The following is a 71,114-nucleotide window of genomic DNA, read 5'->3' as shown; positions in this document are numbered from 1 at the left end:
GAAACAGAAATGGCTTTTAAGACCTGCCATATCCCCATTCCCTTTTTCCCCCTTAATCAGAGTTCTTGAATGTTGAAGATTTACAGCAGTTTTGTACACTTGATCTATTAAAAGTATGCCTCTATAGATTTAGCATTTTTAGTGGCTGTGCTTATTTTGACAGTTCAGCAATACTTTTTTAATATACACTGCCCAGAGTCACAAATCTGTGAGATGGGTGGCTATATAAATATGATGTATAAATACCCAACACTCCTTGTCATGATAGGGGACTCCAGATTAGATGTGTAGTAAGGATTCCTTTGCAGTACATGTGACTTTGCAATGATATCAGAAATACACTGCTGCTACAAGAAAAGTGTGTGCCTTCTGCAGCTCCAAACTGGATGGAAAATTTAAGGCTTCCTTTTTTCTTTTGCTAGATTTCAGTTGTGTTCAGAGTTCTTTGGTAGCTTTGGAAGACCAAAATGGCTATGCTGAGCTTCAGAATTAAATACACAAAATCAGGCCAGGAATAGGAGAGATGAAATGTTCAGGGAATCATAAACTTTGGCTTGGTTACCGAGGCTAGCCTAAATTAATGGACCTTGGTAATTATCCCAACATCCTTATGATCCATTTATAAATGAAAGAGGAGGCAGCATGCTTAACCAGGATTTGCAAAAGGATATAAAAATAAATAAGAGAAAGGTGTCAAAAGAATAGCTCTCTAAGGGTCGAGCACAGAATGCTGACTAATTGGATATGGTGGTGGAAATGTGGAATGACTAGAAATATTAAAATAAGTATAGTGAAATATTTGTGGGGCTCACTTCTGATTGTTTGCTTATACGGTTGCTTTCATTAAAAAAAAATCTCTCTTCCCTAGGGCTGGAAAATCTATTTAATTTGACTAAATTGAATTTATCTTACAATCGTATAGATGACCTTTCAGGTAAGAGATTTTCAGTTTAATCCTCTGAACATCTACTCAAACCTGAGCCTTACTGACTTTAATGGAACTTTTTTGGAAATAAATAGGCTCAGGGCCAACCACAGTGACTATCATTGGCTTCCAAACCCCTTTTTATGTGTATGCAATGCTTATGATGCAAAATTTAAAAGGCGTAGGGCTTGGATTACCTGGATGTGCCCACCATTTTGAGGCCAAGGACATGGACACCCCTGAATGTGTTCATGGCATTGCAGTTTTGGAGTACATTAGAAGTTTCAGAGATGAAGGCAGTTTGTCAGCAAGTCTAGCTCAAGAAGTTCTTGTATCTGCAACTGTCAGCCTTGCAAGGTAGTTCAGACAAGAAGCACACCCAGAAGTACTAGTTCTACTTTATTGTAAGGTTATATTACTGTGAAGGAATGGTTGGATGAAGGCCGCGCTCGAGGAGATAAGCATTCCCTTAGCCTTCAACAGGAGCGTGGGAAGTTTAAGAAGATGAGACTGGCACCACCCTAAGGAATTCGCGGTGTTGTGGCTTGCTGGCTTGGGAAGTTAGATTCAGTCTGGAGAGATTGATGTCAGGTTCAGCCCAAAGAATTCCCCGAGACAGCGCAGATACAGTTCTGTTGCGTTTATTAGCTTCCACCTTAAGACAGAATCTCTCCAGACTGAATCTAACTTCCCAAGCCAGCAAGCCACAACACCGTGAATTCCTTAGGGTGGTGCCAGTCTCATCTTCTTAAACTTCCCACGCTCCTGTTGAGGGCTAAGGGTATGCTTATCTCCTCGAGCGCGGCCTTCATCCAACCATTCCTTCACAATTCCCAGAATATTGCAAGTCTGAAAGTACGTTCCTTTCCAGCCCAAGAAACTAGGGAGGGTCCCTTCTGAGACATTTGCCACTCTCACATTCCTTCTGCAGGCTCACCAGCCTCTTATCTGACTCTTGCCCTGGCTGTGGCTCTTCCACCTCTTGCCCAAGGTCATTCCCATATACCATTACAATGGCTGAAAATCCAAATGGTGCCTCCTCTGTGATGATCTCATAATGCATTGACAAGTTGTAATTCTTTATTAATACCTAAATCCTGATCTTGAGTTGGTCTGCCTCTCCTTCCCTATTCCTTGGTTTGGCAACACTTGCTTTGCAATCATAATTGTTTCGTGGAGGTATACACAACCCTTTTCTAAAATATACATTTGGAATACTTGATAAAGAAAGGGGAACTTCTTTTACTATTTTAATCAAGCTGTGCTTAGACAGATGATTTTGCCATTTCAAAATTTATTATTTGACCTGGAATTTTTACAGGACTTCTACATCTTCGAGGACCCAACTATAAAATTAATCACATTGAGCTTCACAGCAACTGTGTAAATAATGTTAACCATTTACTTCAGTGCCTTAGTGGACTGCAATACCTGACCAATCTTACTTTGGAGAAAAATGGAAAAAGTAACCCAGTGTGTGCCAAAATAGGTAAAAGCACTACAGTTCAGTTGGATATGATAAAATCTAGCACTAATAAAACTAATTTGCATAGCACTTTGGAGCCTTTTCACAATGCACTTCTAAAGTAATTTCTTTTATTATTTGAAGGCTACAGAGAGATTCTTCTTCAGGCTTTACCCCAGCTGACCATCTTGGATGGGAGGAATATATTTGGTGAACCTGTCAACTTAATGGAACCAAACTCATCTGATCTGAAGTGCTTGGAAGATCTCTTAGGCTGTTTAGTTACATCAAGTTCTTATGCAGATGAAGAAGAGGTGCTGTAAATTAATACTGATTTGGTTTTGATTTGAAGTCTATAAAACTAGTTTGAACTTTCCTCTGTATGACTTAGAATTTCTTTTATTCTTTTAATAGACTTATGTTAATTTGCCAATAATGACGCCACGTATTGATCAAGTGTTAGCCCAGTTTCGCCAGAGGGCAAAGATGCCAGCTTGGACCACCACTAGCTCTTCCACTGAAATCATGTCATTTTCTGAGGCAGAAAAAATTAAATTTGATAATGATTCAAGGATAAAGAAACTAGAAGAACAGATATCTCACCTCCTGCGAAAGGTAGTAATGTTTTCTAGTTGAGCTTGACAAATGTCGTTGGTATATTTTCATTCACATCATGTAATTCCAATAGAAGAGAATATATGTAGCTCAGGGTTGAACTGTGGAGTCCTTGGTGCTCTCTGAGCTTGGTTGTTGCAGACATTTCATTACCCAACTAGGTAACATCATCAGTGTGTATTAGTGTGGGGTTTTCTCCCTGTGTATATACAGTAGCTCGCTTTGCCAGTAGTGTTGGTGGGGGTGTGGTTTTCTCCTTGGTAGTTCCTCGATTAGGGTATAGTTTTCTGCTTGATTGTTTATCTGGTGTTAATCCCTGCCTAGCTGGGTGTTGGCTCCTGGAGTGGATGTGTTCTGGTCTTTTTGTTTTCTTCTTGGCTTTTTTACAGTCTCTTGAATGGTGTGTAAGTATAGTTTATCTCTCTGTGCCTGTTGATGGCTGCCTGGTCTAAATGCCAAGCTTCCAGGAATTCCCTAGCGTTTCTGGATTTAGCTTGGTCTAGGATGCTCACAGTTTCTGTTAAAACCTGTGGTTGAGTCTGTCCATGTGCTGTGAGTTTAAAGAGTTTTCATTGTGTCTTCTGACTGCTAGTTGATGTTCATGGATGCACTGTGCTAGCCTTCTGCCTGTCTGTCCTACACAGTGGCTGTTACAGTCTTTACACTGTATGTTGTAGATGACTCCTGCCCCCCCCCCTTGGGCTACTGGGTCCTTTGGTTTACTTAAGATGTTTTGGAGGGCTTTAATTGGTTTGTGTGCTATGGTAATTCCATGTTGTTATAATAGTCTTTTGGTTGTTTCTGAGATGTTTTTGATGTATTGTAGTGTTACCCTTATAGCTTATGTTAGTTGTGGGTTGAGTGGTCAGGGATTTTTTGATAAAGTTGCGTGGGTATCCACTTTGTTGGAAGATGTTGTGTAGGTGGTCTGTTTCCTTTTTCTGCTGTTCTGGGTTGCTGTAGTGTGTTTATACTCATCTGAATAATGTTCTTACACACCTCTTCTTGTGGGAAGTGGGGTTGTTACTTTGGTAATGGAGCACTTGGTTAGCGGGATTGTTTTTCAATAGGCTTGCATTTCTAATTTCTGACAATACACTACCCTTCCTGGATATCCTCATCAGCAGAGGAAACAATGGCAAAATAGTAAATAGGATCAGAAATGAGCTCTTATGAAACATATTTTTATTTTCAGGTAACTAATTCTTCAAAAGCTAATGTTACTCTGAAAGCCAAAAAAGACACAGATATTACCTCAGAGAGTGGTAGTGAAAGTGGAAAAGAGAATAGAAAAGCAACTAAAAGAAGCAAATTGCCGAATTATCGGAAAGGCACTTTATCAACCAAGCTCCGTTCTCAAAGAGGCAAACTGTCAGCCAGGTATGATATCTTAGTTCGGTTATCAGTGCTTCCATATTTACGTGTAGTCTCTTACCTTTATATGGCAATAAGTAACTTTGCAGAATTGAATGTAACCTGGTTTTCATGAAAATAAGACTTAACAGTGAAAACAAATGGTGATGGTTCTCATCTCTGACCCTTTCTATAAATAATTTCTAGTTTCTCTTGTAACTTGTGTAACAAAGCTAAAACTCAAATGTAAGTGCTGAAAATTGAACTGCTGCTTTTAGATTCATTTTATTTTCTGGTTGTAAAGCTAGTCCACAGATACATTTCTGGAAACTATAGAAATGATAATTGTTTGCAGAAATTTACCTGTAGACTAGCTTTATCGCTTTTAATCCCTTTCTAATTACTTTGGAAGCCCTTTAAATGATACCCACTTGATATTCTGGCAAGCTTTTATCCATTCTGTATGTGAACTCAATTTCTGTTTCACTTTAGAGGACAAGAGAAAGATTTAATCAAGTCTAAGATTCAAGAATCTCATGTCAAGGAGGAAGAAAACTCAAGTCCAGCTTCAGAAATAGCAAGCTTGGAAATAGTGGGGGAAACACCGAAGAAACTGGGTGGGCAGAAAAGTCAAATGAAAAAGCTAAAAAACATGGATACTGGTATTCAAGAAGAGCTCACTTACAGGGTAGGTATATTTATTTTAAAGTCAGGATAGCTTTTGTTGTAATAAAAGGAAGTGACTTCCGATACATTCCTAGTTTTGTTTCAAAAAGGCATTTCCTTCTTATTTAGGCCCTAATTCAAGAACTGGATCAGGAGAGAGAGAAGAGGTGGAAAGCTGAACAAGCTGAAAAGAAACTGAATGAAAGCATCAAGCAGCTGCAGAACCAGGCCAGAGAGGAAAAAGATATTCAAAGTGTCGCTGTTTACACTACAGATAGGTAAGTACCAGCATACTCTATAATTTCTTTTGAGTTGACAATGTTGTGATTGCAATTCTCTTGGAGAGAATTTGTTCATTCCTACATTCTCAAGCCCTTGAGAGTAGTACAATATGACAGTTCTAGTAGGTATACGTAGGTTAGCAAATCAGTTGAATCAATGTACCTTTCAGGTTACAGAGTTTCTAAGTTCTAAGGTGACATTACCTTTGGTATTTCTTTCAGTGAATTTGAAGGATATTACACAGTTAAGAGAATGGGCTAGGAATGGCGGAGCTAGCTGATCCTGAGCCATACGACCTCAATGAGTGACTTTTTCTAGGATCAGTCACTGTCAGCCCAGTCTAACTCAAATGACATTCTTTCAGAAAAGGAAGAGGTGGAAGTGCTATGTGCACCACCTTGATCTGCTATTTTATTTTATTTTATTATGTTATCCATTTATTTATTAAATTTTACACTGCCCAACTAGTAGCGACTCTGACATATAAATCCTTGAACAGCTAGTGATGTTTTGTAAAAGAAGTGTTACAGCTTCAGGGAGGATGGGGACTGATTCATGCTTAAGAACTAAGGGAGCTTTTAGAAGTAGCATATGCCAACTTTCCTGCTTTGCAAGCTGCACTGGTTGCCAGTTTGCTTCTGGGTGGGATTCAAGTGCTGGTCATTACCTATAACAGCCCTACCTGGCATAGGGCCTGGTTACTTGAGGGACTGCCTGTCTCCCATAATTTCTATATGGCCAATTTGATCTTGCAAGGTTGGCACGCCCCAGGTTTCTTTGATTAAACCATGTCATTTATCAGGACCCTGGAAGTGCAACTCCCCGGTAGCAGTGCCTGCCCTCTAGAATGAGGTTCCCCCTGAGATTCCTAATGGCCCCCGCTCTGCTGTTGTTTAGAAGAGCTGTGAAAACCTGGCCTTTGTTCCCATCCAGTCTGTCATTCTTGCCATCTTTTATCTTCTTTTTCCTTTTATTGGTTTTATTATAATTTCTTTGTTTTGATTGTTGTGAGCTGTCCAGAGTCGTTGGGGGTTGGGCAGCATACAAAATTAATAAATTAGTAGTAGTAGTAGTACTAATATTACATCCTTTTGTATGGGAAATCTGGGAGTTGTAGTCCTGACACATCTAGAGGACTGCACCTGTTTGGATGTCCTAAACTGTAAACATGAGACATAGGAAGATTGAATGCTCTAAATCTGTGATTCTCTTGGATTATGATTTAATCAAGGACAGATATGCCCTGGCCAGAGTAATTGTTCTGACATCTTTTCATATGCTCAGTCGGATGTTTAAATAGCTTTTTGAATTAAAATAATGAATACACTGTCCCCGCATATGCTTCTCAGGCTAAGGGATCTGATTTTGAGAGAACGAAGTACAAAAACAAGACTTCAGATTGATATTCAGCAACTGAAAGAAGAAGCTGAAAAACTTCGTAAGGAGCTAGAGCGCTCCAAACAAAAAGAAGAGGATCAGCAAAAGGCACTGCAGACTTTAGAAGAAGCTCTCTTCAAGGTGGAGTCACAAAAAGCGCAGCAGCAAGCTTCGGAGGTAGCATTATTAGTTCTGAGTATAACGAAAAACAGTATTGGTATTGCAATTAAACCTTTCTTTGCTTTTTGAAAAAGTTTTTTATGTTCCTGATGTGATCAGAGCTACATTTGATATAAAGAATAGCCCTGTTCTTCCTTGAATGTGATCAAATGAATTGCATTTTGGAGCATGTTTTAAGATAAGTTCATTAGTATAATAAGAGTCTATGTATTTGTGTTTTGATACTGGATCAAAATAGTTCTGCTGGTTCAGTCCAAAAACTTTAGTCCAAACTCTTGCTTCCGCAGTGGCCAAGAGTTATAAAAGATTTGTGTATTATGTTTTATATTGAAACCATTTAGTGATTTGTGAAAAAAAATTAAAAGATCTCCTGACAGTTTGTTAACAGTATTATGGGAGAACTTGCTATTGTTCAAGAATATCTGCTTGTGCTGTAAAGGTTTGAAATTGTGATTGTTTCTCTTGCTGTAACTTCAAACACTGCAGATGAAAAGGATTCAAACTGCAGAACTTAAAGCATCAGCAGCCGAGAGAGAAGTACAGTTACTTCGAATATCTCTTCAACAACAAAAAGAAAAGGTGGAACAAGTCCATGAACTCCTAATGCTAAGAGAGCGGGAACACAGGTACGTGTATTTGGACAATCCAGCAAAGACATGTGCCATTCTTGAGTATGCGAGGAGCAGCTCATTCTAAAATTTTGAAACTTTGAATAAAGGAAAACACCTGATTTAAGAAATGAAATTGGTAAAAGCATTTCAAGTTTTAAACATGGGATTCCTTGATTGGGTAAATCCTGACAAGATTGGCCTTTCTTCCTATATTTTATAAAATAGATTATTACGTAGCAGCTCCAAACCAAATACTGTGTCAAAAAATTGTCAAATTGCAATCAATAAATTATAATATAGATTTAAATTGAAAAATCATCAAGATCCCTCAGAAAATAAAGAAGGGACCAGTTTGATCATTTAAGGGTGTAATTTTGTACATAGGATGCTGTCTTAATTTCACCTGCATCCATAATGACTTTGTCAGTAAATCAGTAAATTATTTTATACATTACACTTGGTTGTTTGTATGTTGTTCCCCTTTTAAACCATAGTTGCACAACTTAGGCTTCCTGATAGCCTTGGGTGAAGCTACCAGAGCTCCTCCAGAAGGTTTCAACAATTTATTATTTTTATCACGATAAAACTGGGAGATTTATCTCAATGTATTCAATGCTTATATTAAGTGTAATTAATAGAATGAATATGAATTACATTTTTGTTTTATACTGGCCTGGCTTTTGTTTCTTTGATTTTTGTTTTGGCTCTACCTACTTTCTAGAACTCAATCCCCAGCATGCCACTCAAAAGCATTTGTGCCCCTCTGTTTTAAAGACTAGCACATAGGCACTACTTGAAAGATCACAGGAAATCCTTATGGCAGAAATGGTAGTTCCATAACTGAATTGTAATCCAGCCAACTGGAATTCTTATGAAATCATGGACTATGGTTTGTGTCTCCACATTAAATGTGGGCTTCTTAGAAATACAGAAGAATTTTGCTAATGGGTAAGCAATTTCTGTTTATCTTAGTGTACATGGTCTTATTGTTCCAGAAAAGAACTGGAAACTAGAGTTACATTAAATGGCTCAGAATTTCAAGAAGCTCTGTCAAAAGAAGTGGCCAGAGAAGGACAGAGACATAAGGATCATATTAAAGAACTACAGGAAAAACTTCATCTATTAAACCAGAAATATAAGGATCTAGAAGATGAGTTCCGTGTAGCCTTAACTATAGAAGCCAAAAGATTTTCAGAGGTAAGAAGAGGAAAATATATGGGAAGACAAATCATAGGAGTTATTTTGGTCTGCAATTTTAGCAGATACAGTGAAAAAATGTAAGGTTGAGATCAGTGATTATATTTCTAAAAAAATAATGTTTTATTTAAAAGCTTTCAAAACTTAAAGTCCATGCTAATAAGCTGCCAATGGTATCACCCAGCATACAGATTTTAAAATCACATTTGCACGTGTGGTATATAATAAAGCAGCAGTCTTATTGGGAGACTATCTAAAAGGTTAACATATTTTTAGAACATTACCCTCTTGAAAGACCTCCCTTAACTGAGATAGAAAAAGTCTTGTAGTGGCTACTGTACAGGTGAAGGACCAAAAGAAGGTGGGCTGGGTTCTTCTGATACAGACTATCTGTTCTTCACCCCAAGGTTCCTTTTCTCCATCCCAGGGTTACAGTCCTAGGCAAACTTTTGTATACTAATGCTGTCTTTCTAACCAGAATTAAGGATCATTTAGTAGTAAAGAAACCATTGCCCATTCTGAGTTAAAGTGTTTATTCTGTTGAGCTAAATTAAAAATAAATATGTGTGTACACCACAGTGATTTAAGTCTCACTAAATTTCAAAACAACTTTGTGATTGGATTCAATTTTTCTTCAAGTGTATCATCATTATCCTTCAGTTTTACAAAGCTGTTACCTTCATCCTTCTCATTCTCACATTGATTCTTAGAAACATTGAGGCAATCATTGAGGATGTAGCTATGAAAAATTAGTATAGCCACTGAAAGAACTTCCAGTAGTTCAGTGGAGTGATTTTCTGTAGAACGCCTTGGCAAATGTAGACTGCCTGCTTGGTTCACCTCAATTCCTAAAAGTATTGTGACTGTGATAATACTTTCCCAACAGTATTTTCTTAAAAATAGAACAAAACAAACAAAAACACCAGTCTTTTGGAAGAAAAGCTTTATTCAATTGTAAGAGGCTAAATTAAACTCATTCATGTAACTTTAAAGCAGTTTATTTTTAAAGAGAATTCATTACAAGTAAAAATTTAAAATATAATCAGTTTCATTTGTTTAAATGTGTTCTATTCTGGTATGTTTTACATTAATAGCTGACACAAATTGTGCTTTCAAGTGCAAGTTAATATTGCATGGTGAATGCATTTTTAAATTGAACTGTCATTCATTAGGACATTACACTGAACGTCTTATTTTAGAAGAACCTTATTTGAATCTTTTGTTTTCTTGCTAAAACAGGTTAAAGAAGGCTTTGATCGGCTTACTGCTGAGCTGGCAGAGCATAAGCAGGTTCTTCTCCAATCTCAGCAAAAGGAAAAGCAATCTGCTAGTTTGATCCATGACTTGACATCTGTGGTGAAAGAACAAAAAGATAAAATCACAGAATTAATCAAAGCAAAGCAAGACACGGTGTACAACTTGAAAGTATGGCTTTTTAGATGTATCTGTTATATATTGTCTTCTATACATTGTATTTTGCAGTAATTCAGAAAAAGACTTTAATAACAGTAACAAAATATTTTGTGATACTGTACTTTAGATTTGATTATAACCCAGTGCAATGAAAGCATTTTGTATTATCATTGAGTAAGCTGTGATGCTAACAGGTTTGAGGAAATACAGTTTGATCTGAAACAGCTAAAAAGAACACATAATTCAACCATTATCATTCACATGTAGCAAAAAAGACATGGTTTCCCACTATGCGGGTGAGCCACAAGAAAGTTAAAACTTCCATGTTTCATCCTCCTGCCTCTCATCATTCATGATTACAAGGTGAAGATGAAAAGCTTTTCCATGATGAAATGTGTCCCAATGAATGGAAGATAGACAGTTGGAGAGAGTGGGTCACGTGTAAAGTTCCTGAGAGCAAGTATAAAACAGAGAAGAATGAAAGAGTGTGCTTGTGTGTTTGGGAGAAATGTCTAATTTATAAAGATGAATCTATTGAATGGAGTGTATGCTTAGGGATGGATGGAGCAGAATAGGGTAAGGAGTTGTTGTATGCTTTAGAACTTGGAAAGAAGTAAATATTTTCCAACTTGCGCAGCAAAAGGTAGCTTTGACCTACATGGAAGGGTTGAAAAGGCGAAAACAGGAAGATGTTCAAGCTTATAGTTTGCTATAACTCTTTTACAGTAGTTGCAAAATCATGATTTCCTGGTCCTGTTTGAACTAGTCTCCTATATATTACTTTTAATTGTGATATACAATGGTTCTGGAATTTAATTCTGCAATAGAAGATAGCAGCCAATGCCTTTGCTAGTTATCTTAACTATCTTCATTTTTTATTCTTTAGGATTTCTCTGCCTTTTGATCCTTCTTTAGCTCTCCACCCCATTGTCCTTGGTTAAGTGCTTCATAAAGTTACTACTTTTCTGACTCTTCTGCAGTTAAAATCAGAGGAACTCAACTAATAGATGCAAGAGCTGGTTTGCCCTTCAGTGACATTAGGTTAGCTTAGCAATTACAGCTAGAGGTCTCATTACTGTCATTAACAAGTAGTTATAAATATACTACCATATGTATCTGGGGATGGGGGGTACATTTGTTTTTAGAATAGTACCAAAACTTGCTTTAAAGTTGTTGGTTTCTTTTTTTCTTTTCTTTTTTTTACTTTTATGTAAAGAGTCAGATACAATCTCTTGAAAATATGGTAGAGGAAGATCAACAAAAGACTATTCAACTTGAGCTTCTTAAGCAGGAAAAGTCCAAACTTATCTCCCAAATAACAGCTCAGGAGTCTGTAATTGATGGATTAAAAGCAGAAAGAAAAATATGGGGACAGGAGCTGGCACAACAAGGTAATTGCTCAATCTTTTATCCTTTATCTGAACCCTGCTAGAGCCAAGCAGGTTTATGCTTGTGTGCTTCTAATACCCTGTTAAAGGCCACAAAACTAAAGTCTGCTACCATACATAGAGGACTGCATCTCCCTGCCTTCCTGAAAGATCACCAAAGCAAAGAGGAGGCAACATGTCCCCCTTACATTTGCCAGAAAAAACCATCTGCAAGAATCTTGCTTGGTCCACCATTTCTAAATCCAATTCATAGCTGCCCTAGTCTAGAGGGTTGCACATGGTGGCCTCACCTGTCTGTTGTTATTCAAACAACTATCCAATAAGGGGAACAACTGCTTCAATTCTAGACTATGGCTTACATTCTAGCATGAAAGTTTAATCTCCTTTCTTTCCCTTTTCTCTCTGTTCTTCCTTTCCTTGTGTGATCTGCTTTGAGAAACAAAAATTATCTGAATATGGGATCAAAATACAGCAGTTGGCTGCATACCTCAATTGCACAACTTGTACCTACAGTGGTGCCTCGGGTCATGAACGCTTCTGTTCATGACCAATTTGGGTCACGAACAGCTCCGGTCGCAACATTTTGCCTCCGTTCGCGAACGCCGGATCAGGTCACGAACAGGATCTGCGGCCATTTTCCCTCCCGTGACACGTGGTCCGCGGCCATTTTTCCGCCCCTGACACGTGGTCCGTGGCCATTTTTCCGCCCCTGACACGTGGTCCCCGGCCATTTTCCGCCCCTGACACGTGGTCGTAGGGAGGGGGACTCTCCCTCCAAGCAATAGCCGCCTCCCTGTCCTCCACGCCAGAATGGATTAACGGTAATTACATTGAACCTTATGGGAAAATTTGCTTCGGGTCGTGATCAATTCGGGTCACGACGAGAGTCGCGGAACGAATTAAGTTCGTGAACCGAGGTTCCACTGTATTTTGGGGATAATTTCTCATGGGTTAAGCCTTTATATTTGCAGTGCTCCACACTTAAAAATATGCTTCCCCAAGATGCATCTTCACACTAGAAGCAGGAGACTCTGTAAACAGAGTAGCTTCTGTTTATTTTCTAAATATGCCTATGGCTGTGTTTCTCAACCTCAGCAATTTTAAGATGGGATTAGACACTAGTCTAAGGGAACATTCAGAAACGCCATGATTCCCTAGATACTGGTTTCCAAGCCACTATTTGAATACAAGATAGCTCTTTTTACAAGACTCGGATGTGTTTTTTCTCTGTTCCTCATAGATAGACATAAATAGTAACATTAGTTTCTCTTCAGATCCAAAAAGTGGCTTATAGTAAATGAAATAAACCCACAGACCCCAGTGACAATCAGTTTCCTAGCCACTGAAACACCAAGGAAAATAATGCTAGCAGCAACAATCACCCACTGCAGGGAGGAGACCCATCATGTCATCAACTCCAGTATCTAAGAAAGTGGTTGTCTTGTTTTTCAGCTGCAGGGAGAGGAACTAGTAACCCTTCGGGAAGGGCTAGATCAGTGTTTCTCAACCTTAGCAACTTTAAGATGAGTGGACTTCAACTCCCACAATTCCCCAGACAGACATCTTAAAGTTATCAAGGTTGAGAAACAGCGGAATAGATAGAGCTGCACCCGGAAGGTCAAGGAAGGATCTAATCTGCTTAAGGCTAATATTGGCAAGAATAGATAGGAGATAGCATATGGAGGGTATATTGGTCTCCCAGATGTTCCCAGGCTATAGTTCAATTATGGTTACATTTCTAAGCCAGCTTGATTGCCTGTAAAAGCAGAAAAGTGGGCCATAACTTGAATAATAAATGCATCCGGTACTTATAGCCAGCCTGGCCATTGCTGATCAAGTTGTAGATGAGCAGTCAGCCCTCTGCTTCAGCCTTTCTTATTTGGTTCCAATGTTTATAGCATCACAAGCATCAGTGTCTTCTTTTTTTCTTTAGGAGCTTCTCTTGCTCAAGATCGGGGAAAATTGGAAGCCAAAATAGAAGTTCTAATTAGTGAGATTGAAGCTTCAAAAAAACAAAATGAATCTATCAATGATGCTTTGAAGATTAAGACGAAAATCGTGGAGGATCAAACTGAAACCATTAGAAAACTAAAAGAAGTAAGGGTGCTCTTCTTTTTTATAACTATCCTGAATAACAGCTTAGCCTAGATCATACATCAGATTAAGTCTTGATTATTGAATAAGACATAGTTAGTTGGGTCACAACATGCTAAGCCAAAAACAAATTGGTCAGTGCAGTGTGTGAACCCAGTCATTGACTAAAGCAGGGATGGATGGATGGATGGATGGATGGATGGATGGATGGATGGATAGGAATGAATGAATGAATGAATGAATGGGATTTATATTTTTATTTTGGGGCATTGGAGAGCTGCAGTTGTCATGGTATAGTTACATCATTTAAACAAATGAGCAGACTCAGTGGGTACTGTTTTTATTTTATTTTATCTGTTACTTGCTATGCTTTCGGCTTGTGCATTGTCTTAATTGTTACAGCTAGAAATTGACGTAAAATACCAGCACTGTTTTTTTGGTAGTTTGGTACCAATAACAGCCTTATATCAGTTTAATTAACTGTTGTAATTCGTTTTAATGGCTTTTATTTTATGTTTATGTTTAATTGTTGTTGTTTTTTATATTATGTGAGCTGCCCAGTCACTTAGGTGAAATGCGCAGTAATATAAATTTAATAAATAAATAAATAAGTATTGTTAAATAGAAAAGCCTTTATAAGTAGTGTTTGGAGTCAGTCACACCATGGTTAAAAATAGTTTTGCTGGGTGCAAGGGTAAGTATTAAATAGAAAAAAAATGCTTAAACATTCAGGTTGGATTTGGTTTCATGAATCTGTGAGGTTGTGCTGGTAATAAGAGACTTAAAAAAAAAAATACTATTTTTCCTGTTCTTTATTCCATTCAAAGAAGTGGAGAAAATGATGAATCTGTAGTTGTGATGAGTAAGAAACTTTAGATTCATTCCACTCTAAATGTATGATTAAAAAACATTTTACTTTGAAGGCCTCACAGGAACGAGATGAGAAAATAAGAAAGCATCGTGAAGACAATATTGAAATACAGAAGAAACTTCAAATACAACTAGAAGAAAAAGATGCACAATTAGATAATTTATTGGAAAAAATAGAAAGGCAAAATGAGAGAAAAGAGGAACTAAAACAACAATTGCAAGAAAAGGATGCTGAGCTCAATGATATCAAAGAATCTTATAGGTGCTTAAAACCACTACCATCTTCTACACACATTGAAATATTATGGACCATATTCCTTCATGATGGGATGAGAAAATAAGGTTAAACTATAAGTCCCTTTTCCCATTTCTAATCCTTGAGATTGCCTGATGGAAAGCCTGTCTTAAAATTAACAAATAAAGTAGGATTTGGATTTTTCATGGACTATAGGCAATCTCTGAAGCCACTTTGAACATATTTGTTATATTTCAGTGTGATGAATAAAAAATGGCAAGATAAAGGAGGATTGTTGAGCAAGTTGGAAGCACAAGTTAAACAAATGAAAGAAAACTTTGATATCAGGGAGCAGCAGCTGAGAGAGGAGAGAGATAAAAGTCTTCAAGCTCAGAAGTGAGTATTTTGGCAAGATCAACACATAAGGTTAAGGTAAGAATTTTAACTTATTAAACCACAGGCGTGAATAAAGAAGCATGCTCACAGACCATTTTATCTGCATGCTAATTAGCCAGAAAATCAAGCTTAGTCACAAACTCTGTGGTTTATTTTACTCAAGCCAAGATGTATAAGTCAGAGTTTGTTGGCTGAGTTGTTTTGGTCAAAACGTTAAACTTCAATTATGGTTTATGGGGGTGGGGGGTATTTTAAGACTTGCCTCTGTTTCAACATGAAAAACGGAAATGTCCTTGTATGAAGATGTTGTGTGCAGTTCATTCACGTGATGGTTTAATATGCTAGAGCTTTTGCTTTATATGTGAATGAAGTGACTGCATATGCTGTTCTGGTTGTGTTAAAGTGTCTTTGTTGCAATACACTTAATGTTCAGACCTCATTGGATCTCATATGAGATTTCAGAGAAAGGAGTAATCTTTACTGAATGGTTGATAAAGCTCTGAGGTTGGTTTGTAGTGAAATTAATGAAGAGTGCAGCCACTTGTTACTTTGGTCTGCTGTCTGTTTTTATATTTTTTGAAGCAGAAGTTTCAAAGGACCAGATTAAATTAGGAAGCAGTTTTTGAGCATAGGTTTTTTTATATCCTCTAGGAATGGTTACTTAGCTAGAGTTGCCCCTTTATATAAATAAGCCACCTGTTGGTATACTTCTGTTCTTGCTATTATCATTGGAAAAAACAGCCTTTTCATGCATTACTTGAAGCAAAGCAGGTTTTGTATTTCTTATCCCTTTTTCTTTAAAAGACATATCATCCTTCTTTACAAGCTTTCATTGAAAATATACGCAATTAAATTTTCTCTTTGAATGTGATTTTAAATAATAAATTTCCAAAGTGGGTGTAGATTTTAAAACTATATTTGTAAACAGGGTTAAGAAAATGCTAGTACTGTAGTGTCTGTCTGGATTAATAACAGATATACAGTATCTACTTAGAAGTATTCTTTATTGTAGGGAAGAAGTTTTTATATGTTATATATCATTTTCTTTTCTGTACCTTCTCAAATCTACTTCATAAAGCCTTTTAGAGAGACATCTGGGTGGCTGTGGGGTAGAGGAGAATTTCATTTTTTGCTTTGTGGTATATGGACATCACTGGATTTCACTCAGTAGACTTATCCAATGTCAGTGGTAAACATTATGATGGGATAGAGGAAATGCAAAGATGTGTCTTGTTTAGAGTTATGATGGAAAAACTGCATTCCATGGATGATGCTTTCCGAAGACAACATGAATCAACCAACGCAGCTCATCAAGCAGAACTGCTGCAGCTAGCCAATGAAAAGCATCAACAAGTGACGGCGGCGAACGAAAAGGTGATTGTGCTAGGCACTTCAAATCAGTTATATGGTAGTCAAATGAGTTTGCTGGCAAAAGTGACAGAAAGTTTATCTATTTAAACTGTTGCCTTCCCTTCTCCCTTTGAAGAAAAAAACTTTGGAAATCAAGAATGGGTGGATTCCTTACGCGGAAGAATAGAAGTTTGAAGGATAGAACTTTGCAGCTTTCTTGTCTGTTTGTGGAACCGTTCAGTTATGTTAATAGGCAGGTTAGAAGTTGATGAGGAAGAGCAAAAGAGTGGCTAGGTTGGGTTGTGAAACTGATCAGAAAGGTAAGGACATGTATTTGCTGGAGATAAAATCAGTCCATTTTCCCTGTACCAGAATGCATTAATCTGTCTGTCTGTCTGTCTGTCTGTCTGTCTGTCTGTCTGTCTGTCTGTCTGTCTGTCTATCTATCTATCTATCTATCTATCTATCTATCTATCTATCTATCTATCTCAAGGATAAAAGACTTTCTTTTTTTGTGGCAGGCATGGCCTTTATACAAGTAGTCCTCATTTAGCAACCACAACTGGGACCAGCAACTTGATTGTTAAGCAAAGGAGTCATTAAGAAGTCATGAAACTGACTGTGCTCATGATATTACTTCAGCTTTCCTTTGCTTTACTATAGTGGTTAAGGTGTTGGCCTAGAAACCAGGAAACTATAAGTTCTAGTCCCACCTTAGGCATGAAAAACCAGCTGGGTGACTTTGGGTCAGTCACTCTCTCTCAGCCCAACTCACCTCACAGGGTTGTTGTGGGGAAAATAGGAGGAGGAAGGAGTATTGGTATGCTTGCCCCCTTGAGTTGTATATGAAAACAAAGGTAAGATAAAAATATTTTTTAAAGCATGTGAGGATTGGTCACAATGTTACTTTTTCATCACCATCATAACTGCAAACTGTCACTTAATGAGGCAGTGGCTAAATGAGGATTACCTGTATGTGGTCTTTAGAAAGTACACTGTTGCAATTCTGTACTTTTCTGCCTTCATAAGTATTTCTTCCACTGATTTCAGACCTGGGTTTATTGATATGTAACAATCATATAAAAAACATTTATTTCAGGTTTACCAGGTTGAAGAAGAGATGCGTCAGTTACTACAAGAAACTGCAAGCAATAAAAAGGCTATGGAAGAGAAAATAAAATGGCTAACAGTTGCTTTGAGTGACATTCAGCAAGGACTCTGAAATACACCTATAGTGCACTTGATATTTGTAACAATCATTGCAGGTTTTTTATGGTAGGAAATGCTGCATGTTGCCATGACTTAATATGTACATATTGTTAGAATAAAAGTTAACTTTTGTTAAACTGTCAGTGACCTTCTGAAAATTTCCATATGAAATTCACTGCATCATATGTAAAGAGGCTTCATTCTATTAAAGCTATAAAATATAATGTGTTAGAATTAGGAGATTGGAGGTGATTAAAAGGACTGGATTTCATTCCTTGAAAGCTGTATAGCTTTAAAAAAGTGATAGTCTTGCATCAAATGGAACTAGGTATTACCATGCTAGGTTTGACTGATTATTCTGAAATAGCTTTTATGGAAGTCAGTGGGACTTACTGCCGAATAAGCTTGAAGAGCATAGATTGGCAACCCCCTGAAACTAAAGTGAAATAGGATTTCATTGCTTCTTTGAGGTGTCTATCATTTTTGCTTTGTTGCTATTTTATCATCACTTCTAAGAGGATGAAATAGTTTCTGTGTTTTTGATATGTTTCCTTTTTAGTATATGTTTGAACAGAAAGCTGCAGAGATTTTGAAATATCTCTATGGAATATGTAGCGGTAAAACCAAGTGTATGAATTTTCATTTCTTTTCCTAGGGCTTCTCCTTTTGTTAAATACTGAAATGTGGTTTTATTGTCTATAATCCCTGCCTGCAAGGATTATTCTGTAAAAAGCAGTTCAGGTACACTTGCCATTATTTTTGGCATTGGAAGCCATTGCCAGCTCTTTGCCAAAATACTTTTAAACAGTCTTCATTCGCACACTAAAAAAAAAAAAAAGTGTTTGACAAAGGAATAAGAAGAGGGAAAAATATCTTCCTGCTGGAACATACTCAGTTTATTTTCTGTCGGCTGTATTTTGTACATTTTATGCACGCTGTGTATCTCTCTTTTTTTTAAGCTGACCACTGGGAAAACACTTTGAAGGGCCCCATTAGATCATCAGATTTAATTCTTTGCTCATTGTAGGAATCCACATAAAAGCATCCCTGGCAGATGGCTCTCTAATCTCCGCTTGACTCATCCTTTGAAGAGGAAGTGGCCCATTTGCTAGATAATTGAACCAGGGGCCGATGGAAACACACTTGTTACAGTTAATGCAAAACTTCCTACACCTTCATGTGTGAAAATACAAACCCGAGCAGTCACGTTTTCGCCAGAATGCAATGGCTTAAGGGCCATCCTCTGCGAGGGCGGGAGTTTTGCTCAAGCCTGTAAGGAGCGCACGTCTGGGCACCCGTCAGTCATCTTATAAAAACATTTATTTCTGGACCGTAAAACGAGTCTCCTTCAAGGCAGGCCCAGAACTATAGGTCCCAGCTGTTCAGCTACGATGATGGGAGTTGTAGTTGGAGCGTTGCCAGCTGGAGAAAGCTTCATCTTAACACAGGTGGGAGGGGAGACCCGCCGGCCTTTGGGTCGCTTGCTAAGCTGGAAGGCGGGGCGGGGGGGGAGAGGGTTGCAAATGCTTCCTCCTCAGAAACAAACCACCCCTTTCTTCTCTTCCCTACACAAAACTTTGTCTCCCAGCAACTGAGAGGCAGCGTCACTTCCTCCCCCCACCCCCAGCGAGCAGGCAGGGAGGCCCGGAGCTGCTCCATTCAGGGCCAGTCGCGCTTGCTGGCGGCCGGGGAGGAGGGGAGGCCGTCCGCGAGGGCCACGTGGGGCCGCCGCTGCCGGGGAAACCCCACTGGCCGAGGAGGCTGGGGCGATGCAGCATGGCCGCGGCGGCGCTGGCCGAGGCGGTTTCTAGCAGCGGCGGGAGCCTTGACGGCAGCGGGGGCTCCGGCGGCGGCGGCAGCAGCAGCAGCAGCCGGCACGAGAAGAGCCTGGGGCTGCTCACCACCAAGTTCGTGTCGCTGCTGCAGGAAGCCAAGGACGGTGTGCTCGACCTGAAGGCGGTGAGCGGAGGGCGGCGGGGCTGGAAGGGGGAACAAGGTGGGCTGAGAGGTCAGCGGGGGAGCCTCCCTACCGAAGCTTTATTCCTGCAGGGGAAAAGAGGAGCGCGACATAAGGGGGGGGGGGCTCATGTGTTTCCAAAACCTGCCCGTTCCCCCTTCCCTCTTAGCAACAAAGGTTCTTTTAAAAAAAGCAAGCAAGCGCGTTACCACAGCCCGTTTCCCCAAATGCATGGTGTTCAAGCAGGCGTTCTTGGCCGCTCTTCTCCATCATCCCCATTTTATCTTTCAAACAGCCTCCTAAAGCGGGTTGGGTCGGGTCGGGTCGGGTCGAAGGCTCCCTGATTTACACCTGTATTAACATGCGGTCCCATCTTATTTCCGTTTCAAAGCGATTTTGTTAATGCATCTTTGGAGCAAAGCCACCCTTTTCTCCCCCCAAGAGCTCAATTTCTCCTAGTCCCTCCTTTCCTTAATCCTTTCTTACTTATGCAAACAAACCTGAGAGGTTGGTTAGCCTGCGATAAAGTTTCTGGCCAAATGTCATGTAATACTTTTTAGTAGGCTGAGCAGAGATTTAAATTTGGGCCTTTCTCCAGGGCTATAAATCAACCTTCTCCATTCTCGTGTCTGGTGAATTAAGATGCTAATGCCACACTCCTAAAAACTCTTGTGTCCGTGTTCAAGATAAAAATGGTAAGAGATGTGTTGCTATACTGTTAATGTCTCCCTGGGTAAGCAGTGGAATAATGAATGTTCCTTTGTTCCTGAGAAAGCCTGCAGGTAGGACTGTGGCCTAAACATCTGTGGCTTTGTGGAATCCTTGGAGTTCTCTGAGTTTGGTTCTTTTCTTGCAAACGTTTCATTACCCGGCTAGATGTTACCTAGCCGGGTAATGAAACGTTTGCAAGAAAAGAACCAAGCTCAGAGAACCCCAAGGATTCCACAGCTCAACCCTGAGCTACACGTATTCGCCTCCATTTGTGGCTTTATCAAGAAGCAAGTTCCAGTGAATGCGGTAGAACTTATTTTCAAGTTAAGATTATCCTGTTCTACTTGGCAAAGTAGATTTCTCTACCTTGTGTTAAGGAGTGAAATTACTTTCAGGAGGTGTTCAACTGGCATTGATACTCAGCTTAGTAAAATCTTGATCACATTCTGTCTATGGCAGGAATGAGCAACTTCTGGCCCCCACCAGCTGCTTTTTTATCAGGATTGCTGAAAACTGACATCATTCCTCACCATTTTGAATTGAAGTACCGATGGAAACTGCAATATAGTTTCCTCAAATAGGCATCTTACAGTAACAATAGAAAGATCACTGCCCCTCCTGTCCCAGTTTTACATCGACCCCTCCCACTCGGTCTGGCAGAGAAGGCATGTTGCGGATCCCATTGGTGAGAGAATGTCGACTGGTGGGTCCTAGGAGGAGAGCCTTCTCTGCCATTGCCCTCGCCCTATGGAAACTGTCTGCCCAGAGGTGAGGCGGGCCCGTACCCTCCCAATTTTCTGGAGGGAATTGAAGACTTGGCTCTGCCAACTTGTGTGGGGCAAGAAGAGATACAACTGACTCTGGGGATGGCTGGCACCTTGAAGACAGTCCCTGAGTTTATTAACACCTAATTAACATCAGCCTCTTGGAAGTATTACATAGGAAGTTTGTTATTGTATATTTTAATTAATTAATATTTATCTATTTTAATTAATGTTTATTCTGTTTTTGCTGTAAACTGAATCACTCTGTAGTGCGATGGGCGGTGACATATTTGAAATATAAATAAAAATAAATGAATTTTCATATAAGCCCTGCCCTTTTTTAAAGCCGTAATCGTAAGTCTAGACCCTTAGCTAGTGGTAGATCCTCTTTACATGATACCCATATGTGTTAGCCTTGCTTCCCAGTTTACACATGATGTAAAACAAGTAAGTTGAACCCCAGATCAAATTTTCAATTAGGCAAATAACATATGATTTAGATCTAGTGATTTCAGTGTAAGTGAACTTAAACCTGACTCGAGTGAAATCAACAGAGGTGGGAGAAGATTAACCCATGTACCACTCTACACAAGGAATAGTCCTGTCATGTACTAAATTAAGGAGAACAGGGGATGTATGTATCCATTCTGCCACGGGAAGAATATTTTGACTGGGTGAACACATGATGTGCACTGGATGTACCTTATCACATGAAGGTTCTATTTTCTTTCCAGTTAAAAGTATATCTGGTTAGATAACATGCACTAGCAATCTGCTTAGATGTGAGTGAACTGTTATCCTTTGCTTTTAGGAATTTATAACATTTCAATCTCATCCTAACTGGAATATATGGAAGAATGTATTTAATAAGTTGCTCTATTCATGGGATTTATTTCTGCATCTGTTACTGCTGTTTATAGCTGTTATCACTGTATATAAATTATAGGTGTATGTGTGTGTACACACACACACATACACATACATTTAATGATTAGGATGTTATATCACACAACAAAGGATAAAGGTATTTGGTAACCTGTGATGTCTATTAATGGACATTTACTACATTTTCTTTGTATGTCTACTCAAATGATTTTATAATCCAGTGTAATTTTTGAAAGGGGAATATGTTTGTTGTGGATTCATGTGTCACTTGAGAGGTTTACTTTCCTTAATCTATGCTTTGGCATAACAAAAATACATTTTTGGTAGGCGTGCCATTTTGAAAATGTATGGAGTAGTGTATAGGAAAGCAGTTGTCTCAGTGTTTAGGTGAATGTCTTTGACCAGGAATATCAAGATAGCTTTCCAAACATATAACCAAATAAGCTTTAATGTAGATGTGCAGACCTACTTACATTTCTTGCCACACTAAAGCATTCCCCCCCCCCACCTCAGTATGTCATGTCCCTTGGGGGAGGGCATAAGCCATGCATAAACTTAAGATACTCTCTTGCAACTTCTGATCTTGCTGTCCCAAATTCTCCCCACCCACTTTTAAAATGCAGTTCCCAACATGGCATCTAAAGCTTGGTGAAGCCTTGGGCTGAGCAAAATTCTGTACCCCTATTTTAAGCATGATGGAGATCAATTTTCAAAGGCCACATTCAGTCATGAACAATCTGTTTGGAAGCCATAATTGCTGGAGGTACCTTTTGGGTGCTAAAAGTGAGCAAGGACACACTCTTCTTTCCCTGCCTCCTCGGGTATCAGGTGTATCTTTATTTTAAATATCTAAATTGAGATTATGCAACCTTTTTGCCAAATTAAAAAACCATCCTGATTTCCAATAAGCACCTTTTTACCAACAGCATGAAGAGTATACTTCATTTTATTCAACATCTGTCAGAGTCTATTAAAATAGGCAAATTTAGAATGCAGCGGCCTTCCCTGATATGGTGCCTTGGGATTATTTGAGATGAAATCCAAATGTCTAGAAAATAGCCAGTCAGAAAAAACTGTTCTGAAGAAATGTTAGTTTCACAATATAGCTAAGCTGTGGATAAATCATTTTAGACTTCTGTAGCTGCAATAGAATTGGACTAATGGGAAGTTGAGTTTTTAATTTTGTGATTAAGCATATGTCTTTAGATTTACAGAGTTATATTGTGTGTAGGTGGGATCAAAATACAGTGGTACCTCGGGTCACAAACTTAATTCATTCCGCGACTCTGGTCACGACCCAAATTGGTCACGACCCGAATCAAATTTTCCCATAAGGTTCAATGTAAATACGGTTAATCCGTTCTGACCCCTACGAATTTGGTCGCCAACCGATTTTGGTCGCGACCTGAATCCAATTTTCCCATAAGGTTCAGTGTAAATACAGTTAATCCGTTCTGAACCATATGTATTTTTTTTTTTAAACCACAAAAATATGACACAAAGTACAGTACAGTACAGTATGAAGAGAGAGAACGCTAACCTTGCTTGAGGCGTGGGGGACAGGAAGGCGGGTGGGGAGGCGGTTATTGTTTGGAGGGAGAGTCCCCCTCCCTACAGGAAGCCACGACCACGTGTGTCAGCAGGGAAAATGGCTGCGGATCCTGTTCATCACCCGATGCGGAGTTCACGAACGGAAGCAAAATTTTGCGAACGGTGCTGTTCGTGACCTGAATTGGTTGTGAACAGAAGCGTTCGTGACCCGAGGTACCACTGTAATGGAATGTGGTTTGCATTGATTCATCAGTATGAAGTTGCAACAAAACTCAGTGACAAAGCAAGTACCTTGTTTTAAGTGGAAAGTGTATCTGTGTGTCTGTAGGTTACACCATCAATAATTTATCATTTTTACTGGGATAGAATAAGGCTAGGCCAAAATGTTTTTGTTTATAAATATAAAATGTACATGCCTGCCTGCCTGCCTGTCAGTGTGGACTTCTGGCAACTGCCAAGACTGCAGTTTTCTTGGCCAGATTTTGGCTTGCTGTTACCTTCTTCCTGGGGTTAAGAAAGTGATTGGCTTAAAGTCATCCAGCTGGTGGATGCACAACTAGAACTCACAGTCTCTCGGTTTCTAGACTGATGCTTTAACCACTACACCAAACTGGTTCTCATTTTATATGTATTAGGCAGATTAAATCTACTGGAGTCTAAAACATGTGTTTTACTATTTATTTTGGTAAAAAAAAAAAAAGAAATATTGCACCATTGATTGAAGGAACAAAAAAGATATGTTTCACCCAATGAGTCATTAAGTAGTATTAAAGTAAAATCTACTTTCCCTTTAGTGAGGAAAAAATTTAGGCAAACTCATCTTTCGAGGGTTTACATTGGACCAACACCAATACAAAAATTACTGGCTCAAATCTTAGATTGCTAATCACGTTGACTGCTACTTGCAGACTGAACTTTACTCTCTTTCTGCCATTGCTTTTAACGCAATTCTGAATGAAATAAGGTTCCATGTGCCTAAGAATATTTCTAATGTCCCTGATCCTAGTTGAGTTATGTGGTTCCTTTTTTTGCCCATAAGGTACATAATACTCATTTGGGATTCAGCTGGTGAAGTTCATATTCCTTTAAAATTTGACAAAATAGCAGGTGGAAATCCACAGTAAACATTACACTTCCATAAAAAGTATGTCAGGGATGAAGCCTACCTATCTTTGCAAAAATGACTTGCCATTTTCCCCTCTTTTTCAACACTCCTCTTGGATGAAAATGACAGATTATTCTTCTGAGTCCTGCTCAAGAGGGTCCCACCATCTTTTTGACTCTTCCCCTCCCTCTCCCCCAGTTGACTCATGCATGGCTAACTCCAAAAGAATTCATTTCCATGTGGGGAGTTCCATAGGCGTGTTTTCAGGAGGTCACTTGTACAGGCATTTGTTGGATTGCCCCTGTTTCACAGGCAGGGAGGGTGGTCTGAGGCCTCTAATTGTGCATCTGTCTCCTTGGCAGGTTGTGATTAATATTCCCTAGGAGGCTTGTACAAATGCACTGCAGCTGCCTAATGAGCCTCCCCTTTTGCCCTTCATCTCCATGTATTGTTCTTTTTTCTCCCTTCTCTTCCCAGGCTGCTGATACACTGGCTGTACGACAAAAAAGGCGGATCTATGACATCACCAATGTTTTGGAGGGGATAGATCTTATTGAAAAAAAGTCAAAAAATAGCATCCAGTGGAAGTAAGAGAAGCAATTTATGTATACTTTTATATACACACTGAACATTAGAAAGGTATAGTTCTTCCACCGTGGTGATGAATTTAGGACTTTTGGAGGAATTTCTGTTTATTTTATTTTTATATAAATTTTATTTTTTTATTTTATTTTTATTTAAATTTTATATAATTTAAATAAAATTATATGTTATTTATTAGGACACTTCTAAGCTGTTTTTTTTAATAAACAAACTCAAGCAGTTTAAACAGTTTACAATAGAATTTTTTTACCTTATTTTGTAATCAAGTTATTGAAAGCCATCACAATGTGTAAAAAAGGCATAACACTGACCAATCAGGATAGAAGGCCCAGCAACGCAAATTAACCAAAGTCCTAATGAACCAGTATGGGCTTCAGCTGATTTTAAAATTTACAAGGCTGGGCATCCACCATAAGTAAACAAGGAAAGAATCTATAAATGATACGGAGGATGCCCTGTTTCACCTTTCCACAGTGCAAATTGGTTGCCAGCATAGCACATTAAATAGGCATTTCTGCTAGACCTTACTATTCAGTCCTTGATGATAATATGTACCAGTGATTACCAATTTCTGTATTTTCAGCAGACATTATACTTCAGATTGTAGGAAACTTCAGCAGAAATAGGAAATATGTTTTTTACCAGTGCCCATAAAAATGTACAGAACTGCCTTTCCATGTCTCTGAGATGATGGTAAGAGTCTTTTATAGGCCTGGTTGGAGATGTTAAGGATCAGGTTGGCAATTCTTGAATGTAGATCAGGTATCTACTACTGAACTACAACTCTTTTCCTGATTACTAGGGATCAGGTAATAGAAATTTTGCAGTTTTAGGGCACATGCTCAGGCCATGATATAAGAAAATAAACAGTCTCTTTCAAAAACTATTTTTTTCTTCCTTAGAATGAAACTTAATATTTTTACATTAAGGGGTCTTCTCTGTAACAGTGTTAAGCTCTTTGTCTCCCATGCTAAAACCAGCTGAAAATGAAGCCAGTTTAAGACATTTCTGCCCTTACAAATAGTCCTTGGTTAATGACCACTCGTTCAGCAACTGGTCCTCAAAATTCCAGCTGTCCCAGCACCCCCATGGTCATGTGATCACAATCTGGGTGCTTACGAAGATCGCAGAATCCCGTGACCTTCCCTGCCTGTTTCCCACAAGCAAAGTCAATGAGGAAGCTGTGACAAAGCCAACAGGGAAGGTCGCAAGTCACTCCTGTAAGTTGCTTGCACTCCCATGGCTTTTTCTCCTGAGGAGCCCAGCTACAGAGTACAAGATCCCAGGAATCATACTTGTAGGATGCATACACCTGCAGCAACCGCCTGTGCACCCTCACCCACCTGGCAACAGCCACCCATGGCCTGCCGTGTTCACGCCACCCTGCAGCAGCTACTTTACCCACCCGCTGGCCTGCTTATGAGCCAACTGGGACCTGACTTCCCCATCGATTTTGCTTATTGGAAGCCAGCAAGAAGTTCCAAGGAGGTCCTTGCTTAACAACTTGCGATCCTCACCTAATGAAGGCAACAGGGACTGCTGGGATTGCCGTCACTAAGTGATGCAGTCACGTGACATCGTGCTTTATGACTTCATTGCTTAGCTATGGAAATTCTGGTCCCAATTACCGTTATTAAGCAAGGACTACCTGTATTTCAATCATTCTTCAGCTTTGACAACAATGCTGGCAAGGTGTTCAATCCAGACAGCAGTTACTAGTCCATGATTGGTGCATTTGTCTGAGTCTTTAGCCAGGAAAGTAAGCACCAATCACTTTCCTTTCCAGGGTGGGTCTTTGAGGACACATGGTTTCCATGATGGACCTTTTGTATGAACCCCCTTCTGTTGACTCTCTCTTGTATCTGACCTATTTCTACCTGGCATGTCATCAGTGTACCAGTTGAAAAAGAAAGAAAGAAAGAAGACATTGTTTTACCATTCTTTCTGTCACTTGGGCTAGAAGGGAAAACTGGCAAAACTTTTGTCACCTTCAGAAATAGATGAACACAGCTTAAAAGACTGTGAAAACCTGCTGATTTTTTCCCCTTAACTAATTTTGTCTACTTGTGACTTCATAATATCATTAATTTTTTGCTTTCAGAGGTGTAGGGGCTGGTTGTAATACAAAGGAAGTCATTGAGAGACTGAGATACCTTGAAGCAGAAATCGAAGATCTAGAAATAAAAGAAAAGGAGCTGGATCAGCAGAAACTGTGGTTACAACAAAGTATCAAAAATGTTAAGGAAGATTCCACCAATAAATGATATCCTTTGACAGTATGTGCTATAATTTTTAGAATAGGATAAGCCTTCCCTTGGGTCCCTTCTACACCTTTAATATTGATTCTAGAGGGTTAAGAAACCTTCCAGACTAGAGATGGAATTGGGGCAGGACACAGGAATAGGAAGTCCCACTGTACAATTAGATTTGTGTTCCTGTTGAATTGCCTGTATATTAATTACACACTCATTGCCCGCCCCCCAGTGTTATGTTGGTCTAGAGGGGCCTGTATGACATTGGGCACTGTACTGAATTTGAATGGTTGGCAGGAAAAAAAAATCTCTAGATTATAACACTACACAGTGGCACATTTCCTTGAGACTTAAAGTCATGCTTCCAGTCTGATGGCTCTCTCTCAAGGTCACATCTAAAATGAAAGAAGCTGTTTCATTATTTTTGAATGATACAATTTCACTCATGGGTGGTGAATGGTACACAAAATATTTGGCGAGAACTACTTTTTTAAAATACTTCTTTGAAAATCTCACCAGCTATACTTGTATAATCAATTTATCTTGAACAATTCCTTGACAAGACCCACTTTTTCATACATCACTCATGAAGACATTTGTGACTGCTTCAATGGTAAGCTGAGAAAAGATTAAGTCTACTTGTAAATTATGTTTCCTACATGGGGCACACAGGCTGTGAAGTTAGTGTTAATTTAAACATATACTAATTGTTTTTCAGAGATCTTACCCCCATGAAATCCTCAGGAGCTTTTTAACTAATGACTTATATCTGCTATTCACAGTGCAGTGTACTAGCACAGTGGGATTTCTGTCTAAAAATCAGAGCAGAAGGAAACAGCACCCATATGGGACAGAAGATAAAATAGCCAATTTAGAATTAAATAAGACTTTCTTGTCATTAAAGCATGACTTTGTGTTTATGAACTAACAGTGTTGACTGTTGCCATGTATTTTATTAGGTATGTTATATGTTATTTGCTGTGTGCATTAAAACATGGAGTTTCAGACTGAATTGAGATTGAACTGAAAGAATTCATCTAAAAATATGAACAAATGCATTCAAATAATATCTGACTGTTCCTTCATAAACAGGAGATACACTACTAGCAATTCAAGCACCTTCTGGTACACAGTTAGAAGTTCCTGTACCTCATGTGGTATGTGGAAATAACTGTTTTGATCTGATTTGGGGGAACTAGAGAATTTACTGAACATTCATTGAGCAATGTGTTTAGTAACTTGAAAAATATATCTGTTTTTGTAACAGTTTTGTAAAGTTTAATACTATTCATGATTCTCAGAAATTGTTTTAAAAAATGCAGTGTTCAGTAATTCAGTTATCTACCTAAATTATTGATACTGATGTAAGGGTTATTTAAACTGCAGCTTGGTGATGTGGTAGTGGTGATGATGTATAATTCCACTAGGATAATATTTGTCTTTCATTATTAACCAACTTCAGTTTGAAGCTTGTATGCTGCTGAAGAAGTCATATATGAGTGACTGCATTCACATGTTGCACTTAAGTATAAAATGTTAAAATGGCACATCATTACACTTCTAGAGCCATAGGTTTAGCTGGTGGCTTCTTCTGTGATTAGCCACAGAATTCACAGTACTTCTGACCTGTTTAATGTTCACAAATCGATCAACTAGAAGTTATGGTTTGCAATGGCTGGAAGTAGCGTATATCTAGTATTCAGAGTCCCATATTATAATTAGGAATGACTTCCAAACTACAGATGGAAAGTGCATTATTTTATCTTACCCTCAGATTAGCACTACCTAGATAATAATTTTCTGATTAACTTTTTCAATTGCCTAAGTTTTACTTATAGGTACAAGGGGAAATTGCTAATGGATTGGATCCAAACTTTGTCTTATGCAAAGCTGACTTACTGATATCAACGGGGCAAGTTAGGGATGACAAACCTAAGCCCATGATTTTGGTGGGTCTGCTCCAAAATAAAAAAGTTTGGATCATAGAATCTAACAATTGGAAGGGACCATTTCGGTTGCCATGTCCAAGCTCATGCTTAGTGCAGTAATCCAAATTAAAGCATCCCCACACATCTAGCAAAGGAGAATTCACCACTTCTTTGGGGAACTGGCTCCACTACCAAAATGTTTATACTGTTAGAGCCTTTTTGCTAACACTCAATTGGAATCTACCTTCTTGCATTTTAAAGCTATTTTTCTGTATATGGCAGTCAGCAACAATGGAGAATAATTCCATATAGTATACTTATTTACTTTAAGAAGAGGAAGCTTGTTTAACCTTTCCCCCAAGCAGGAGTTCATGAATTGTAAACCAGGGGTGTCTATGGGGTCAAATGGGTTTATCTGATGAAAGCAGTGTTGTGCCATCCCAATGTAGGGCCCAACCTTTTGGATGCATATTATGATGTTGCATGCATGTCTGAAAGGGACAGGGGTTGCGATACAATGGCATGATGCTACTTTTGTCATTTTGGTGAAAGTAGGATGTGTGGATGCCCATGCATTAAACACAGAAAACTGCATAGCTTATTATTCCTCAAGACGTTTCATCTGTGGATTTTTAAAAAGACTGCTGACAAGCCAAGCTGCCCTGCCTTGTTATTTATTAGTGCCTAGTTGGTGTACTCAATCTCATTCTGATGCAGAGAATATGCACAACATATTTCTTCTCTAACTTCGTGTAAGAATTTCTGCCAGGCATTTTCTAGCTTTTCTTTCAAAAGAGGTCTTGAAGGAGTAGAATGGATTGTTTGTGTGAATATTCTGTTTTCTGAATGTAGGTTGGGGTTGTTGTTGTTTTTTGGTCTCCTCTCTATTTTGTCTTGGTTATTATGTAGCTGCAAATAGAGGAGAGATGGGGAAGTGCATTTTATTTCTCATGAATCTCTCTCATACCCATTCTTTATTCATCCAAGTACTCTCTACATTTAAAAGGAGGACAGATTCAGAATGGTAATTGCTATTGGTTAGTCTGGTTGGAAATAAAACCCTTACTTTTAACTTCAACTCTAAGTAAAAACCTTAGTAAATCTCATTTTGTTAGTTTTGTTGTCTAGAACCTTTAAAAGCTGTTATTTAACATCATAATTAATACTTAACATGTAAAAAGGTTTGTGGGCTGTGCCCACTTTATCCTTTTCTTTTATTATATATAAATTTTGCATATGGTACATTTATAACCACTGAAAAATTATCTACTGATGCAGACTAATGGATCTTTGTTGATAAAGACTGGAGAGTAGATTAGTAAGGAGGATTTGATTGATTGATTGATTATGTGTCATCAAGTCAGTGTCCACTCTTAGCAGTCACATACATAGATTTTCTCTGTGATAATCTGCCCCTAACGTGGTCTTTCAGGTCTTCCAATGGAGCACCCATTGCCATTATAACTGAGTCCATCCACCTTGCTGCTGGTCATCCTCTTCTTCTCTTTCCTTTCACCTTTCCCAGCATTAGAGCCCACTTCAGAAAGCCTGGTCTTCACATAATGTGTCTAAAGTAGGATAATTTAAACCTGATCATTTATGCCTTGAGTGAGAACTCTAGGTTGATTTGTTTGATGATCCCTTGGTTTGTTTTCTTGGCTGTTCACAGTATTCTCAGGAGTCTTCTCCAACACCATAGTTCAAAAGTGTCAATACTCTTCCTATCTTGCTTGTTCAAAGTCCAACTTTCACTTCCATAGAGTGTCACAGGGAATACCATTGCTTGTACTATTCTGATCTTAAGGAGGATTTGACTATGATAGTGCTACTATTCCCATTTTAAAAAATCCTTTTCTGAATGCTCAGTTGCACATCAGTTTGTGACCTTCAGTTGACCTAAGGTATTGCCTCAGTATGAATTTTTAAAATATCAGTAAATGCTCTGGAATCCTGCTGCAGTTCCTGAGTCAGAGTAAATTCAATATCTGCATCCACTTCCAGAGAATCCCTTTTTTCACCTTCCTATGCAAATTTTAAACATGTGAATATACAATGCCTTTATTATCTGGCATACTGAAGAGTTTTCCTTTGGGGTTGTGCATTTTACTTGTTTGCAATGATTTTACTCCATTAAAACTGCTAAATAAATAAATGTTATGTAGAGATAATTTTATAAAAATGATGATCCCATGTTGAAAAGGAACCAGCTATTAACTAAGGGAAGAAAGCATATTAGCAAACTGATTCCCTGCTTTTGCAGTGCAAAACATTCATTTATAATTTTGAACAGAATCGGTTTTGATTGACTACTGGTTACTAATTCTGTTTTGATATAAAGGACTGTAAAGCTTTTATTTTACTTTACCACTCTCTCTAAAGGGGCAAAAGAAATACCAGATCAATCTAAAGAGCAATCTGGGACCTATCCATGTACTGCTCATTAACAAAGAGTCCAGTTACTCCAAGCCAGTTGTTTTCCCAGTACCTCCACCAGATGATCTCCTGCAGCCTCTATCACAATCCGCAGTTCCACTCACCTCCTCTAAACCAAATGCAGATACTCAGAGATTACAAGAGTCATCAGATTCTAATCAGAAGCAATCCCTTCCACAGACCCCAGTGACAGATGTGCCAACAGGTGGGTATAGAAACTCCTTCCCCTCTCAGGAATTAGCCCAGAAAACTCAGTGCCATTGGTATTTGGATTTTTTTGCACTGCCTTCTCAAGGAACTTGGTTATATCCTGTATGATTTTTTTAGGCTTACTGTACTATATTTCAGTGTCATATCTAAGTATACGATTAGGACAGTCATCTCCTAAAATTAATATATTTGCTAAAGAGAGAACCTAAAAACTAAGTTAATACTATTAGAAAACACTTTTTAATTACAGCTCTTTAAAATGATAGTGTTTTTCCTAGGATTCTGTGCAATTGTGAGATAAGACACAGTTGCTTTAAAGTACTGCAGATAAGTGCACATTCATTTCCCTGCATGCTCCAAAGTATCAGATCTGATTTGATTGCTGTCCATCATCAAGAAAACAACAGAGGCTCTGTGTAGACAAAAAGCTTGTGCATATCTTAATAAGCTGAGAAGCAGTGATCTAAACATGACTGCTGCCCATACAAGATTGCTATTAAATCTATCAATATTTACTTATTTATTTTTTTATGCTGTTTATTGGATTTTTCTTAAATGGATCACTATAATGGTTCATGCTTAGCAGCTCAAAATTAAGGTTACAGGGTTAAGTCTACAGAAACCTTGAAGACATGAGACATCTTTTTGTTAATCATATAAATACACTGAAAATAAATGCATGGTAATAGCAAGTAGTCTTAGTTTTTCATGCAGTGGTTATTTACAGACTGGATTTCTGAAATTTATTTTGCATGGAAAAGGCTTTAAAGACAGGCCTAAACCTAATTTGTGGGGTGACAACAATCTTACCCAAACCTGGGGGTGGCTGGCGCCTTGATGACATTCCCCGAGCGACTGCCAATTTTATGTCTAACGTCGGAACTATTTATTTTCTATTTATTTAAGATTATTGTATGTTGTAATTTTAATTGATTTTAACTGTTTTATAAACCACCCAGAGTCATTTCAATGAGATGGGCAGTGACAAATTCAATATATTAAATAAATAAATAAACAAACAACAAACAATCAATCCAAGATAGATTTATCTGGATGACAAGGCTGCTGTTGGACGTCTGCCATTTTAGCACCAATTTTGTACTAGATGCACTGACTTTGCTTATGTTTGCCGACCCAATTCAAAGCACTGGTCTTAACTGCTGCCCGAACATTTAAAATCCATTTTGGAGGTCTTCTCTGTTGGGTCCTTAAAACTGTAGGATCCCATTCATGTTAACTTACATTTTGTCCTTGTGCAGTGAGGCAGTTAAATAGACTGGAAGATATTGTTCTTCACTAGTGCTTTCATACTGAAATTGTAATTAGTTTACATATTTGAGCTACTATCTATTGTGCCATTAGCTAGCTAGTTTCTTCTTTATGTATTTGTGTACTAGCTAGTGTGAACATTTTGCTTCTTGCCTCTGCTTTTAATTGTGTGTCCTTTCATGCTAATATTGGTACTGCAATCTTCTCAAGTTCCAGCTCTGTATGAGGTGGCATGGGCTACAAAAAATGAAAATTTAAACGATGCTCCAAATCTTGCAAAAATGCCAAATTTTGTGAGATTTCAGAGTTTCTAACTGAAATATTATGAGCATGTTGAAATCTTGCAGGATTTCACAAGATCTTGGGATAAAGCCACTCTCCTTTTAAAATATATATATACATATTTAATTTTGAGATTCTAGGGATAGGATTTTCAAAGGCATTTTGGTAGCCAGGAGTGCTGTGTTGTTAACCTGTACTCTCTGTTTCTTTATTGCACTGAACTACCATGTTGGATTTTAACCTGAAAAATTTCCACTGCTACAGACATCAATTTACAAGGAAGCCCAGCTCCTGAAACGCTGTGTGCCAGCATTCCAGATTCTGAACTATATGACAGCCTTGTAACTGAGACCACACCTAGCTCAAATACTCTTCCTTCCTTCCTTCCACTGGATGTCAATAGTATTCTAAAGTCAAACACATTTGACATAGCAAAGATGGAGGAGCCTGGAGGTAAAGATCATATTACATTTAATGTTAATTGGGCAGTATCCTGAAATCCAAAACTTGAAGAATGAATCTCACTTTTCTTGTTTGGTAAAAATGCTTAGCTTTTTTTTTTTTTTTTTGGTCTTATCACTGGCTTTACTTCTGGGGTCAAGCCTTTTCCCCTGTAGCTGTTGTGTAGCTGTTGTATATGGTATTGAGCCAAAGGTTCGGGGGGTGGGTGGCTAGACTTAGGACAATATCGCCAATTTCTTGCATCTACAGTGCAACCACATACATTTGGGGGACAATTCTTACTGCCAGTAGCTGCTTGATCAACTTTTCCTTTTGGATCAGCTTTTCCTTTGTGACACCACAGAGCTACCTAGATTGGCTTACAGATCTTGCAGTGGTCCCAGACAGAATACACAAATGTTCCTTGCCTTGCTGATGCCTTTACTGTGTGGAGCAACAAGCTGAGGAACTTTTTGTCTGGTCATTTCAGCAACACCATGAATGGTTTCCACTTCTCTCCAAATCTTTAATTAAGTTTCATAGATAAATCATTGGAAGGGAAGAACAGAGAAAAGGAAGGTTGTGGCTGAGAATGAGACCTCCCGGTTTTAGATTAGTCCTGTATGTAGGTGCGTGTAACATGAAGAGAATATTCTAAATGATTTTAACACTCATTTGTTGGAATCAACACTGACATTAAAGAAGTTTAAATTATGCTACTTGCACATTGGTTTTGCCCACATTTTTTGAAAAAGGATAGTACTCATAAAGTACTTGCCTAATTCCTTGTGTGCTTTATAATGAAAATGTTCTAAAGCAGTTTTTGATTGTCTCCTAGCTGATGCTTCTGGTTGTTAGCCAAGGGCTTGGTTTCTCCCAATGTGCTCCTCATAACTGCCGTGTGGTTGGGGTTTCTTTATTCTGATCCTTGTAATTTGAGATCACAGTATTGGGTGTGACACAGCTCTTTGTGTTCATTTCACCAAGAATAGCTTACATGAAGTATTAGAAGGCCAAAAGGAAGTTCCAAGAGATTTAAGTAAATGAAGCCAGATTACCTCTTTATTTTACTAAAAATAGATTACAATCTTGTAACTTTCTTCCGTTCATTAGCCAAGTTGATCTCATCAAGTATGCTGGGGCAGGTTATCTTTTTGAGGGTGGAAAATGCTTTGTGGAGATTTGAAGGTTTGTTAGTTTAGTAAAATATGTGTGTTAGATTTGTCAGAGACTCAACATACTATTTTATGTTTTCACTGTTGTTCTCACTACAGTTGAAGTGGGAGGTTAAATGAGGTGTTTTGGTTTTGCTTAGGCATTTTAGTTTGGCATTTCTGCTTATGCATTATGTCCCTTTGTCAACAGGCATAATTAACAGTGATATCATTGATGAACTGATGTCCTCTGATGGTAAGTTTATTATATTATAAAATTTGATGTAAAGATGTAAAACTCTGCTCTATAGGTTTGAACAAGTGATAGTTCATAATGATTCCATTTTTGGATGGATGTGCAATTGTAGAAATAATAATTTAATCCATTGGTGTAAAAGATTTGGGCACTAAATTTTCCCCCTAACTAGTGGCATCTGACCCTTTTCAATACTTCCATTAAAAACAATGCTATGGTGACATTTCCTAGGAAGCACCTGGGTTAAAAGAAGCTATGCTGAATCACAGTCCAGCCAACCTTTGGAAGGCCATTAACAGGTTGTGAATTCAGTGGCAACCTTAGTCATATTTGTCAGCGGTAGTCACAGAAACACTGATGTTGAAGGCCATCAATAGCCATCCTGCCTAGAAGCCAACAGGAGTCAGACTCGTGGAGACTTGGGTTATCTCCTTTGAAACAGAACATCAGCAGTGCCCTGCTGGATCAGATCCCTGTCCCATCTAGTCCACCAATCTGTTCTCACAGTGGCCAACCAACTGCAGAAGGAAGTCCACTAGTCTCCCAGCAGATGGCCTTCAGAGGCAGTCACACTTCCATCAAGGCAAATAGCCACTGATCCCCACGACTTCCATGAATTAGCCCAACCTTTTTTGAAGCCAGCCAAGCTGGTAGCCATGGTAGAGAGCTATCCATCGCATTGACAGAACATACCATTCCATAACTGTATCCTATGAAGAATTTCATTTTGTTTGTTCTGATTTCTCTCCCACATTGAAGTTCATGGGGTACCACTTGCACATGCATAGCATGTGGGAACAAAATAACACAAACAAAAGAATACCAATGGAAAGCTAGTGTTTGTTTTTAAAATATCCATGCTTCCAGTAAATTCCAAATTATCTTTAATATTGCAGATGGGCAGAACTCATAGCACAATCCCAGGCATGCTTATTTTGAAGTAAATCCGATTGTACTCTGGGCCTTAGGATGTTCCATCTATAGTACTTTCTGCTATTCCATTCATGTAGGTTGGACTGAAAGCTCTAATCTGCTGAAGCAAGCATCTAGTTGACTTTTACTCAGAATACCCCTACTGGTGAAAGCAGGGGACAGGCAATTTTGGTCAATTTCTTCTTTCTCTATAGTCCCTACTTTTCAAGGCAGTCTTCCAGTTCTTTTCAGCACATGTTTGGGGGGCATAGGGAAATGCTGGAGAAAGGAGAATCTGGCAAAGACCTTTAATATCTAGCAGGAAAACTTCACTTGGTCAAAAGACGACTGCTGACAAAAGTCTCCCCTTATTTATAGACAATTCTGCTGCATTCAAACCTGTGGTTCAAATTGAATAATTTAATAAATGAAATGGTACTATTACAGAGGTATTAAGATACTCAATTTTATATTATTGAAATACCAAACCCTATTTCAGAAAAGGGTGAAAACAGAAAACAGCTGTTAGTTTAAAGTAATTTGTTCAAAATCCATCCCAAAAGTCTCATGTTGTCCAAGTTTAAACACCAATTCCATACTCTGAGGGAAACTAAAGTAAGGGATTTACTAATATCTGGCATTTCCTTAAAGAGGCTATGAAATTCAGTTCAATATTAAAGTGTATATTTTTATTACTTTTCCCATTATTTTTCCACTCATTGTTAAGTGAAATTCTGATTAAGTCACAAGTTTATTCTGTTTATAGCAAAGAAATGTAAACATTATTTAATGTGTAAATTCCTTTTATCTTACATTTTAACAAGCCATCAGAATATTAATATTAAACTTTACCAACGATGTGTAATGTTAGAGAGTAGAGATTTATTTTTTTAAACATCACAATTTTACTTTAAATTATAATTTGATCTAGTAATAGTAGACCAACATCCCATAAATTTAGTCCAGCTCTTTCTGTTGGTAAATAATTTGGCCTCTAGCTATGCATTGGCTCAACAGGGATGAAAATATGCGTTGTTTTAAAGAAGTCTTGGAATATTTCCTCTATTGCTTGAGTATTGTCAGATTGGGGAGGAATAGTTTCCCAATTCCATTATATAAACTCCAGCTGTTCCTTCCAACATTATACTATTATGCAAATAGATTTCCAGTTGAAAGCTATGCCTTCCATTCTGCATCTGGAGTTTAAAAAAACAACAACAAGCAAAACAAAGACAAACCATTTATACTGTAAATATGTCCAAACCCCATTCAAAGATTATGTATAAAAACCACATTTAAACATTTTGAAATGATACAGGTCAGAATTTACGTAAAGATAGAAACCCAAGAGTTTCTTAATGCTATGTATTACCTATGAGTGCTTTATGTGAGGAGTGCCTTGCACAGAATGAAGCTTTTGGTTGGAGGTTACTATGAAGTATCTCAAACTCCCAAAGTCGCAGAGGAATAAGCCTTGGAGCTCTGCCCAAACTTTTTTTGCTGCACATACCTTCAATCCCTTATTCATGCTATGGATCCATGAGCCAGGAATCACTTCAGCCTCATCCTTTACTTTTTATTTGTTCTTTAAATTCTGCCTGTAGATAATATAGGCAGTTGTTTTAGCATGTCCATTTTAACTAGATGCTTGGTAGTACTAAACTGCACTGTGAAGGTATTTATTTGCTCTTATGAATCATTTGATTTGTCTGGGCTACAGAACAAACCTAAGCTTAAAAAATTAGAATTGATACAGTATTCAATCGTAGCATTTGTTCATCACAGAGAATTTGTGAACTATGCTTCTTTTTAAAAATATATATTTTTATTGAAATTTTTAAGAAAATGAAAAGAAAAAGACATACAAAAAGGAAAAAGGAAGCAAGAAGGAAAAATAAAGCAATTGATATTAGAATAATATATCAGTGGTAAACATCTTATATCAGTTTTAAGTATAATATTACATGTGAATTTAATGTTTTTCTTCCACTGACATTCCCATTATTGCTTATCAATTATTATATCTACATTCTGCATCCATTTAATCATACTGTCTTTAACTTGTTCGGTTTCCAAGTCATATCTCACCAACTGTTTATAAATAAGGCAATTTCTCTGAATTTTGTGTTAACTAGGTTTTCAAATTCAGTCAAGTCTGTGAACTCTGCTTCTAAATATATTAGCTTGATAGAAAGGCAAATCTACAAGATAAGGATTATATAAGTATTCCAGTAGCTAGTAGAATAGGATCTTCCAAATTCTAGAACCGGAGAGAGATGTTTGTATTTCAAAACCTTGGACTAGATAATGGAAGTATGTGGTATCAGTGGTGCTGGGATCAGAAGGAGGAGAATAATCTAGTTGTGATCATACATATTAGTGAATCAATATAATGATGCTCACTGTGCTTGAACAATATTAACTATGCATAATTTAAGGTACTGTTCTTACAGTTTTCCCTCTGTTACGGCTGTCTCCAACACCTGGAGATGACTACAGCTTCAACTTGGATGATAATGAAGGAGTCTGTGATCTCTTCGATGTTCAGATCTTGAACTATTAGATTTGATGCAACCAGATTTCCTCATCTACCTCTAACTATGTAATACTGTAGAAGCAATTTTGTAATCAAGTATTTAAAATAATGAATGCAAAACTTCCATAATTGACCAATGCTGGGCATGAATTTTTCTTTTAGTTTGTTATTGTGACCATTTTTTAAACTTAATGAAATGCACAATTGATACTCAAAGAAATGATAGAGTATCTTACTTACAGGCCTAATTCTCCTCATTGTTTTTTTAGGAAGCAGAATTCATAATTCTCCTTCCCTGCTTCCACTAGAGCTAGCAAATCTGGTCCCTTAGGAACTCCCTACAATAATTCCAAAATTTTGGCCATATGTTTCAACCTTCCACTGCCAATTGTAAAATAAAGGACAGTTTCTTAGGTTATGTTCTCTCCCCACTCCCTGGGGTGAACCCAAAAAACATTCTGTGGAGTGCCTTCTTTATTAGCACTTTAAATGTCTTCTTGTTTTCTTTACTCCTCACATTCCTAGATTAAGGAAAGCACTATTTGTAGTTCATATTAGAGAACACCAATACTTGTATATTAACAAGATTTTTTAAAAATAAAAAGTATACAAAGGATTGTTTGTGACATACCAGAAGATGTGATTTTCACATAGATTTATTGTTTTGCACTACAACTGAGACAGTAAGTTAGCAGCAGCATCCACATTAGCCGGTTTGTCTTCCTGAAACTTTGGAATCTGAAGAAGAGAAATACATGCATCTTGAAATGTTCTGAGTGCTAAAGATTTCATTACCTAGTATGGGCTTTTCTTAGGGATACAGTCTTCAAAACATTTATTTTAGATATTTCAGAAGGAGCAACCCATGCTTCTTAGGCTGCTTCTGCTCAGATTGCAGAAATGTTTGTAGTATTTTTTTTTTTCCTTTTGGGTCCTTCAGTCTGCAGTCATTGCTTGCTGATGAGGGTTGGGATGGGGAGACACTACAGTACTGCAGAAACACATTTTAAAACATTGCTACTACCCAGCAAAATAGATTGAACGTGTGAATACTATAAGAATAACACCAGAAGATCTCTGCAGTTGGGAAAATTTGTTTATCATCCCGAGGATTAGAGAGTATTTCAGGATGCGTTGCTCCCCCTCCCTGAGTAATAATTCATATGGCTTGTTCTGAGGTGCAACATATACATTTAGCAAAGGTACCAGCAAAACCATGAAGACAAGATACTTTGACTCTCTGCAGTGTGTTAAGACCCCAATGTCCCAGGAACCATAGGATTAGTCAGATTTCCCAGCCTTTAGAAATTAGAAAGCTCAAAATATACTGTACAAATTGCTCCCTAAGATATGGGAACTGGAAGGGTGTGAAGATTTGCAGGGTCTCTCCAAATGGACAGAGAGTGAATTTTGCATTGTTTACAAAAGGAAGAACTTTTTACTCTAAGGAAAAAAAGGAAGGCAAGAGACATCACTCCTCCCTGCCAGTCTTGCTATGCCCAAGAATATATCAGAGAGGAACAATAATGTGTTTAAACAAACAAAAAAAACTCTGTTTAGATCATTCCAAGAGATTTAGGGACCAGAATTTCCCTAAAGAGTTTTCATATGAACTCTTACCTGAGGTCTCTTTGAAGAATCTGATGGAACAGCTTCAGACAACTGTTTAACATTTTTCTGTATTTCTGTAAATATCTTATTTATCTTGTGAACTTTTTCATCATTCACAATATTTATCTATTGGGGAAAAAAGAAAAACAATTTGGCCTTTTTTATATCAAGGTAAAACTGAAGCATGAAAGCGCAACTGCTATAAAATTTAAACTGAACATGTCATGTTCTATAATCACTTTGAACAATGAATCTGTTTAATTTTCATTAACTTACAATAAATCATTGTAAAGGTTTAGGACAGAAAGATGCAAGTCAACAAGATAAGCATTCTCACAGAATTTTTCAGTTGCTTTCTTTAGCAGTACCAGCTAAATATTTGTTCTTTAAAACTTAGGGCCCTATCTAGCCAAAGGGATTAACAAATCAAATCTGTAATACTTTTGCTACACATACTACATGTGTGTGAGCACTGAAATCCAATATATGGCACCTTTCACCTATGCTTCATTCCCATGTTGCATGCGTATATCCAGATTGCTGGTCAACTGACTGCACAGTTGCCCTCCGCTAAAGATTAGCTGGTGCTGGGACATCAGCTCCAGACATTTTAGGAAAACAATCATGATTTTTAGGAAAGATTGTTTTATTGACCAGCTAAACCTGTATTAATTACCAATATGAAAAAGAAGCAATTTTGGGAAACAGATCTAACCATTTACAAGGGGTTTAAAGGAATGGAGGGAAAACAAGATTGCACTTGCTGGTCCTAATCCTGACTTCAGTACATTCAATAGAAGAATGAAATTCTGTATGTGCAGATATTTCAGCACAATTATAAATCTTTCACAATCAGAATTCCCAACTGCACATACCAATCCTATGTTAGGAATGCATAACCTGTATCTTCCCAATGTCTTTTTTCTAGTCCTTAGAGCCTCTTAACTGCTAAAATCTGAAGGCATGATTTTCTACCATTTGAAATTTGGAAACGGGTAAATCCTAAACTATGCAGATTACGGTTAAGAAGCTATCAAAAAAGCCCAAAGTCTTCTAAAAAAATAAGCCCAGCTTCCACTGTGTCTTTCAGCTCCACCCCCATGATAAGTTTAGCCACCAATGCTATTTGTAAGATAAATCCTGCTGGATCCATTCAAAAGGCCCATTTAGTTGAGCATTCTACTCTGACAGTGGTTAAACGAAGCAGAACATGTTTGTTAGCACATTCCTGCTTGCGTTCCCTAGGACTGGTATTGAGACATATACTGTCTCTGGCAGTAGAGATAATATACAGCAGTCTTCGTGAGTGTAGCCTGTTTTTCTTGGCATTCATAACTATATATTTTGGTAATGAATTCCATAATTTAACTATGTGTGGGCAGATTTATTTCTACCTACCTTGTAATTCCCACCACTGAACAACCTTTAGTAATCCCCTATTCTGGTATTTGGAGAAGAGGCAAAATGCCATGTTTTATTCAAGGTCTCCTCAAATACAGTGGTACCTCAGTTCACGAACTTAATTCATTCCGTGACTCTGGTCGCGACCTGAATTGGTCGCGACCCGAAGCAAATTTTCCCATAAGGTTCAATGTAAATACGGTTAATCTGTTCTGACCTCTCCGAATTTGGTCGCCAACCGATTTTGGTTGCAACCCAAATCAAATTTTCCCATAAGGTTCAATGTAATTACGGTTAATCCGTTCTGAACCATATGTATTTTTTTTTTAAACCACAAAAATATGACACAAAGTACAGTATGAAGAGAGAGAATGCTAACCTTGTTCAACGTGACTTCTGGCGTGGAGGACAGGAAGGCGGGTGGGGAGGCAGTTATTGCTTGGAGGGAGAGTCCCCCTCCCTACAGGAAGCCACGACCACGTGTCATGGGAGGGAAAATGGCCACGGATCCTGTTCGTCACCTGATCCAGCGTTGGTGAACGGAAGCAAAATTTTGCAAACGGTGCTGTTCATGACCCGAATTGGTCGTGAACAGAAGCGTTCGTGACCCGAGGTACCACTGTATTTCTATCATGTCTCCCTTTGCATTTTTTTCTAAGCTAAAATTGCCAAACTGCTATAATATTTCATTTCCTGTGGTGCTCCAGCCTTTGATCTTTTAGGCTGCCTTTCTCTGTATCTTCTCTGCATGTTCTCCAACTCTCCAGTATCGTTTCACAGTTGTGATGAGAATGCAACACAATATTCTAAATGCTGGTTGAGTTGGATGGCCTTATAAATTGCATAAATAAATAAATATAGCATAGTTTTGTATACAGCTGTTGGCAATGCTATTTTCAATTTGTTTTACAAAAGAATCCCAACACAAAATGTGGGTTCTTCTCACCTATTATATTGGGTTCCACATCTTATCAAGCTATAACTACACATAAAGGTCCACTCTAAAGAAAGAATTGAGAAAGTATTTCATTCACTTCTGGAGCATTCCCAAAGCTGAAGTCTTCTTGATGCATGAGATTCTAATTGTCAGAATTCCTAACAAGAAACGTCCCATCAGGGTAAGCTGCATTATACACATAGGCTTCTACAGCCAGATAGCCAAAATATTATGGTTTTTCAACACTCTGCAATTTGTGTACAGTACAGGCATTTTTTAAAGTATCACATAAGAATCATCTACAGTAGTACGTACCTTTTTTAGATTGGTTGCCACTGGTTTTGCTTTACTTTTAGCCTTCAGTATTTTTTTGTTGGCTATATGGAATACACTGGCCTGTTTCAGGCCTTTTACCTTATTCTTGCCCATTACCTAAAATAAATAAATATTTTTAAATTGTGAAATAGTTAGTCAAAGACTCAAGTTAATGAATTAAATCATACATGCTTCACTAGTTGGGAAGATATTATATTAATCATTTCTGGTATATTCATTATTGTTGCTTGACACAGTCTGAATACATATTCTTTAGTACTCAGAGAAAAATGCAGATTTCATTTTTTAGAAGGTGCCAATTATATAAAGCAATTATGTAGTCAGATTTTTTTCAGATTAATTTTCATTCAAAATGGAATGATGACCTTAATACAAAGCAAGCAGATTCATATTTGCGAAGCCATTAAAAACTCAGTTCCAGTTCAGTTAATTGTGGTGATGTCTGGAGGGCATTTTTGCCATCCCATGTAAGAAAAACAATTGCTAGCTTTCATGAACAAGCGATAAAACACATGAGCAAAAACAAGCACAGACATTTTTAATTAACTATTTTCTTTATAGATGATGCTTTTAAAAAGTGAAGCAATTTCAGCCAAGTTAGCACAATAAACTTAAAATATTCAGTAGATAGTCTGTTCACTATGAGTGTTGTTCTTTACCAAATCCTCTTTTTTAGTTCCCAAATTTCCCCTCAAAGGAAAAACATGTTTCTACCTCAGTTACTGTTGTTAAAAGGTAGATTACTGTTTTAGTAATTTTTGAATCCATATTTTAAGTAACTTCCAAACTTCCCTGAAATTTGTTATAGTTGGTCTTATGGAAGGATGACTACTGGATACCCAGGTCATAGCCAACTCTTCTTTTTCAGCTGTCCATGATTGGTTCTTGTATTGAACATTGAGAATATGGGCAAGCAAATGAGGTGGAAGCAGCACATGTTTCAATTATTTATTGTTTGTTTTTCAATACTGTCATAGTACCCATTTCTCTTTTCAAAGTTATACAACCTCTCTTTGTTTAGCAACTGCAATCCATTCCTTAAATTGGAAGCAAAATGGCCACTAAGTGAGCACATGACTCTGAGAGATGCTGCAAAGATCACTGGTTGCTGCCATCTCATTTAGACAAAGTTCTCTCATGCAGCAACACCAGCGTTACTCTCATTCCAGCATGTGTTATTGTCAGGCACACAAAATTTGGTTGTAAGTACGCACATTGGTCGGAAAATTATTTTTTAAAATTATATCTGGTCTTTTAAGTGGGCAATATTCCTGGTCAAAGGAATTGAACACTGGTGAAGGGTGCATTTTCAGAAAGGAGACTTTTTCCATCAATTGTTTCTTGCTGTGATCAATTTTTTTTATTACAAATTTATTATCTATGCCTATTTCTGCATGACAAAGTTCCTTTTTCTTTTTCTAGCTATGGGCAATGTGCTAGGTTTTTTGACATCTTAAATAATAATGCTGACATTGATGGTAACATAGGTGGACAATCATTATAACCTCTTCCATATTCAATCTTCCTTATGCTGCCTTTTCTCTCCATGCCAAATTTGGTCCTTTTCAGTTTTTAGAGAGTTATCTTGCTGACAGAGAGAGAACGTCCAAGTCCCTTTACATAATTCCCAGTATTCTGTAGGTTTAGCTTGGAAAGAATAACAAGGTAGGGAAAGCAATCAGAGTGTAATGTATTGTCGCCAGCACAGAGAGAACTGCTCCTGTCTGTGCTCCTGCACTCTGAAGATGCCGGTCACAGGTGCTGGCGAAACATTAGGAAACAAGACTTCAAGACCACGGCCACACAGCCCGGAAGACCCACACCAGCCAATCAGAGTGTAGTTTCTGAAATTCAAACCAGTTACCAGCCATAGCCATAGGAGCTATTACATCTATGTATGTTTCTGAGTATTTCTGTGCACAGGGGAAACAAGGTAAGCTCTGTATACTTTGCTGTGAGTAACAAGTGGGAAGGAGACTTACACATCAAAACAAAACAGCAGAAACTACAACCAAAAAAGAAACTTCATTCAGTAACATAACTAAAGAGATTTCCTAAATTAATTAATTGCAGGAAATGTTAAAACCTTCAGGAAAGAAAACAGATGGGGTCTATGGGTAGAGCATTCTATAATGTGGATACCATCCCACCATTTAAGAAGCAATAAAGCCATGTTGGCACATGACTGACATCCCACCCCACCCCCCGCAGCCACAACACATGATCCACAGTGACTAGGTTAAATAGTGAACAGTCATTTTTATTGATTTCCTATCCACAATCACCACCATTTCTTTGCATTTTTCTCCACCAGAGGGGAAAAACAGTTTACAAATTAGTCTGGAATCAGCACCACCACAAGTGGAGTGGTGAGGGCTTATCCAACCCTACCCCTCTCTGCCCCTTGTTTATCCCCCTTCTGGGGCCGTGAGAGGGACACAAAGGTTTAAAAACAACATAGTGATGGAAGTATACAGAGTAACCTCATTTCTGCAAAGCTGTTCTACGATTTTTCTTTGCTGGCAGCAGGTGGGGGAATTAACCTAGCAACTTATTGTGCCTGTCTGAATAAAAACAGCTGACCAGAGAAGGTAACTGTCTCTCACCCGCTCCTGTTGATTGGGTTTAACTACTGGCCCAACTCACAAACAGGGAGTGAATTAAGGGCCCGGGTGAAGCGTGAGACACAAACAGGGCCATAACATACAGTATGCTGATTCCCCAAGGGTTGGAAGGCACATTTGTCAAGAGTTGATCCCGAAACTAAATGTCGTTGAACAACCCCTGTCTATTTATTTAGATAGCTGCCCATATATTTATTTAAAACTTGTATTTAGCAGCCCATCTTAAAACCACTCTGGGCGGCGTCTAACCAGTAAAACAGTATAAAACAATACAAAACAGTATAAAAGCCAACAGCAACGAAAACAAAAACGGAAAAACCTGGCGGCGCAGCCACACTTCCCTAGGGCACCCTCCCTCTCATCACACCCTGGCCTCGCCCTACCCCGAAGCCCCCCGGAAAGACAGAATGGTAGGGGGCTATCGGATCTCGGGGGCAGGGGGTTCCATAGGGCGGGGGCTGTCATTAGCCACGCTGGTCCGAGTTACGCCTTAGCATGGCTTAGGTGGCCAACCAATGCCGTACCGCTGCCGTAAGACGGCATTCAGCGACCTCACAAACTCACTTTTTATCCCGGCTGAGGATAACGGGAGCTGCAGGCGACCACCTCAAGAAAGCCCCAACCGGGGGGCGATGGCCAAATCGCGCCCACCGGACTACCTCTTCTCCGCAACGACGCACGCCACCCTCCACCAAGACGCCTCCCCGGAGCCACCTTCCGGACCGCTCCACATGGACGCGAAGCTCCTCCTCCTCGACTCGCCACGCGCGGCTGCGCGAGCGCGTCATCAGAGCGCGACGGGCCGTTTCTCCCACCTCAGCTCGACTACGGGCTAAGCCCCTGTAGGGCTTCCTTGGCGCCCTTCGGGGGCGCTGGGCGGCATAGTCCTTGGCCCCGGCTACGAATGAGGGAAAGGGCCCGGGTGTCGGTGGAGCGGCTGACAGCCGTATCCATCTGGGCTCAAGCCCTCAACGCGCGCGCATCGCGGGCGCTTCCTTTTGAGTAAGCCCAGGAAACCAGTGCTGCGTCCAGGAAGAGGGGCGCAAAATGGAGCAAAGGGACTTGGGTCGTGTCCCGCCACCTCCTTTTCTTCGAGGGGGATTGAGGCGGATTCTGCTAAAAGCAAGCGCCCTCCTCTGCCGTTGGGCTCTGGATAAAGCAGCTTTTCTCAACCTTGGCCGCTTTAAGATGGGTGGACTTCAAATCCCAGAATTCCCCAAAGCCGTGTTTAACCATGCTTCAGTCAGCGCCAGGGTACTTGCATAGCCGGGGTCAGGCTCAGAGCAGATCCAGATGATTTTACCTGTCAGATAGCTCAATCTGTCAGATTCCTCACAGTGGCCTTGCAGAGGTTCACTTGGACCCTCTCTCGCTGAAGGACAAGCTCAGCTTGAACAGGCTGCTGGTTGGCTATCTGCAGATGCAAATAGTTACATTTCGCTGCTCTTATTGCTACAAGGTTATCCTTAATGAATTCTTGGACTGATGTTCAATTGGATTTTTTCTTTGCTATCCTCCAGTGGTGTTCCAGGCATCTTTTCTACTATTTCATCTCCTGGTGTTCCTCTGAAAACTAGGGAGTTCTCAGGGATCCATGAGCAGGGAGCGGCTGCGCAGGCAGAACCTGATCCAAGGCTGTCATTCCCTCTCATTCCAAGCAGCCTCATTTGAACTGTGCATCAGAGCCTTGGGAACAGCCCCAAGCTCCCTCTGAAATCCAGCAGAGTTCATCAGGTGCATGGAGACAGGCCTTACTTCCCTGAGGCAGGAAGAATTCCAATCAAAGGTGATCTGATCATGACAAGGGACTTACATTAACACCCCTAAAATCCAGATTATATCACCACTCTTAACATGTGATGTCTACTGGGTGTCAGGCCCTAGATCTAGGTCATGTCCATGTTTACCACAAACTCCCAAGCATTCAGAGAAGGCAGATTAAAATCTTTCAGTATCATAATTTTGGGAAACTCCACTGCCCACTGCGTTCTACCTCTCTCTCTACCCATCACCACCATGATGTTATTTCCTATTCCCCTCTCCAACCCATGCCATCCCTCCCCCAGGTCAGAGACCTCTGTCCAATAACCAGATGTCATAAGATCCAGCCCGCTAGCCACTCTACTCTGGGTTGCTTCTGTCCCAGCACTCAGCAATCCCATGTTCCAGTCATCCAGTTGCCCTCACACTTATATATCACACCATCCAGTTCACATCCACTCTTATTGGAGCAATTGGAGGCATATAACAACTCTAGTCCTTTCTAAAACTGGGGCAAACTAAAGGATGCTGCAGTCTCCCCACCACAACATCTCATCCAAAGGGAGAGCAGACACCTCCACTTTAGTCACCACAAGTCCACCAAACCCATCCACCATAATCCACTTAGCCCTTTCCCTTCCAGAACTGATGCCATAGATGGAAATCACTAGAAATATCTGGAACAAAAGGCATACACTTCTTTTTATCACTGAGTCTTGCTGCAACATGTAGGACAGAGAATGATTGCTGTCCAGAGTATTGAGCTCCACAACAGCCACAGACCTCAAGCTGGCCTTCCAGGCCAATCATGTTCCCGCTGCCACTCACCCCCAGCATTCCAGGGCCTGAGCAATCTGCAATGCTGAAGCCAGGCATCCCCAAATCACTGCCACCATGACCACCAAGCAGAGGATGCTGCTGCTAGATCACTTGCAGCCAAATTTGCTGCTGCTGTTGCCGACTGGCTGAAAGTTAACAACTGCTCTGTTTCCGCCACATCACTGCTGAATCTTCAACATCTGACTGGCAGCACCTCCAGTCCAGCACTAAGTGGCTAAGCACTAAGAGTCAGGCATGAGAGATGGGCTGCTATATTAACTGAATACAGTACAGGTGGTCCCTGGGTTAAGAACGTCCAGTTTAAGGATGACCCATAGTTAAGAATGGAGCCTATTGTAGCAAAATTTGAGTTAAATACACAATGATTCAAATGAAATACACAATGGTTCAAGTTAATTACCTAATTATACAGTATTATACAATAATAGTATCTTGGCTTACATACAAATTCGACTTAAGGACAGACCTTGGGAACGGAACTCATTCTTAAACTGGGGATTACCTGTAAATTGAATCGAATCTAAAGTGTGGCCAAACAGCAGACTGACGCCGGATGTCTAAACAAACTGGTGCTCTGTCTCATCTGGCTCCTGGGTTATCACCATCTATTGAGCACACCTTTCTAGGCCACTCTGAAAACTCTGGCTGTTATCATTTCCTGTAGTAACCCTGCAACAGGCTCTGCAACACCAGCCCTTTGGAGGGATCTGAGGAACCTCCAGACCTTCCTCAATCTACAGCAACATTCACAGAACACATACAACATTCTTCACTGGCAATCTGCTGTGGCCCATCACTAATTTTTACTCAACCTCAGCACAGTTACAGCACAATCCTGTGTGTGTGTGTGTAAAGTAGCAATCTTATGACCTTCCTGTGAATTCTCTGTGGGCATATGGTTAATTACTGTGGCATAGGTCACAAGTCTTATTTGTGACTCACCATACTCTAATCTAGCATTCACTCATAGAAGATGAGATTAAAATCTTCCTGTAAAGTGTCTTTCAGGAAGCACTGAACCTTTGTACTACTCACATTAATATTAAACTTTTTGACAGTGGTACAGCATGGCAAATTTAAATTATACCTGTTGTATGAATATCAGTCATGCTACTTTAATGTATGGTTGACAAACAAATCCTATTAAAATATATGCTTTACAAACACAGCTAGCAGCAAATTGAATAAGGGCTGTATGCATTAAGTATTTTGGTAATCTCAGTACAGTAGTTTTTTGAATAAGATGGCTTTAAAATCCATGTTTAGATTGCAATATTAACAGCAAACTGAAGGTGGCGATGCATACATAAGTTACCATTCTTAGGGCTTGTTAGATCAGACCAACTTCCATGTTGTCTATCATTGTGTTGCTTATAGAGGCCGGCTATCAACCAACAAGTAGGGCAGGAGGACATTCAATTTGCCCCACTGCTGCCTCCCCAGTGTCAAAATAGGGGGAAAGACTGGTATTTCACTGCATTCTGCCAAAAATGAAAATCCAGTTTAGTTATAATAGTCTGAGTCAACATGTGCTGTGGAATCAGCTGATAAAAGGATTGAGTATTAATTCATACTACAGGCAAGGAATGCCACCTTTAAATATTTCCCCATATCAAAACTTTGCAAAGAAAAAATGTTCTCTTCCATTCCTTGTACTACTTTCAACATGCTGGAAGTACCTTTTTACGAAGCATCCAAAAAGATGATATGTCCTCTGTGCTCAGTCTGCTTTGTCATCTCATTCTTGTGCATAAGTACCTCAGTGTGACTTTGAATCCAGTTCATACTCCAGCCAGAATAAGACGAGGATTGTGCTTTTGAATTTAGAATTTAAAGTTTAGTTATATGTCACATTGTTCTAACCCTTGTCTCCTGTTGTACTGGTATATGTCATAGATTATCTGAATTCTTTGTTAAAGTGTATGTGTACCTTCAAGTCAGTTTTTGACTCCTGACAACTGCCTGGAATAGTCCCTGCTGTTTTCTTGGCAAGATTTCAGAAGTGGTTTGCCATTGCCTCCTTCCTAGGGCTGAGAGAGTATGTTGGCTCAAGGTCATCCAGCAGGCTTCATACCTTAGGTGGGACTAGAACACACTGTCTCCCGATTTCTAGCTTGATGCTTTAACCACTGCACCAAACTGGCTCTTGTTAAAGTACAGACATGATTTTATTTGTGGCATTTGATATCTTTACTAAATAATAATAAGGGCAGTCTTAATTACATAACCACTTTAGGGAAGCCTTTGCCAGAGAATCTAAAATCTATGGACATTGTAAGAGGACAGCTGCATTAGTCTACAGTAGCCAAAAATCAGAAGTTTGATAATGCCTTTTCAGACTTACAAATGTAATTAAAAAGTGAAAGCTTTTGTGAGTGACAGCTCACTTTGTCAGATGCACAGAGTGGCTAACCTAGTATTGCATTAAAATCGGGATGAGCCAGAGGGGGGGAAAGTTTGTGTGGGGGGAGATAGAGTGGTTCTGCAGATGCAGGTTGCATGTGAAACAGGTTAAAAATGCCTTATCTATTAACAGTTGTAATGTGTCCCTACTTCAAAAGATTTCAGGCTGTCTCTGAAGGTCTCAACAAACACAACACATTTTAACATACTACAGTTGATTGGGTACTTATCATCTGTCTTACTTGTAACCTGTATCTGCATAACTACCCTGTCTTCTATCTTCTCCTCTCCCCCTCACCCCATCCCAGTTTAAATCCTACAGTACATCAGTCCAGTCACCAGACTCCATCTGATGAAGTGAACTCATGATGTAGCTCACAAAAGCATATGCCTTTTCATAAAATTATGTTACTCAGAAAAGGTGCTGTCAGACTCCTCCTAATTTTTAATATTGATACAATATCTGAAGGCCAGATGTTTTACTTTAAGAAGACATGTATATGTTAAATAATGGTGAACAATATTGGTGGGGTTCATACATCACACATACTAACCCAGGGTTTTCAAGATATGTTTTGTTGAGCAAGTCATTATGGTCTGATTAGTACGAAGTATTAGGTCATAATAAGTGAAATCATGTATTACAAAGCCAAAACCAAAGAAACCACATTATGATTTAGCACTGAATTAGACAATTGTGGTAGTTCAAGATCCTTTGGTCAACACTGGTTTACTATTGTGGTAGCAATTGGAATAGGCAGTGGAAGGGAGTAGGCCAGTCAGTCTTATCTCTCTGACCAGTATTTTGCACATTATCTTATCGTTCTCATATGTCCCTTTTATGCTTGTCCTTCTGCATTCTTAACAATCATATCTCTCTTGCTGTCTTGGAACTGTGGAGTAGATAAAACAACAGCCAGCAATAAACGTGTGGTTGAGTGTGTTCATTTCATGCATACACAATGCAAGCTGTTTGATCTGCAGGAGCTGTTCAGCACCTGGTGTGTAACAGTTTTGTCTGAATTATGTAGATTGGCAGAAAGGAGGGCATTTAGGACATATGGTTCGCTTTTAGAATAGGGGTTAGGAGTGGACTGGATGATCTTTATAAATCTTGCCCAAACCTGGACAAGGGAGCGCAGCTCATATATTCAGGTAGGATATATAAAATGTATGCATGATAACATACCTTTCTTAATCCAGATAGATAAATATAAAACTATCTGCAATGTTGTGCAGTACATTATGTATGCACATGCATATTACATAAGCTAACAAGTGATCTGCAAATATTGTCCACAAGGTACATCAGACATATAATCTAATCAACTCTCTCAATAATCACATATTCTATACAGAAGGGATCAATAGGGGTAATAGTGCACCTATTGTAAAGGAGGTGAAATGAATATTATTATCAGCACCCAACTCCTGTGTAAGAACTGATTTCCAGAAGCAGAAAAAACAATCTTATCTCAAATGCAAGCTACAAATATACCATAAACTCTGGCAAAAAATAAATCCACTGTACAAGTTCATTAAAAATGAGGTTTAATTTGTTCCTAGCTAGCACTGATAGCTGCCACAAGTAGGAAGGGTAGCGGCAGTAGAGGAAAAGTGGGGGAAGGAGAGTGGAGCTATTCTACATCATGGTTTACCTCTGTCTGACCAAACTGCGTACCACGCTGTGGTGCACCACGAATTAGCATGGAGTCCCTGCCCGTGCTGGTTTCTATAAGGCCAGTCATGGGACACTCATATAACTATGCTATGGCTGGGAGCTTGGAAGCTCTTGGCAGCTATAGAGACAAAATGTAGACAATTCAGTGACACTGGTGAGGAAAGAGAAGAAAACCCTGCCCAGCTGTAGTCCTTTAGAGTCCCCAAATTCCTGCTTCCCCTTCAGTGGCACACTCCAGTCTGGATCAGCCTCGTGTTCCCCAACCTGGTGCTCTCCATTTGCTAGGGAACCTCTGTTATTGCTAGCTGGCTGAAGTAATGGGAGCTGTAGTCGAACAAAGATGGAGAGGGCCAAGGTGGGGAAGGCGGGTTTGTAGGTATTGATCTCTTGGGATTTTGTAGAACAAGCCAATTCTTCAACCTCTTCTGATTTTCTTTCAGATGCGTTCACAAGCTTCCCTTGGGAGCTCTTCTCTCCAGAAGTCATAGCACAATCCTGTTCGAATCTGGCGGGTTGCACCGCGCATCCGTCTTGGCATCAGCTTCCTTAAAGAACGTAGTTGTTGTAGCTGCTGCAACGGACAGGCGGTGAAAAAGGAATCCCTCCCCACCCTCGCTTTTGGAAAAGAGCGCGTCCGCTTCTGGCATGGCTTTTGAAGAGCCGGGCCTCCAAATGCAAGGCGAGCACCCAAGGGTGCCTTCCTTTCCCGAGCCGCCTAACTCCTTCTCAAGTGACGTTGCCCGAAAAGGGGCTGCTTGCCGACCAACCCCCCGGCGGCCAAAGGCGGCGGCGGCGGGTGGCGCGCAAGAGATAAAAAGGCGCCGCGGGGCTCTGCTGGGCGCGAGCTTCTTATCCCCGGGAGAGTCGTCGTCGTCGTCCTTCTGCCGCTGCCGCTGCCGCTGCCGCCGCTGCTCTGCCCCCCTTTCGGCACCGAGACGAGCATTCGCCTTTCTGCAACGCCTCCCTCGCCTCCATCCCGTTAGGAGTCTAAAGTCATGTTGCACTGGGGCTACGAGGAAGACAACGGTGAGGAAGAGAGCTGGTGGCTCTCTGGGGGAATAGGTACAGGGGGTGGGCTGTCGGGAGACCGTGCCCGAGGGCCAGGAAAGGTTCTGCTCCCGCTGGTGATATTGTTACAACCATCACCACCATCATCCTCAACATGCGCACAGTTCTTTCCTTCAGTTGGGATGGGAAAAGGTGGGAGCGCTTCCTTCCTAGGCCGATGTGTCTTCAAGCCACTTCCACTAGACGTGCAACCTCTCTCTCACATTACTCGTGTTTCCTTAGGAGCAAGCCTACCTTCGAATGTAATGGGATTTACTTCCAAAAAAGTACGCATAGAATTTATTACAACCGCGGAAGGAACATCTTCGCTTAGAAGTCTGTGCGTCTTTCTTTCTTTCTTTCTTTCTTTCTTTCTTTCTTTCTTTCTTTCTTTCTTTCTTTCTTTCTTTCTTTCTTTCTTTCTTTCTTTCTTTCTTTCTTTCTCATTCATTCATTCATTCACTCTCTCTCTCTCTCTCTTCCCCTCTTCCTCCCTCCCTTCCTCCCTCCGTTATTCTTTTGGACTCCTTTCATATCCCTTTGGAAGGCATACTCCTAAAAGATTTGTAGAAGTGTAGTTGCATTACTTTTCATGAGTTGGAGTACATTTTCTCAAGTTTGGATTAGATGAAATTTCTCAATCATAAATTTGAAGCTGCAGATTTGAGTGAAATGTAAAAAAATATTTTTAAAAGAATATTACATGACAATTTATCTTTTTTTCATACTCAGTTATCTTTACTTTTTTTTAAATCATCTATAATTTTGGAGGTAAAAGGAGAGACCTCCAGTGATCTCCAATGATCTATGGGAAGAGTAAATCACAAGACATATTAAATTGCTCCAATACTGTAGAAGGATCAAAGGATCCTGATTTTTAAAATCATGCTTACTGTTTTGCTCCTAATAAGAGAAAGAAACAGCAGGCACATTGTGCATATGAGCGGCTTTGGCGTATTTAAGAGTATATATTCTTGAGATATGCCAAGTGAGGTAACAAGGCAGTTTATTGATCTCACATATTTTGACTTCTTTTTTGCTATATATAGTGTTGAGTTAATAATCATAATTAATATTTTTCTTCCATATAGAGTTGTATTAATGATCTTTGTACTAAATCTCAAGGTCCACGGTTTGTACATTCTGTGTTTCTGTTCTATCATGTCTCTATTAAATTAAAATTAATTTCAGGGTGGGGGAAGTATTAAAATGAGTTCACAGAGGTACTTAAAAGTACATTTTTGTCCAGCTCCAGTTCTTATGTCACGTGTGAACTTTGTTCATGTTGGACTGCAAAAGAAAAATCAAATGCGTAGTCTGGACAATACAGCTTTTTAGTTACTTTTATGTTATAAACAAAGTAAATAAAAACATGGCACAGTTAGAGTTGTTGAAACCTGAAAGTGATTTTGAATAATGTGAAAGGGATAAATGAAGGATTTATGAAATATTTATGAAATATCATTCTGATATTAATATACTGTCACCTACCTTCAAATGCTCTTTCTGTAAAGGCACCTTTGATCTTTCCAATTTAGATAAACTTGGTGTGTTCTAAGTTTCTGGGTGTTTGGATGATGAGTTTGGAACAACTCTGATTTTGTATACTCCTTTACTCCCTGTGATAGGCAGGATTCAGTAACAGATTTAGGAAGACTTTTTAAAATGTACCATTTCTTACTCAGAGTGTATGTACCACAGTAATACAGATAGCGAAAGACTTCAGTTTGTGTTGCTGTTGTCTAATCTCGATGCTACAGCAGGCTGGATGACGTCTGTTTAGCAAGCAATGCATCAAAGATAATCTTACAGAACTTTGTGTCCTGCTTCATATGGAGGAACCTAGATAAGTTCTTCGAAGGCTGGCTATTACATCTGAGAGGTACTGCTTCTGCGGACTAAATAGATGGATGATAAACATCAAGACTATCCAATAGTTAACATGTCAAGCTCAATTTGGTTTCACTGTCAGTAGGGGCTCCACTTCTAATACAGTGGAATTCCTAGCTTTGAGAACCTAACAACATCAGAGCTCTATAAAACATCTTGTTATTACCAGTGACTCCAGCTGTGTTGTTCTAAACATGCAAACACACAAAACAGTTCTGGAAGTTCCACATCAACTTCCTATAATGAGAATTTTTTTATTACTTAGGAGGTGGCTACCTCCTGGGAGGTAGATTTGTATTATTAGCCCAGACAAATAATCACTTGTATACATTTTTCCATACACATTTATTCTTGTGAGATAACATTCTCATTGTAATTACACAGAATAATGGGTTAGAGTAATAGTTTTCATGCTTTCATTGAATTAAAAAGGTTGGGGTAAGCCATTCTGCAATTACTAAACGTTATTATCTTGTGATCTCTTTCAGTGAACACAATGGAAATTCCTCTTGAATAAAATCTGCATAGGGTTGCCCTCTAAATCAGCATGCTGGCATTTAAGGCTTGGTAAATTTAAAGCATTTGGTGGGCAGAGGTTGCCTACCCCTAATTTGATGTACCTGTGCAAGCATAGAAATTATTTCAGCAATCAGTTCAATAAGCTTTGCAGTGGTAAGAACGTTATTTTGTCAGTCTTGATACTGAATGATAAATGTTAAGTGACAGAAATGATCTTTGAGGAATGAAAAACGATATTCTGTAGCTGACTCGTTTTAGAACTAGAATTTGACACTGCATATATGGTATGAAACAGTACAAAAGATAATCTTGGTGGGACAGAAATATGGTTGACGTAAAACAGACGGTGTGTCCCAGACATGATAAAAGACATGATACTGTTTTTTTCTCCAGAATTAGAAGCAGAGAAGATTGAGATATTATTTTCTTAGAGTAAGGGACTTTAGGCAAGCCAATATCTCTCCATGTCATCTATCTTGCTGAGCTCTTGATGAATAATTTTGAACAATTATTGGATTAGATTCCTGATGAACTTTGACTGATCTAAAATGCTAAGTGTGAATGGGATTTTCCATCTTAGCAAATACAAAATATAGGCTTGAGAATTTCATAACCTTCTCCCTATGATTACTTGATAAGCCAAGTGGAATATTTATTTATTTTTAAAAAATTGTATGGCTACCCATCTAAAAACACAACTCTGGGCAGCTCACAACAACAATAAAACCCAGAACTATAAAAAGCATAAAACCATAAAACTATAGAAGTTCATTTGCCTCTCATGCTAAAGAGTTGAAGCTTTTTGAAGTACTAACCCAATATATTCATCATATATCTGTAGATTGGATAGAATCAAGTCAGTTTAGTACCTTACGCTCCTTCATAGTTTTTCTGAAATTTCAAAGAGAATCAAGGTGTCTGTGTGTAATAAAATAGAGATCTCTTGTGATTAAAATTCTATGAAGGAATCTTGTGATCAGATAGAAATCTTGCCTTGCACACTGGTAGATTAATTGAAAACTTATTGCTGGAAAATGTTATGAACTATTTCAGGGGAATGGAAAAAGTGTAGAATGGGTGCACATTTTTTGTTGGCTTGAGGGCTGGATTACACTTTGCAGCATTTCAAGAACTGAACTCCAAAATAGGCAGGATCAGTCTTGGTTTTGGGGGGGGGGGTTAGGATTTTTAAAGGCTGAAGTCGGTTCCTTGATCATCTATTTTATCCATTAATAATGAAAAAAAGAAAAAGGTCCCAAATTTTTGGTACTACCCCCAAGGGCATAATGGCGAGCTGTTTTTGCATTCCTCCTATAGGAGATCTAAACTTAAACCAAATCCCAAGTTTGGCCAGAAGCATTTCTGACAACAGAAATACCAGAAGCATTTTTTGTTATTCCTTCCCTAATGAAGATTTCTTAACTAAATGAAAGAGAATAACAACCATCCTTCTACAACCTAGTGCTTTTCACTTGTGTTGATCGGCTATTTCAGAGTTAGTATGACTGTCACTCACTTGGTATATTTTCAAGTAACATTTCATATTATGGCTACTGTGTAAAGCTGATCTAAATGCCAGTTATCCAAAATGTTATTAATACCAGTAGCTGGAGGTATATCTATGATGTAACTAACAGATATCTCTTTTCCCAAGGATTGTATAACTATTGTTTTATGATGTTTTGTTTTTGTTTTTGTTTTGCTATCATAACATCAAAATGCCTAACATTTTTACCACCTTATAATTCTTTCATTTCTTTTGAAGAGAGCTGGGACAATTAAAATAATATAACATGTATATGCATTTAAAATGCTGAGGATTTCGGTTCTTTTTTTATGCTCAAGACTGGTATTTGTGAAGTTTGGTACTTCTAACATTTAACTTCTGATTTAAGGAATATGTTCATATCTCATAATTCTAATTTTGCATCTGTGATAATAACTGATAGACTGAGATCTGGTTGTTTAGGAGCAAGTGGCTCAGATATCTGAGGGCAAAAAGTGGACCATACCAGTTCTGATGGCAACTTAGGAAATCACATTGTTACCCTCTTCTACCTGTGGAAAAACTGTACATAAACTGTAGGTACCAGTGAGATGGCTGCATTGTTTTTTTTCACTCTGAAGTGCAATTTTTAAAATTGTTGTTAGAGTTTCCCATATGCAGTCCAAAGTGGTACAGTGTAGTCTACCACCAGATTTCCACCTTGCTCTGTTGCATGTATAAACCAGTTCTGACCCTTCTTCTGTGACAGTCAAGTATTCTCTTTTCAACGTGACCATGCTGTATCAAGTTTGGAGATCAGTATGTAGGCTTCCTAAGCTGTGTTTAATTCCCTGGATTCTCTAGGCAGCGCATCTTCTTCAATCTTATCTGAAACTTTGATGAGCCAATATTAATCTCTATCTCTGAATAAAGCACTTTCTATGTTTTTATGATACTGAACCAAAATAAAGCATTATAGTTGTGTGAATGACAGATTAAATCATCTAATGGGTAAATGTTCTCTGAATCTATTGCATGTGTGTTAATTTCAGGTGTTTGCTGCATTCCTAATGACCAGAATGCCTGGAAGTAGGCAGAAAATGAACAACTCTAATGTTCTAACCTGCATCCTTGGGTATTCAATTCATTAGAATTAAGATATTTGTGGGGAGGGCTGTCTTTCAGCTCACCAAAGATGACTGGGTGGTGTACTTTCCATCCCTTTAAATCCAACCATTTTTAATAATTTTTTTTTTAAAAGAAAAATAAGAAAATCCAGGTAGGTTCTTGTGCATTTTCTTATATGACAATTTCTTTGTTTGTCTGACTGTACCAAATGATATTCTGTAAACAATGTTTTTACTGCAATGTATTCTAGGACCTACTCATTGGAAGGAAGTTTTCCCCATTGCTAATGGAAACCGTCAATCTCCCATTGATATTCAAACTCAAGAGACCAAATATGACCCCACCCTGCGCCCTCTCAGCCCCAGCTATGATCCTTCCTCTGCTAAAGTCATACTCAACAATGGACACTCCACCAGTGTGGAATTTGATGACACTGAGAATAAATCAGGTTTGTTTCCTAGTAAATCTAAGTCTGCTTCACTGCAGACTGAATGTTCTATAACTAACTAACTTTATCTAAATTATAAGGCAGCTATTCTCCAGAGAAGATCCTTTTACCTTATCATCTGAGTGGGTTTCAGTTAGTTGCAGTTACCTAAATATGTCTGCCTTCAGATAGGCTGTCCACATCTTTCTTGAATATGATTTTGTCTGATTGGCTGCAGAAAGTTGGACAGCTTCCTAAAAGCCCTGTTCAGGTGGGCTAAATTCCTTTCTCAAACATTGCTTTCTCTCCCTCTTCAGTATAATTAGTGTTTTTGTTTCCTGTTGCTCTCATTTCATGGGAAAGTTCAGATTTCTTGCTTGCTTTTTTTTCCCCCTCTGTAGAGTGAATAGCAATGTTCAGGATAGTTATTTCGAATCAGAAAATAGCGTGCGGGGAAAGTGCCGGCCCTCTAGTGTTAAGCTGGATCCCCCAGCAGTAGTTTTAACATTGAGAGATCCAATTGGTGTTTTCTGCATCAGTTTATTTTGGCTTTCAAGTAGTCCAAAGGAATGTTTAAGCATTAAAAATGTCCTACTCTCTATTTAATAATAAGAATTATCATTATTGTTTATAGTGCTGAGTGGGGGTCCACTCACTGGAAATTATAGGCTGCGACAAATCCACTTCCACTGGGGACCTAGTGATGACATTGGTTCTGAACATGCCGTGGATGGAGCAAAATTCGCAGCAGAGGTAAAGTACTCCTCTGAACTGTCCTAAAGCAACAGGATTTACTTGTGCAGCATAATTAAAGCTGTCCTTTCTGAGATGACTGTTGTATAAAGCACTGGTGTGATTTCAGCAGCAAAATCATTATTCATTTGTAATGGTAAATTTTACTACAGGACTGGTTGCATTCATTTAGTGATATGTGCCGACAAAAAATGTATTTGGTCAGGTTCAAGCAAAATAATTTAATGCTATATGATGAATTTTATTATTTAAGTGGGAAATTTGTAGTTGTTAATGTATATTTTAGAATTTAAAACTAGCCTGGCCTGGAAATTTTTACTGTAACTTGTATGTTGATCATATCTTTGGTAGTAAATTCCATGGATTTCCATGGAAATTACTCCCAATCACTTCTGCTTAGAATTGCACATCAGTGTTTTGGAGTTTTTTTTTAATTAAAACCTGTGCCTTTCATTATTCCTGGATGCCGTGAAAAGTGCTTTTGGTGTGTGCTCAGTAACGTTTTCATATTGTCTTTTATTTATGTGTTCTGCACACTGTGTTTTCAGCCATTATGCTTCTGGTGCACCTGTGCTTTGCTCATTGTGGATTTATTTTCTCTGTTTGCCACATGTCAGTGGACACTGAATTTTTTAAAGGAATGTACCTTTTGGCAAATAGAGGCGGACGAACATGGAGAGCTACCCTGCCTTCTGACTCTCACACACATAGGCGCTATGGATGCAAATCTTCCTTTAAAATATTCCAGTGTTCACTGTCTAGTGACATGGTAAAATACAGGGAAAACATCTGCTGTGTAAAACGTGGAAGCCCTGGAATTAATCAGCTCTTTGGGTTCACGTTGATGAACATCACAACAAAGGCAAAACTATACTGCATATTATTTTCTTCCTTGGGAATTGCTATTCTAAAACATCCTCATACACTGAAAATATAACTAGCATTCTAATGATGAGAAGAGGCTCTGAAATAATAGGGCTTGACTCAGTCTTTTGCATTTAAGTTCCAAGATCTCCATTAGGCACAATAATTTCCTGTTTCCCTCCTTTTCACTTCACTTCTCAGCACATGGGAAGTATGTACAGGTCTCAAAGTGGCCTTACATTTTACTATGCTGGATAAGCAGCATAAATTTGCTGCAGGATAATGGGGGGTCAGTTAAACCTCTGGGAATGCCTAACATATAGATACTAAGTCTTCCCATTTATATTTTTCATAGTATGTCTGTCAGAGAGAGGTTTCAGAGAGTGAAATAGACTAAAATAACTTCTGTTGATGTTTTCTCAAAAGCAAGAGAAACAACACTATTTCCCTGTTGGCTGATTTTTGGTCCCCCGGATGGGCTTGAAACCACGCTGGGTGGAGATGAAGCCTGGTGCATCTGGGTGGAACCAAATTCAAGACTGTAAATGTTCTTTTTTGATAATACTGTAACAATTCTCTCAGATGAAAGGTTTAGTCTAGTTACAACCTCTGCCAATTTATTTTAATGTGTTTTCCATGTTGAAATGGAATGGCAAAAATGCCAAATGGAAGAGACATTATTAATAAATTACATTTTCAAATTATTGCTTTTCCCAACATAAGGTCCTCAAAAAGTATAAATGGCTTCTTCCCTTCTAACATTAAGAGGGAAACTTTTCAGTGTTTTTTTTAATATTTCTGAAATGGAATATTAGTTTGAAATAGAAGCACATGTTTGTCAGTACTGTAATGCAAGAACTGAAGATTCACAGAAATAATTTCCTTGATAAAATAAAGCAAGGTGGAGAAATGGCTAAAATTACTGGGGGGGGAAATCAGTTGGGGGAAATGACATTTGCAGTGTTTAAAGACTTATGTTTTTCACAGGAACCAGGTGAGATGGAATATAACGAATTAATAAGAGGTGCTTAGAAAACAATATGTTCCAAAACAGATATATAGCTGGAAAAAAAATAAGTTCCATCTAAGAAACCAAATGGAAGGAGAAAATATCTAGGAATGTTTAGTCAGTTTAAAAAGTTTTCCCTGTGCTGATTATAAACGTCTTCGAGAACCCACTAGAAACCCTACTGATTTTGGAAAAAAAAGACCCTTTTAGAGAGAGAGTACCAGGCTGACCATATGGGTGGAGACATGCCCAGAGGATCAGTAAATAGGTGTTCAGTGTTGAGCCCCACGAAGAAAAGGCTCTTTGGCTCAAGAATGCACCTCTGCCAAATTGGCACATGCAAGAAGAAAGAGCTGCTCTGCAGACAGAAGACAACACAGTTCCTCTGGCAGATGATCTCAGTGGATCCAAAGTCCTATTAAGCTGAGGCAGCCTACCGCCTGGACCCAGGTGTTTTCCACAGGCTGCGATACAGGAGTGCTGATGATGATGCATAAAAGAAACAGGCCTTAAAAGATTTCTCCAACAAGCTGTGGTGCAAGAGCGGTGGTAAGACAAGATACATACATCCTTTAAAAGAGAAGTCACAGGCCATTGGGAATGGGCCTCCCCCACAGTGTTTCAGAGTTTACTCGTGTCCTTTCTTGTTTGTTATTTTCCATTAATCTGCAATAAAAGCCATTCCTGTTGAAAGCATTTGTTTCCTTTTTATAAAATGTTCATAATATTTCAGAAGATATATTGTCCAGCTTTTAAAAGTGTGTGTGTTGACCTTAAGTTCCAGAATCCAGATTTAGTGAACTGAGCCATCAGAACTCCTAGATTTTATTCATAATAATACTTTGCACTTACAAAGCAGCTTTCCTGCAAGGATGTTAAAGCCCTCAATCCAGTGTGTGTGTATGAGGATTCCTGAGGGAAAAATGAGGGTGGGGGCATAGCCTGGGGGGAGGGACTGGCATGAGGACCTGCCACAGACTGTATTATTATTTTTATAAACATGCCCCAAACTAGGACTGGCTAGAATGGATCTTCAGCGCTTTGGACCAACGCGTGTGGAGCTTCCAAAGGACTACATACATCAAGATGGCTTTTGGCTACTTGTAAAAAAATAATAACTTAGCCCCCAGTACTCCATCATGTGTTACAGACTCCTGTCTAACTTCATTAAGTGATTATTAATTGTACTTGCGTTCTTGCTTTTCAGCTTCATGTGGTCCATTGGAATGCAGATAAATACCCCAGTTTCGTTGAAGCTGCTCGGCAATCTGATGGATTAGCAGTCATGGCTGTTTTCTTAAAGGTAAGGAAATAAAATGATTCTGTTTCATTTCAAAAGTAGGAAGCAAAAGGCCAAACTATTGTTTAGCACATAATTCTGCCTGTCAGGGTGAGGAACATTTTGGTGGCTGACAGCTGGACGTAATGGCTTCCAGGGGAATGAGAACCACAATGGGTAGCCCCATCGTTTGTAATTTGCACCAATTAGGGTGATGGAGTCAATGGCTTTTATAGAACCTCCAGCTCAAGAATTTTGTGATCCCAAGTGGATGTGTGAAATATTTTTATTCTGGTTTTATTTGGGGAAAATGGGATTTTCTCTTTTTAAAAAACAAGCCTCATTTTACATTTACTCTACAGTTTTTAGTATTTCCTGTCTCCAAATATTGAGAAATCAAAATTTGTCAATACAGTTGGGAATAGTTTCAGATGACACAATGGATCACCTTGGGGGGTGCCAATCTCTTTCCCCACCACCACTTACATGTATGTATTAGCCAAAAATCATTTGTATTTTTTTTTCTTAAGACAAATACCTGAAGGATCTATGTGGTGCTTTAATAGATACATATACTATATGAAATCTGGAAAGCAAAGTATTTATTTTCCTAATATCTAAGGAGGAAAAACTTCCTGGATGCAGTTTCCTTCAGAGGAATGTTCATTCGCATTCACCTCATTATTCCAAAAGAGCCTTCAAGAAGATGTTCTTCTCCAGAAATAATATCTACAGAGTTCTACCATACAATCCATACAAGTCTATTCAGAAGTAAAACTTATTGGAATTGGTGAAGCTTAGACCCTGGTTAGTGTGTAGTGGATTGCACACTTGCAATCAGACTTCAATAGTAGTGTCATAATTATAGAATAGCTTCCCATAAAACCTCTTGTTTTTCTTAGGCATTTTGACATTTTAAACACTAGAATTTTCTTTTATATACCATGGTTATTTTTTTAAAATATATCTTCTTAAGATGTTTATTTTTCTCCTTTTTAAATTTTTTTTTTAAATATTCCACATAACTGTAACCATTCTGCTTGGAAAAGTTAATGATAAAAACCAATAAATAAAGTTTAAAACCAATAAAACCATTTTCCCTCAGCAAAAGAAATGACCGTACATTTATATTTACAGTTGGGTGAATGCAATTCTCAGCTGAAAAAAATCACAGACCAACTGGATACCATTAAAGTGAAGGTAAGGCAGACCAGGTTCCAATACTGTATATTCTTATTGGGCTTGAACCATTTCAGATAATAAAAGGCATACCTGTCTATACTTTTTGTTACCTCACAGAGTTCTGGAAGTGTGGAACACACAGCATTAGACAGAGAAGATTCCACAAATATGAATGATGAATCAGGACACTAAGTCTACATGTTTACTTTCCAGTTCCCCTCAGTTGTTTTAATACAGTACTGTGTAATATTTTCTAGGGTTGTCCATACAATCGAAGTGCTTTAAACCTCACACAAGCACACTGTCTCTTGCCATTTACAGGTAGTCCTCGTTCAGCAATCACAATTGGGACTGGCAACTCAGTCATTAAACAAAGCAGTTGCTAAGTGAAACCATGATTGTGCTTATGATTTTACTTCAGCTTTTCCTTGCTTTACAGACCTGCGAAGGTCATAAATGCAAGGATAGATCACAAGTTACTTTTTCGTCACTGTCGTAACTGCAAATGTCACTATACAAAGCAGTCCTAAATGAGGACTACCTGTACAAGCATTTAGGGCTACCAGATCTTGGCAGCAAAATCTGGACAACCATTGGGTGGCAGCAGAGATGATACAGAAAATCCTAATTGTGTCCTCTAGTGATTGTCTATATATTTGCAGCCCAGATTTGGTAGTCCTACAAGCATTAGAATTTGAGAAAGGGCAACTAGTGTTGGGAATGAGCTGTAACTATGTGTAAAGAACCATAGGATAAATCTCTCTAAGCTCATGGAACCAAAAGTGGAGAAGGAAAAGTATATCCTGGAGGCAGGAAGCCTGTCATAGAAGGAAGAATCAACAGAGGAAGTTATATGCCACACTTATTAGCAATGAGGATGAAGGGGACATTTGCTAATTCCTTCCATCCTTCCTTCCTTCAGGGTAAACAGCACAGGTTCACCAATTTTGATCCTTCCTGTCTGCTCCCTCATTCTCTGGACTACTGGACATACCTTGGGTCTCTCACAGTCCCTCCCCTTCTTGAGAGTGTCATTTGGATCGTTCTTAGGGAACCTATAAGTGTTTGCTCTGAACAGGTATGTTTTGCCTCCAAGCAGAGGCAATGCTTTCTCATTTGAAACCTCTCTTTTTAAAGGAGTTCTCATATGAATATCTGCCATTTATTGTATTCTGATATTAGGAGATTACATTGATCACCTATTAAAATCCAATGTTCTCCATTCAGATAGTCATGGAGAAAATCTGTCTATGTGGTTGCTAAGAGTCAACACCGACTTGATGGCACATAATCAATCAATCAATCAATATTAACCATTAAGGTGCAGACATAATTAAGAGCCCCTGTTTTCTCTTTCAGTTCATCTTATTTAGGTGGCTTGCCAAAATTGTGAAGATAGTAAAGGTGTGCCTGAGCCTTATACATATTCAGAGTGCTTAAATGTTACAATGCAAATTACTAAATACTGTATGTTACGTTTGATCTTTATAAATATTATGTAGGCACTGTTTCATAGGTCATCATTCATTGACCATGTGGGCACATCTTCAGTTGCTGAGTATGTCTTTGTGTGCTCAGTACACAGAAACTAATTTGCTGATAAAAAAGCACAGGTTTATATCAAGATGTCACCAGGAAGAAAATTATGTACACTTGAAGTAAGTTTTGGCATTAAGGTATTAATTATTGCTGCATTTTGTACCTTTTTCATCCACAGCTGGCTAAATTTCGCAACCTCCTGTGCACTGGTGAGGGAGAGAATGCCTTTTGCATGCTGAAAAACTTCAGACCACCACAGCCTTTAAGGGGGCGGGAAGTAAGAAGAAATTAAAGGAAAGATAATTTGCAGTAGTAGTTGACACTGTTTTGGATGCAAAACCCATTTAAAATATTGCCCTTTTTTAAAAAAAATGCATTTTAATTTGGAGGCAATGTTTTTCATTTTTAAAGTGTAGGAATTTTGATAGACTTGAGAATAGAATAGAATAGAATAGAATAGAATAGAATAGAATAGAATAGAAGAGAAGAGAATAGAATAGAATAGAATAGAATAGAATAGAATAGAATAGAATAGAATAGAATAGAATAGAATAGAATAGAATAGAATAGAATAGAATAGAATAGAATAGAATAGAATAGGACAATTTTCCCACTACAAACATAAATCCCAAATAAAAACATAGAGCTTCTGTAAAATGACAGTAAATGCAAAGTATATGGAAATAGTGAGAAGATAAGGAGAAATAGGACAGGGACTAAAATACCTACATCGAATTCAGGGTATAATGCTTATTTTATTGATACAATATTTTTCCTCGATTGTTTGTTTCTGTTATTTTAAATAATAGAGTTTTCTTGCGACTTGACTATGTTAGAGAGGCAAGGCATTCACTTATTATTAAGAATGTAATTAATAACATATTATTGGGATTGCAATAAATAAGATACAGTCAATCAGTTTTGTTCCAACTTGTAGGTAATAAATTAATATTGGATTTTGTGGTCTGAATGAGCTTCATGCTGTTACTTGATTGCAATGTACCATGTTAAGTGTAGTGATGAGGGTTGTATAGATATAACTTAGGGTTTGTGAATGAAATGCCCTAACTAGGGGCAGAAGATTAAATGATCTATTCTTACAGTCTGGGATTCTAGCCCTTTCTCTACAAAGCATCCTAGGAATTGTTGATATGTAAAGAAATTAATGAGGTACCTGACCTCTGAGTGCCATCAATGGGAAATGATTCAGCTGATTAGACAGAAAGCAAGAATGGGGACTCACTTTAAAAAAAAAAATCCAGAGAACTGAGGACATAATGATGTCAACATGTTTGTTTTTAAAATCTTTTTATCAGAGATGACATGGGTTTTTGATTCCATTCAGAAGTGCAGCTTGGATAGATATGTGCTTGCTGAATTATATAATCTGTATGTTAATGTGTGGGTATTTGTAAATAAGGCTGTGAATTGAAACCGTTTGGAGACGGCATTGTTTCATTTTTTAAAAAACTAGAGTTCTTAATATTTTCATGTTATTTAAATAATTGCATAAAAGCATTGTTAAGGATTCAGAAGAAATTTTGCATCTAGCAAGAAGGAGTAAATAAAAGATTATTGATTTATGCTCTTACATTATATGATTTTTAAAAAATAGTTTATTGACAATAAATTAAGTTTTCCTCTAACAGTGTGTTTAGCAGTTATTTCAAATAAAAGTTAATTGTTTTAATGTTTTGAAACTTACATGTGTTTAAATTGATTTTTAAATTTGCACATGTGGAAAGATAAGCTAGTTGCTCTTAGTTTAGAATTTGCTTAAGGTGTATGAAACTGGATCCAATCTTAAACTATGTCTTAAATGGGATTAAGTTTAATTTTACAATTAAATTTAAAAACCTAATGTAATACATGGCTACTTAGAAGTTATTTTCCTTGTTTTTGGTTGAGATTACATCCATAGATGACTATACATAGGATTTTAGTCTGAGAGTGTCATTCTAGTCACATTTTTCTGCAAAGCTTCCACTGAATGTAATGGAGCTCACTTCAGCACAGACGTCCATAAATGCAGATAGCCTTGATCTGAGTTTTCTTCCAGTACTGCATAAACGCAGTTATGCAATTTTCACATTAATGTGAAAGTGGGTGGGGCCAATCAATTAACCCAAAAGAGGGCTAGATAGAACTCTCAAAAATATACTGTAGTCAATACATAGGGTTTAACTCTTTCCATTCACGTATGTCACGGAAAGTGCTGATTGTGGGTTCAGTTAACCTCCCTCTTTCCCCAGGTCAAAAAGAAGCTGTAGAAAAACATGTCTCTCAGGGAACCCCATTGTTATGATTTTAAGGGGAGTAAAAAATAGAGAAACAGGTGGGAGCAGGGTAAGATGACCCCTGCCCTGAAGCCCTTTGCAATGACACTGGCCATGCTACTTCCACTGTGTCTGTATCTTCTATGCAAACAAACAAATGGATTAATTATATCAGGACTTTTTACATTAACATGTTTTTCTCAATCATTATTCTGAACTGGGTATGATAGTACTTTGTTAATTTAGGATGAATAAAACTCAACAGATAATGAGGCAAAAAAATAAAGGATTTATGGTACTGTACTGTATTTTATGGAGGCAGAAGTTTCTTTTTAGCTTTTTCTAACCAGTAGGTGTCATTATAAGCAAAGTAACATCAAGATGTGATCTGAAACCCTTAAAACGATTTTTAGAGGATGAAAGAGCTACAGTTTTGAAATAAACAAACATGAATGATTAAAATGCGACAAAGGACCTATCTATTTTTTTTTCTAGCAAATGGTAAAGCACTAAAGCAATAACTTCTGATACAAATTATATCTTTTTCCCCAAATTAGTGAATGCAAAGCAATATTAAATTTCAGTTCAATGGACTCAGAAAAATGAGAATATAGAAAATACAGATCCAATTATAGGTATTAAAGAAGATTTCAAAATCTAATCCATCATCTAAAATTGGGGAACGAAGGGGGGGGGGAGCTGAAGACTACATTTATCCTTTGAGTGATATGGCTGAGGGCCTATACTTATATTTGCATTTAATTAATTACACTACATTAGCTATGATTAAATTCAGTTAATATGACTCCTCATGTATTAAATAACATTAGATACTTTAAAACTGTAAAAAGTGCATCATGACATCACTACGTGAGCCCTCCCCTTTCATACATGCACCCCAATGACAGAAGCATAAAACCTGTAATGCACGAAACCTTGTTCTCTTTCTTAGTTTGAATCAACCTTCAGTAGAGCACACAACTAGCACTTTCTCAAGAAAGCACCCTCAAGAGAGTGCTAATCCTGTTTTTAAAGGTCAATCTATCTCTTTCAAGAGCATTAAACCTGTGTATATAAGGAACCTGCATAATACCTGACAAAGCATTGACTGGACAAAAGCCTCTGAGGACGTCAAGTATCTTCTTGATCCCGAAACCAAAGCCAAAATGGTCATAGTAGGCAGTTCCTGGTGAGCAGACAGGAGAGATGCACCCAGAGCAACCTAAAGTGGCCACCAGGAAATGGGCAGTTCCCAGCCCTGACCATATCAGCAACCATATCATCCATGAAGCACGCTAGATATGTCCATAACAAAAATTGTGTCAGAGTCAGAGGGAAAACACTATTAAACTAGAACATCTGAAAATGACTTTAAGCTGCCTTGGTTGTGGGCTGGGGATGTGAAGAAGGTGGCAGAATCAATCAATCCTTTTGCTAGCCCATGCTAGATGCATAATCAAGACAGTGCCATTCTGTAGTAAGTCAGAACAAAAACAATAGAGACAAGATACAAACCAACAGGGACATCTGCTGGGGAAGCAGTCAATGATACCCAGCATATCATTGGGATGGGTGCAATTGGGTGCCTGAAACCTCACCCCTTTTTACACGTTAAAAGTTGTGCTTGCCATTGATCTTCTGTGTGGATGGCTCTATATGCCAGTCTAGTTTTTGCCAACTCAAGGATGGATGACTGGCACTTAAACTTAGCAGTGGGAAAGGCTTGTAGACTTGGTTTTGATTTGTACAAGGATAATTTAGCCTAGGAACTGATTAGATAGTTCTCTGTCCTCTAAAACAGGAATCTGGATCTGAATTGTTACATGGATGATCAAATCACACCAAATACATCAGTCTCCTAGGATTTGATTAAGTAATGAAAAACATGATTTGGCTCTGGACAGCTGTGATCTGAGAAACATGGCAGCTATTGAGGTTATATGTATGTATGTATGTATGTATGTATGTATGTATGTATGTATGTATATTTGATTAATATATCACTTTCCTCAACCTGGTGTTCTATGACTCCCATCATCCCCAGTCAGCTACAGTGTGCATTTGAGAAGTACAAAGTTTGATCAGTAATTTGTCCAATAGTTTCATGGCTGGTAATTATTAATAACTGAGAATATGAACATATCAATGGTGAATATCAAGGATATTTGATATTGTGAGATTGCTCCACAAAAAAGTCTGAGTCTAGGCTCACAGTTTAAAGCAGTGGTTGAAAAAGCCGGTTCCACCTTTCACTACAGTGTTTGCTCAGGTTGGGAAAGCACCACCTTCAGTTTGACTGAGCAGGCAGGAGAATGAAAGGCTGCCTTGAAATTATTATTATGCTGAATCAGTTCTCCAAAACTTCCTGGAAGTTTTCTTCCTCCTAGAAAAAGTCTTCTATTTTTCTACCTCATTCTCACAGTGCATTTCATTTGTCTTTCTGATGCTTTCTGGTGGTATGTTTGAGCTTTAGCATTTGAGGTTGTTGAGGATGCTGTTGCTTCCCCCCCTCCCCCAAAATGTGTCATGTCATTCTGGACATGTGTCTTAGGATGGCTTTATGAAGTGAAAAAATCCATAGGAGAAGTTTCATATGATTTAACTGAAGCTCACGAAGCCAGTTAGGCTATAGATCAGTGTTGTCCAAACTTGGCCACTTTAAGATGAGTGGACTTCAACTCCCAGAATTCCCCAGCCAGCCATGTTTCCCAGAATTCCCCAGCCAGCCACTGCTGTAGATCAATGGGAATATGATTATACAGTTTAAACAAGAACTCTGTTCATTAGCCACTTCATAACTCACGGTTGTGCAAAAACTCCCTACCAACATTTTTTTTCTCCTTTGCAAAAGAATATATTGAAGGCATTTTGTCTCCCCATCAAATGAATTGTGGGAAAGGGGATTTGATGAAAATGTTGGCACAACACTAGTTTGAATACTGTCTCTGAAAGTGGTTTCAAGCATGATGGGTTGAAAGCCCATTTACTCATTTGCAATGAAGTATGAGAAAGAGAGCCAAATGGGTCTTTGGATGTGCTGACAAGCTAAAGCCAGCATACAACCATGTCCTTTCACTGCAATTTTAATTGCTACATTGCCAGATTCTTCAGCTGCAACTTCCACTGTAATGGTCCCAGTAGAGTATCATCATTCCCCTCTTTTAATCCTGAGAACATCAGCTTGGAGATGGATGCCTTCTCTATTTCCATCCCAATTGCATAAAAGCAGTTTGAAGATGATCAGTG

General features: G+C 38.6%; 4 protein-coding genes across 7 annotated transcripts in view; 3 read left to right on the top strand and 1 right to left on the bottom strand.

Annotated features, from left to right (window-relative positions):
• The window catches only part of LRRCC1 (leucine rich repeat and coiled-coil centrosomal protein 1), a 19,847-nt gene extending 2,057 nt beyond the window's left edge, over positions 1–17,790 (top strand). The window contains exons 3-19 of one of the 4 annotated variants that reach the window (XM_015888841.3): positions 869–934; positions 2,247–2,414; positions 2,535–2,704; positions 2,805–3,005; positions 4,201–4,385; positions 4,851–5,046; positions 5,154–5,302; positions 6,656–6,860; positions 7,350–7,489; positions 8,470–8,671; positions 9,911–10,096; positions 11,301–11,475; positions 13,406–13,569; positions 14,490–14,698; positions 14,930–15,067; positions 16,306–16,441; positions 17,517–17,790. In XM_015888841.3, the coding sequence (XP_015744327.1) occupies positions 869–934; positions 2,247–2,414; positions 2,535–2,704; positions 2,805–3,005; positions 4,201–4,385; positions 4,851–5,046; positions 5,154–5,302; positions 6,656–6,860; positions 7,350–7,489; positions 8,470–8,671; positions 9,911–10,096; positions 11,301–11,475; positions 13,406–13,569; positions 14,490–14,698; positions 14,930–15,067; positions 16,306–16,441; positions 17,517–17,639 (2,813 nt within the window). In that variant the 3' untranslated portion in view covers positions 17,640–17,790. Of the gene's footprint in view, positions 1–868; positions 935–2,246; positions 2,415–2,534; positions 2,705–2,804; positions 3,006–4,200; positions 4,386–4,850; positions 5,047–5,153; positions 5,303–6,655; positions 6,861–7,349; positions 7,490–8,469; positions 8,672–9,910; positions 10,097–11,300; positions 11,476–13,405; positions 13,570–14,489; positions 14,699–14,929; positions 16,216–16,305; positions 16,442–17,516 lie in introns of those variants that run through there. The other 3 variants (XM_088149154.1, XR_015797596.1, XM_088149155.1) reach the window with 3 other exon arrangements.
• Positions 17,791–19,248: 1,458 nt separating this feature from the next.
• Positions 19,249–39,008, top strand: E2F5 (E2F transcription factor 5). The gene is made up of 9 exons (XM_088149156.1): positions 19,249–19,585; positions 25,077–25,186; positions 27,304–27,465; positions 28,024–28,067; positions 28,547–28,611; positions 31,762–32,020; positions 33,841–34,029; positions 35,383–35,427; positions 38,793–39,008. The coding sequence occupies exons 1-9, from the start codon at positions 19,403–19,405 to the stop codon at positions 38,900–38,902; spliced, it is 1,167 nt and encodes a 388-aa protein (XP_088005282.1). The 5' UTR covers positions 19,249–19,402; the 3' UTR covers positions 38,903–39,008.
• Positions 39,009–39,506: 498 nt separating this feature from the next.
• RBIS (ribosomal biogenesis factor) lies at positions 39,507–46,536 on the bottom strand. The gene is made up of 4 exons (XM_007432734.4): positions 46,349–46,536; positions 43,140–43,256; positions 40,496–40,612; positions 39,507–39,613 (listed from the first exon to the last, which is right to left on the bottom strand). Exons 2-4 carry the CDS (start codon positions 43,251–43,253, stop codon positions 39,545–39,547), a joined length of 300 nt encoding a protein of 99 aa, XP_007432796.1. The 5' UTR covers positions 43,254–43,256; positions 46,349–46,536; the 3' UTR covers positions 39,507–39,544.
• A 6,770-nt stretch (positions 46,537–53,306) lies between these two features.
• Positions 53,307–67,267, top strand: LOC103058870 (carbonic anhydrase 13). Its single transcript, XM_007432736.3, has 7 exons — positions 53,307–53,495; positions 58,790–58,987; positions 59,601–59,719; positions 62,800–62,895; positions 64,009–64,071; positions 64,976–65,131; positions 65,771–67,267. The coding sequence occupies exons 1-7, from the start codon at positions 53,465–53,467 to the stop codon at positions 65,882–65,884; spliced, it is 777 nt and encodes a 258-aa protein (XP_007432798.1). The 5' UTR covers positions 53,307–53,464; the 3' UTR covers positions 65,885–67,267.
• The last annotated feature ends 3,847 nt before the right edge of the window (positions 67,268–71,114 follow it).

Source organism: Python bivittatus, unplaced genomic scaffold (assembly GCF_059951505.1).
Source record: "Python bivittatus isolate LINGU-HERP-01145 unplaced genomic scaffold, Pbiv_v1 ctg000590_np1212, whole genome shotgun sequence".
Classification (NCBI taxonomy): domain Eukaryota; kingdom Metazoa; phylum Chordata; class Lepidosauria; order Squamata; family Pythonidae; genus Python; species Python bivittatus.
The sequence above is the reverse complement of the archived record's forward strand: the minus strand, read 5'-3'. Positions and strand labels throughout refer to the sequence as shown.

Excerpts from the sequence above, each read along its gene's own strand:
- LOC103058870 (XM_007432736.3), top strand. The coding sequence starts at position 53,465 with ATGTTGCACTGGGGCTACGAGGAAGACAACG. Across the intron at positions 62,896-64,008 it reads TCATGGCTGTTTTCTTAAAG|TTGGGTGAATGCAATTCTCA; the intron begins GTAAGGAAATAA and ends TTATATTTACAG. Across the intron at positions 64,072-64,975 it reads TGGATACCATTAAAGTGAAG|GGTAAACAGCACAGGTTCAC; the intron begins GTAAGGCAGACC and ends TCCTTCCTTCAG.
- RBIS (XM_007432734.4), bottom strand. The coding sequence starts at position 43,253 with ATGGGCAAGAATAAGGTAAAAGGCCTGAAACAGGCCAGTGTATTCCAT. Across the intron at positions 40,613-43,139 it reads TGGCAACCAATCTAAAAAAG|ATAAATATTGTGAATGATGA; the intron begins GTACGTACTACT and ends TTTCCCCAATAG. Across the intron at positions 39,614-40,495 it reads ATTCTTCAAAGAGACCTCAG|ATTCCAAAGTTTCAGGAAGA; the intron begins GTAAGAGTTCAT and ends TCTCTTCTTCAG.
- E2F5 (XM_088149156.1), top strand. The coding sequence starts at position 19,403 with ATGGCCGCGGCGGCGCTGGCCGAGGCGGTTTCTAGCAGCGGCGGGAGC. Across the intron at positions 19,586-25,076 it reads GTGTGCTCGACCTGAAGGCG|GCTGCTGATACACTGGCTGT; the intron begins GTGAGCGGAGGG and ends TTCTCTTCCCAG. Across the intron at positions 28,068-28,546 it reads CATTTGTGACTGCTTCAATG|GAGATACACTACTAGCAATT; the intron begins GTAAGCTGAGAA and ends CTTCATAAACAG.